The 71,391-nt window shown below is 53.6% G+C and overlaps 1 long non-coding RNA gene across 1 annotated transcript; it reads right to left on the reverse strand.

Annotated features, from left to right (window-relative positions):
* Window positions 1-7,707: 7,707 nt before the first annotated feature.
* LOC131481960 (uncharacterized) lies at window positions 7,708-34,982 on the reverse strand. Its single transcript, XR_009246668.1, has 3 exons — window positions 34,851-34,982; window positions 30,186-30,292; window positions 7,708-8,299 (listed from the first exon to the last, which is right to left on the reverse strand). It is a non-coding gene; the product is annotated as an uncharacterized LOC131481960 (long non-coding RNA).
* Between the last annotated feature and the right edge of the window lie 36,409 nt (window positions 34,983-71,391).

Here is a 71,391-nt window from a genome sequence, read left to right on the forward strand (position 1 = left end):
CACATTTTCATGTTTCCATTTTCCCTTCTGCCCAATTATCGGTGGGATTTCTGTCAGCCCGCAGCGCTCCCGCTGCTGCTGCTGCAGGTGAACGCCACCGCCCAGAGGGGAGGCGCTGCCAGGGTTTCCCAGACCCTGCCAGGCCAGCTGGACACCCTCAGGAAGCTCCCAGGAGGCCTGCCTTCACTGGGATCCAGGAAGGGCGACGGGCAGGTTTGGAGTTCCACCACGGGTGCCCCGTGCTCTTCAGGCCCACCCAGGTGCTCCGAGAAGTCTGGCCCCAGGCAGGACCTGCGTCCTGGGAAAGAAGCCAAGTGAAAGCCTGTGAGAAGCCACAGAGGTGTGGGCACCATCGCAAGGGGGGCCTTCCCCTACAGTCTGCCCCCAGGACCTCAGCCAGGAGCCACACACTCCAACATCACCCTTGGACCACAGGGTTACTCCATGAACAAGAACTGCCAAGAGTTCCAATTTGCTTTTTCTTTTTTTCCACTTTTGTTTTTAGATAAGGATTTTATTTATTTATTTGGAAAGAGTTATAGATGGGGGTGGGAAAGAAATGGAGAGACAGAAACATCTTTCACCCACTTGTTCACACCCTAGATGGTTGCAATGCCCAGTTCTGGGCCAAGCCAAAAGCAGGAGCTTCATCTGGGCCTCCCGCGTGAGTGCAAAGGGCCAAGCACTTGAAACATCTTCCATTGCTTTCCCAGGCACATTAGCAGGAAGCTGGACCTGGAATTGGAACAGCCAGGATTTGAACCAGTTCCCTTACAGGAGGCAGGCATTGGAGGAGACAGCTTTACCTACTACACCACTGCACCAGCCTCCTTTTTCCCTTTGTGCCACATTTCCCATAACCTATTCTGTGATTCCATAGAATTCCAAGGAAGAAAGAAAGGAAGGCAGCAAAGCAAGGAGAGAAGAAGAGAGCAGGAGGCATGAGGGAAGAGAGAAGCAAGTGTGGGAGACCTTAATGACGGGCCTAGCTTGGGTGGGACACAGCCTTTCCTATGGAGGCCTCCTGGAACCCACTGGAACCTGCTGGCGGAGTAGGCTAAGGCCCCAGGGTTGAGCAGGAGGCCTAAGCCCAAAGAACACAGAGGAAAACTCCAAAGGAGAAGAAAGGATTCCGGGGTAGGGCAGGGGGGCCGCCTGCACAGCCACTGCGGGGATGGGGGCAGGAGGGGCGATGTCTTGCTCCTGGTAGGCCTCCAGAGGGGTAACTGGAGAGACTGCTCCCAGCAGGGAACCTTTCCTCCGACCCCCAGAGTCAGCTTTAGGGAGATTAGTCCCTCCCACATCCTGCCACCCTTGTTAACCTCCTCAAGACAGCCTGGGACAGCAAGCGTTCTGGATGGAGGGGTGAAGTTTGGGCCGGCAAGTGGCAGATATGCTTCCGCCAGAGGGGTCAGAGTGATTCAGTCACCACATCTCCCCTGAGGTCTGCTAGGAGCCAGGCAGTGCTGGGCGGCACCTGTGTGTGTGGGTCCGTGTCCATGTATGAGTCTGCTCTGTACACCTGTGTGTACAGGACATGTACCAGGGATGGCGGAGCCCCTGAGGAACACTGAATCCTTTCTTCCCTTCACTCACTCTTTCCCTTCCAGGCACTACAGTAGGAGCCTGGCAGGGAGCTAGACCCCAGTGAAATAGCTGTGGTTTGGGTGGGTAATGACAGCCAGATTTTCTCTGGGCCTCTTCCTGGGGGCCTCTCATCATGCAGGCCAGGACTCCAGGAGCAGGGAGGACTCAGCAAGCCCAACAAGGGGTGGAGGCTGTGGCTGATCCTAAGGGGATTTCCACTGCCTCCCTACCCCCGGGCTGCACCTGCTGTCCTGATGAGCTGTCTATCTAACACAGGGATAATCCCAGGGTCAGAGACAGTGACCACGGGTAACCACCTAGCCAGATGGGCAGTGCCAGTCTCTGCCATGAAGTCCCCTAGGTGGGGTCTTCACTGTCCTCACCTGGGGCATGTTGGGACGTCCATCCTTGAGCAGTTTCAGCTGCCATGTCATGGGCACACCAGGGAAAGGACTAGGTCTAATAACACAAGTGAGCCCCAACACAGTCTCTGTGACCCAAACCAGGAGGAGACCCCGAGCAGCTCTCGGATTCTTGAGCCTCGGATGCTGTGTGAAGTTACTAAGCCTGGGAGCCTCCCCATTGGTCAATGACAAGGAGCGCCCTACCTTGCTTCATTTGCCTGTTTATGCTTCAATAAAATGAGCTCGGAAGAAAACGGCTTCAGGGTGAAAGGACCCAGGCTTCTGACCTGCACTAAACTCTTCTCCTTCTGCCTGATCCTTGTGTTCCTGGGACCAGCTCCACCTGCCGCATCTTGGATCCTCCATGACAAACCCCAGCCACATCGAGGGTCCCAGCTCTCTGACTAAGAGGAATCTTGGTCCTCAGCTCCTGTCGGGGCGTGGGAACAATCGTCAGCCATCAGCCCAGGCAGGTCACCATTCTGCTGAGTGCTGACTGTGAGGTCTTAGTCAAGCAGGTGCCTGCTGCGCTTATGGAAGCTGTGCTGGCTGGGTCCTTTGGATTGGGAGTAACAGAAACACATTCAAAAAGCTTAAGTAGGAGAAGGTTTCAGGCCTATCTCACAGGACTCAATGGATTCCGAAAGGAACGGGGACCGGGGACTAGGCCCACTGCTTCCTTTCTTGGTCCTTCCTGCTCCTCCTCCCTTCCTGCACACTGCCCGCCCACTCCCCGGGGAGCAGACGGCTCTGCTCTGAGAGCCATGTTGCAGATTCAGGTTTCCATCAGCGCTCCCAGACCTTTCCTTGGTGCAATTCCAGGTTCTTCAAGAGAGACTCTGACTTGCTCCGACCAAAAATAGGGCATCGTGGGACTCCGGGAGCAAGTCACAGAGAAGGGTGGCCGCTGTGATGGAGCAAAAGATTCGGCTTCAGAATGCTGTGATGCGGGCCCAGCCGGGACAAAGTCCAGGCCATGGCCACATCTTCAGGGTCAGGAGAGTACTGCTTCTGGAGCAGGAAGGTTGTTCCCCTGTGAGTGCTGATCATGGTGCCACATGGGACTCAAGGCCGCTCCCTCCACCAACCAGTGGTGTTGGGGGAGGGGCTTCAAGGATGGCCGGGAACACCATCACAGAGGTCTCAACTGGAGAGAGCTGGAGAAATCCTAAGTGGGTATCTAGCCCAGCAGTTAAGATTCTGCTTGGAAAGGTTGGCATGATAGCTCAATTGGCTAATCCTCCACCTGCAATGCTGGGGTGCCATATGGGCACTTGTGTCCTGCCTGCTCCACTTCCCATCAAGCTCCCCGCTTGTTGCCTGGGAAACAACAGAGGATGGCCCAAAGCCTTGGAACCCTGCACCTATGTAGGGGACCCAAAAGAAGTTTCTGACTCCTGGCTTCCTATCAGCTCAGCTCCAATTGTTACAGACATTTGGGGAGTGAACCAGTGGATGGAAGATCTTTGACTCTTTTCCTCTCTGTAAATCTGCATTTCCAGTAAAAATAAATAAGTAACAAAATAATCTGTTTGGGATGCTCTCAGTCCAGGACAGAGTGTCTGGGTTCAAGTTCTGGCTGGGCTTCTGATCCTGGGCCCTGTTATGCACGCCAGGGGGCAGCAAGGTGATGGCTTGCTTTGTGTTTCTGCAACCCAAGTGGAGACCAGGACTGAGTTCCTGCTTCCAGGCTTTGGCATGGCCCAGCCCTGGCTGTGTGGGCATCTGGGAAGTGAATTGGCAGACAGGAAATATCTGTCTCTCTGTCTCTTTTCTTCTCTTTCTGCCTTTCAGATAATTTCTTTTTAATAAAGAGAAAAAACTGGGTCTGGCATGGGGGCCTAGTGTCATAAGTCCTCATCTTGCAGTCACCGGGATTCCATATGGATGCCAGTTTGTATTCTGACTGCTCCACTTCCCATCCAGCTCCCTGCTTGTGATCTGGAAAGCAGCTGAGGACCACCCAAAGCATTGGGACCCTGCACCCGTATGGGAGACCTGGAAGAAGCACTAGTCTCCTGGCTTTGGATCAGCTCAACTCCATCTTTTGCAGCCATTTGGAGAGTGAACCAGCAGATGAAGAATCTTCTTCTCTGTTTCTCCTTCTCTCTGGAAATCTGACTTTCCAATAAAGGCAAATAAATCTTTTAAATGAATGAGAAAAGCAATAGCTGTAAGTCTTTTCTTTTAAATTACATTGTGGGCTGGCCCACATGCTGGCATGCCACGTAGGTGCCAGTCTGAATCCTGGTTGCTTCAGTTTTGATCCAGCTCCCTGCTTATGGCCTGGGAAAGTATTAGAGGCTGGCCTAGGCTTTGGCCCCTGAACCCAGGTGGGAGCCCTGGAAGAAGTTCCTGGCTTCCAGCTTCAGACTAGCCCAGCTCCGGCCATCAAGATCATTTGAGGAGTGATCCAGAGAACAGAAAATCCCTTTATCTTCTTCCACAACTCTTTCAAGTAAAATGTATGAACATTTATTTTATTTTTTAAAAAGGATCATGTGGATGATGCCTGAAAAAAGCTGTTCTAGACTTGTTCAGGGTCACAGAATGGTTCCATGACTAAGGTAGGAGTGGGACCGTCTGCCTCTAAGTCTAGCACTGCGTCCTCTAAAGGATGAGCTGCCCCAGCAAGGAGGCACCTCTGTGACCACCGTGAGTTCAGAATGTTCGTCAGAGGGCACCACGGGCCACTGGCTGTAAAGCAGCATTGTGCATCTCTGCTGTGGGAAACACAAGAGGGAGCTGAGCAAGGCAGAGACTCCCTGAGCCTCAGCTGCTGCAAGCAGCACAAGGGAGAGAAGGCGGACATGTGCGCAGGCTGACACACATAGACATACATGTGTGCACACACACACACAGTCACATGTACACAGGCACTTGAGTTCATCAGAGCTAGAAACTCACTAAAGGTTGAAAGCTTCCTAATGACATTTCAGTTACTCCAGTTAAGTCAGATAATTGAGCTAAAAGCCCATGAAAATGTGAAGGTGACTCTCTGGATTCAGAGAAGTCCCTCTGCGCCCCCCAGCTTCAAAGCTTTCCAGAGCAGACATCCACCAACTAAACAGCTCCAGCCCCTCAGGAGGCGCACAGATTCGGTAAAGGCAGATGCCAGGCACTGTCCAGAGTTCTGACCCGCCCGGCCCCGTCTCCAGGGCCAGGGACACAGACCTGCAGAGTGCTGAACGGTGAAGACAATGGGTGCCGACTGCTCCGGGTCACCCCCAGTAGGTCTCTGCCCCAAATCCCTCCAGCCTTCCCCTCAGAACTATGCCCAACCTCACCAGAACAATGTCATGAATTTTTCCTCCTTGATGAACTTCAAAGTCTTTTAATGACTCTTCATAAAGGAACAGTGGGGCCAAAAGTTGAGCAAAGGAGATGATTAAAGTACCTTATTAAAAGCAGCCTTGTAGAATTCTCCACATGAAAGCAAGCACCATTATGAGGGCTTATCCTTATAAATGACGCTTCGCTTTCGCGAACATGCTGAAACCTGATTAGAGTGACAAGCACTGACTGATACTGCAAACCTGTTAATAACATGAAAATTAGAAGAGGCTCATGCAAAGAAGGGAGATTAATTTAGCCAGAGTACATCTCGCGCAAATTGCAAACTTGTGAATATGTCCTCAGATAATGAGCCTTCCCAGTCATCAGCCCACTTGTCATCTTCTGTAATTAATGTTAAGGAAGACGCCTTCCTGATGGTTCGTATTACTCATATACCAAGAAAATTTCTTCAGAGAAATAATTTACATTTATTATCATCGGTCTGTTTGTGTGGTTTATTTCGCGCCGGAGTAATTTATTGCAAGACCGTTTGCCATGCCTTGATTAGTCGCTCGTCAGAACGGGATGTAATTTTTTTTGCTTGATGGCGATGTCTAACACTTGACAGTGGTGTAACACTCATTCTTGTCTCCGGATGGGGTTTTTTTTCACTTAAATAAACTTTGGGACTGAGTGCCCCCTAGGCTGTCTCCCCACCACAATGAGGCTTTGCCACAACCAGCTTGTCTGCCAGGCTCCCAGGGAGTAGCAAGGGGGTCAATGCCAGAGAACCCCGGAAGGTCTTGGGCCACCTGCTTCACCGGCAACTGCGGCTAGAGCTTGAGTACAAGCATTGGTCTCGCCCTGCTCCATTCATCCCACCCATGCAGGAGGAAGCAAAGGGTGCTCTCTGTTCTCACACACACTTGCTCTTACTTCGCTTCTCCCACAGGCCACTGCTCCTGGACGCGTTTCTCCCCACACCTGTCTGTATATTTCTTCCCAACAGCTAAATGGAGAGGAAACACTGCAGACAAGGTTTTGTTTCTGAGGCGTGGTGAATCTTTTATTCCACCTTGAATTTCATGCAGTGCATGTAACGGAGGCATTCACTCACTGCCCCCTCATGTCTTCTGCAAGTCCCATCATGGTCCAAGAATGCACAAGAGAGGGCCCGGCGGCGTGGCCTAGCGGCTAAAGTCCTCGCCTTGAAAGCCCCGGGATCCCATATGGGCGCCGGTTCTAATCCCGGCAGCTCCACTTCCCATCCAGCTCCCTGCTTGTGGCCTGGGAAAGCAGTCGAGGACGGCCCAATGCATTGGGACACTGCACCCGCGTGGGAGACCCGGAAGACGTTCCAGGTTCCCAGCTTCGGATCGGCGCGCATCGGCCCGTTGCGGCTCACTTGGGGAGTGAATCATCGGACGGAAGATCTTCCTCTCTGTCTCTCCTCTGTGTATATCTGGCTGTAATAAAATGAATAAATCTTTAAAAAAAAAAAAAAAGAATGCACAAGAGAGGTGTGGGGACTGCCTGGGCAGAATGAGAGACCCTTCTAGAACAGGGCACTTGGTGCCACCTTCAGCCCCAGGTTCACATCTTGTGCAGGCTGTGTCACCAGGGCAGCAGGGATGCAGGGTCAGGACGGTACCTTCACTGTTTGCACTGCTGGCTCCTACACAAATGGCCGTTTCAGAAGCCTGGAGCATACCATCCAATGTACTGGTCTCCATTGGTGCATTAGCCCCTGGGTCTTTGCAACCCCAGGAAGTAGGTACAAAGATGACTATTCAGCCCATGAACGAGCTGAGGGCAGTGGAGGGATTTGTTGAGTCAAGGTCAGTGTCTTAACCACCCCCATCATGATCCACAAGCCATGCAACTCAAGCTTACGGTGGGCTCGAGCGTCAGGCCCTGAGCCCAATGCTTCATGAGCTCAGCCTCCAAGGAGGGAGTGAGGATCAAAAGTCCCATTTTGTGGATGACAAAACTCCAACCCACAGAGTTCAACTCACTTGCCCAAGGTCTCACCAGCAGGAGGGAGCAGAGGCAGGACTGACGCAATCCAAAACTCATGCTTGTGCCCTCTGCACCATGCAACCTCACTGGAGACGCTATATCCCAGCCCTCTCCACCTGTTCCCATGGGAACTGTCAACCTGCTTCCCTCCATCTCCCCTAGCCACCCCATAGTCTCCCACTGATCTGAACTTGAGAGGCACCCTGTCAATCTCCCCAGCAGGGGAGGCCAGGCCATGAGATGCACAAACTGACACAGTTAGCACGAGCCATTCACCCTTACACTGCAAATGAGGCAAACGCTACACCATCAGAGTTTGCAGGGAGAAATAATGATTTCCTTTATTGGACGTCTTCATCCCAGACCAGTGGCATGGTGCTGGGTCAGCCGGCAGTGCACCACCGGTGTCAGTTAATGATAATCTATATTTATAAAACGATAGTCCATCAAAACGGGATGAATATTTTAGAAGTCGCGGACAAATCAAATTGTCTTTGTCAAATGGGCACGTGCTCTGGTGCTGAGCATGTTTTACGGCTCTTGCCGGGGTGAGAAGCTGGGGGCTCCTCTCACTGGCTACTCGCTGCCTTTCTGCTCAGGCTGGGAGATGAGGGCTGTGTCTCCACTGTTTGAAAAACCCACTGGGCTGTGGAGACTGACATTAGTGCCAGAGAACTGCACTTGGCTTAATGAAGTTAACACGTAATGTCTGCAAGAGCATCTGTGGTGTGTTTGTGGGAGACAGTCCATGGGAGCTGGCGGGGAGTAAATTCACTCCTTGGGAAGCCTGCATGAGAAGGAGGGGAAGCAGGGAGGAGAGGGGCGGGGGCCGGGACTGAGCGCTGGAGTCTGTGTGGGGAGACGAGCAGAAGCAAAATTATGTCCTGAACCTGGACTGGAAGTAACGAAGGCAGAACTCTTGTCCACAGCACCAAGGCCCCTTGCTCTGTCCCCACACCAGCTGGGCAGGTTAATCGGAGCCCATCGCTTCACCTTCTGGAGCCTCGGTCTACCTACATGTGGAGAGAGGAAGACTAAGGTGCTTGCGCAGTTCTACTGCAAGGACTCAGAGGTGCAACCTCAGCCCAGCCCCCCAAAGTCCCCAACACACACACAGAACGTCTGTGTCATTTCCCCGTCTGGCAGGAGCCCAGATGACAGCCTGCTAATGTCTGAGCTCTGGCCTCTGGCCTCTGCATTCTCAAGACAATATTTACCAAAGCAACAGCTACCATTGGCACAGGATTTTCCCATAACAGGTGCCACATTATGCACTTGACACTGACCATTGGATCTACTCGGACTGTACTGCTAGTTCCATAGAAATAAATGGGGGCCACATGCACAATTTCTATAAAGTCAAAGAAGAAGAAACTTCGCAGCAAATAGCTGCCTCTTGGGGGTCCAGGGAGGACCAGTTCCTGGATCCCCCTAAGACAGCAACATCCTTGGGTGCTCAGGTTCCTTCTCTGAACAGTGAAGTTTGCTGTTGCAGACCACTCATGTACATCATCCCGGACAGGTGCGGCCATGTCCAGACTACTGCAATGCCTAACACAATGTCAACGCTGTGTACATAGGGGTTCTGTTGGATTGTCAAGGAAACAATGACAAAAAGTCTTCCATAGTCAGTGCAGATACAACCATTTGAGGCCAAAGACACAGATGCCAACCATGGGCTCCCTTTAATTCAATAATGCAAAAGATTCCATTAGGTATAGAATCAATATTAACTGGTGGTGGAATGGTCAAGGTCCTTTCTTTCCCCGAGCAAATGTGTGCTTTTCTTTTATGCTTACATGGTACCTCTATTTTTTACTGTCCACATCACGAGTACTTGATGGCCTCATGTGGTCAGCAGCCGCTGTATCAGACAAAACACACCTAGAATATGTCTGTCAGCATTGAAAACTCTGTGGGAACAGACCAACATGGTGGGGGAATGTGTTGAGCCTCCTAGCATCCGTTACGCGCACTGGTTCGAGTCACAGCTGCCCCACTTCCAACCAGGAAAGCATTGGAAATGGCTCACGTACTTGGACACCTATACACATATGGGAGACCTAGAAGCTCCTGGCTTCGACCTGGCCCAGTCCCAACTGCAGCAACCATTTGGGACATGAACCAGCATGCGGATAATCTCTATGTGTGTCTCTCCCTCTCTGTGTGTGACTCTACCTTTTATATAAGTAAACAAATTGATTTTTTAAAAAGTAAATTCTGTGGGAGAGTGGAGCTCTTGAAGATGGATGAGTGCTATTGCTATTTTCAAATGTGGAAATCGGCAGCACAAGGCTCCGGGCACACAGCTGAGCGGAACGCTCAGAGCGCCTGGTAGACAGCAAGTACTCAACAAATGATCGCCATGATTGCAGGAACCCCTCACACCCCTGGCTCAGAAAGGATTGCTTGCAGGTCAATCAAGAAGACGATGAATGGATTCGCAGGAATGCTTACAGCCTGTTTCTATAGGCTCAGCATCCCATATGAGTATCTGTTCCAATACTGGCAGTTCCACTTCTGGGCCAGCTCCCTGCTAAAGTGCATGGAAAACGCAGTAGAGGGTGATCCGAGTACTTGGGCCCTGACCACCTACACGGGAGACCCTGACGAAGCTCCTGGGTCTAGCTTTGGCCTGGCCCAGTCCTGGTTGCTGCAGCCATTTTAAGAGTGAACCAGCAAATGGAAGATCTCTCTCTGCCTCTCTCTGTAACTCTGCTTTCCAAATGAATAAATGAATCTTCAAAAAACGAAAGAAAGAAAGAAAGAAAGAAAGAAAGAAAGAAAGAAAGAAAGAAAGAAAGAAAGAAAGAAAGAGAAGGAAGGAAAGAAGAAAGAAAGAAAGAAAGAAAGAAAGAAAGAAAGAAAGAAAGAAAGAAAGAAAGAAAGAAAGAAAGAAAGAAAGAAAGAAAGAGGAAGGAAAGAAGAAAGAAAGAAAGAGAAAGAAAGAAAGAAAGAAAGAAAGAAAGAAAGAAAGAAAGAAAGAAAGAAAGAAAGAAAGAAAGAAAGAAAGAAAAAAGAAGGAAAGGGAAGAAAAGAAAAGAAAAGAGAAGAAAAGAGAAGAGAAGAAAAACGGAGAGAGCCGAGCGGGCTTAGGTGCCTTGCTGGGTGGGATAAGGGCGGGACAGAAGCTACTCGCTTGTTCTGTTTTTTAAATTTCTGCAAGTTCTAACTCAGGTCCATTATATGAAATCTCAAACTTCTATTTTTATCATGGAAAATGTCACTGTACTGTGAAAAATTATATAAAAGTAGAGTAAACTGTATGATCGACCCCATTCTAGCCATCACCCAACTCGACAGTTCTCACCTTGTTTCGTCTGTAACTCCCACTGTGGATGCCTGGAGAATTTTAAATCAGAGACCACCTAGCCTATCGACTCAATTGTCCTTTCTGCTGTATGCCTTCAGTCTTTAAACCATCACAAGACGTCATCATCACACCCTCAGAAATTCACAAAAATTCAACACTAAAATCCAGCTGGCGTGCTTCATTTGTGTGTTTGGTTTTTCTACCATCATTATGAATTCACAGGTTGAAATCTGTTATGATTCAGCTCGTGGCAGATACTGTCTTTATTTGCACACTATCCTGACATTAGCCCATTGACTCTTCGTTATGCTTGCTTCTTGATGCAACATTGGATGATTTCGGTTTGTCTTCGATTTTGAGAAAGCTCTCCCAGGTGTATCTTGTAGATTTCCTACCCTAGACCACCAGTCATTTACTTCTGCACAGAATCCTGGCTTCTAGGGGAAATTACAATGTGCGTGTAGGAGTGCTCATTGCTACCGAGCTGTTCACACTTGTGGGCGGGCACTTTGATAGGCAGAGCTCATGTTCTTTGGCAAATTTTTCACATAAAATATATTGTGAGTTTAGGACAGTCCCAGTTCATATCCAGGGCTGTGGGGGTTTTATTTAACCCCATAGCTCTCGCATCTGCTTCTCCTATTCAAAAAAAAAAAAAATCCCTGTCCTCAGGGACAGAACATCGTATTCTCCATTTGTGTGGCTTCACTTTATAGGCTCAAAAGTCTATAAGGGACAGAGCCAACGACTCACTAACCCTGTGGTGGTTGGAACAAGCACAGACCTCGTTCTCTCTAGCCTGTGACCCACTAGGGAACTGTAGAAGACAATCAATGGATCACTCTAACTTTGGCTTTGAAATAAATTAACAAATCTTTTTAAAAAGAGAGATACTGCTGTTTTATACACATGTAAAGTATTTACGAGCTTCCAAAATAAAATCTACTCAAGAAAGAACACACACAGCAGTTTATCCTCTGTCTCTGGTCCCCTCCTTCCCCTCTAAGGTTAACTCCGTCACATGTCATTTCACAGAGGATAAGTGAGGCTTTGACCTTCCTTACCTGAGGTCCCACAGCTAAAAGGAGAAAGTACCCAGACCAAGACCTGGGTTTCCAGAAGCCTCCAGAGGACAGGATTGTATCTGTCTTGTCCTCTAGTGCATCTTTGGCCACTTTCTGTACGTACGAGCACAAAATGCATCGGTGAATCAACACAAGCTAATTACGCCTCTGCTGGAAATGGTCTCAAAAGTGGCTTGGGGCCAAGGGCAGTGGCTTTCAGGGCATCACCATTCCTGGGAGGCAGCAGAGCCCAACCAGGTCCTGGATGTCTTCAGGTCTCTGCATGTGTGCCTGGGAGTGGATAATTCCCCTCAGGGACACAGAACCCAAGGCCCAATCTGAACCTTTTTGATGGTACGTGCCTTTCAGGTGCAAGAGCTTCGCTGGCTGGACAGGAGGTGAGGCTTACTCAGCAGTGGCCCTTCACACCTGAACAGGTGATTGCAAAGCTGGCTAGCCCAGAAATACCCAAGAAGGTAACGGCTTTCATCTGAGACGCTGTTCTGTGTGCATCTCACCCCCTGAGCTCCAAGCAGCTTCTCTTTCAGGCTCTGTGAACCCATGCATGGGCTTTCAGTGGTGTTCCCTTGGACAAGGGATACCCTGTCACCAAGCAAAATCAAGGTCAAGCTGCTGTTCTTGGACAGGAGCAGGTGGCAAGGAACCCTGTTGGCTTCTGCCTTGGTGGGATTTCAAGCGAGGACCTGGAACTCTGTGAAAGTTCAGCTTTCTGCTGCTGCCTTTGCAGGCCACAAGGGGTCTCAGCCTTGGTGTGAGAGGCTGTGAAAGGCCCACTCAGCCATCTTGGGTGAACTTCCTCTTGGGGGAAGGGGCATGGGTGGTGGGTAGGGACAGCTCTTGTTCTGTTTCTCCTGGTGGTATGGCGGGTCTCAGAGCTCTCTGGTACTGCAGACTCCCTTGAACTCAGGGTAGGTGGAAAAGGCACACAAGCCCCGTCCCCACTGCCCCAAGCCACACCCACTGACTGAGACTTACACAGTGCAGAGCCATGGATGAGACCTGCAAACTGGGGCCCAGCAGCACTGGCCATTCACCATGGAGCCCAGGAAAAGTCATTTCGCCTCACCTTCCTCATCGACACAAGGGGGTAAGAGGAGCTCCATGGCTGGGTTTTTGGAGGGTTTCAGAGAGGCCACAAAGCTAAAGCCAGACCTGGTGCCATTGACTCAGACTCCCAGTTAGAAGGGTGCTGCGGGGTCCCCAGGATCACACCGAGTCCCCACCAAAGTGTGTGGCCATAAACACACTTCCCACATTCTCACCAGCCCAGCCAGTTCTCCCAGCAGCCCCAGGGCGGCAGGTCTCTGACTGCCCCATTCTGTACATGGGAAATTACTCTGTGCGTGTAAGGCCACACAGTTGGGCAGTGGCCAAGCCGGGACCCTGCATCCTGGTGCTGGGTTTGCTCACTTCACCCGTGAACTCCCTGTCCTCCGGGATTCAGCTTCTTCCCCTCCCCTACTGCCCCTCTGCTGGTAGCCTCTGTGTGGGCACCACTGTGGGCATCATATCCTCTGCTATGACAGCTGCCAGGAGGCAACCACTGCTCTGGACTCCACCACGGGGCAATTGCACAGAAGCTGTTCCCTTAGTGGAAGTCGTTTGCTGACTACTGACAATCTCAAGGCGGTACAATGTCTGGGAGCGGAGGGGTATCCAGCACAGCACCCAAGGCCTCGCAAAGTGAGGGGGAGGAGAAGTGTGAGGCAAGGAGGGCCCAGGGAGTTGTCCAAGGACTTGGTTGACTCCTGGAGGAGCATGGGGAAAGAGGGAGAAGAACAGCTGGGAGACAGTGAGTCAGGGGCATCCTGCACACAACCACGCCAGGTGCTACAAGCATCAAGCATCACAGGTATACAGAAGCAGGAACAGAGCGCCGAGTAGCTGAATTCTCACCTCCAGGGCCAAAGCTAGCAGGGGTCCAGTGGAACTTGAACCCTACAGTGGCTGGCCCAGCACTTCTACCACAACACTAAAGCCTGTGGTCCCCTGCCTCCAAAATGACATCCCCAAGTGCTCCCCTCAGGGAGCCCATCTCCCATGGAGGAGTCTGAGCAGTGCTGCATGGCACCCTGGGCCAACAGAACATGGGGGAATGAGACACTTGGCCAGCTGCCACCCCAGGCTTACGAGCAGCAGCTTCCAAAGGCTGACCCAACAGCTCTGGGAAGGCCAGTGCAACGTAGGATGCTCAGCTGTGTCTAACTCAGGGGGCTCCATGCTCGCAGGAAGCCCAGCTGGGCCCCAAGAAAAGTAGGAGAGAGAGAGAGCACAAGGCTGCCCAGCCTTGCCATCCGGCCATCCCAGTGCAGACCCCAGACGAGGGAATAAGGGTGAGCATGCTTTCAGCACTTGTAGGCACCTTAGGGAGCAGCCCTGGGATGTATGGTCCCTATGGGGTCATTTCTACTGCCTCCCCTGCCTGAGCCACAGCTGGGAGAGGGAGGGCTTCAGCCCACCTGCCACTGGGTAGCCCCAGAGGACCTCATCCTACCCGGGAAACTCACTCAAAGCTTTAATGCCCATGTTCAGGTTTTCCCAAGAACCCCATTCCACAGAGGACAGAACTGAGAAGGTCTTGGGTAAAGGGCCCAACAGTACCCAAGAGGGTGGGCATGGGCTGCCTGAAACCCTTCCCCAGGGTCTTGGCAGCCCCCAGTGCTCCTCAAATGCTCAACCCTCTTCCAGGTCCCAAGGAAGCTCCTCCCAGCTTCACAGTCACCCGTCCTAAGAGGCTCAGTGGGGGCCACACACACCTGGATCCTGGAATGGGATGGGGTGACGTGGGGGAGGGATCCCTGCTCCTGCCCTCAGAGAGACAGAGGTAGACAGTGAGCTCAAGAGAAAGAGAAGAGCTTGATTAATAAGGTGTGCAGAGAGATATACAAAACATAAAAAATGGAGAGTGAGCGAGAGAGACAAGAGGCAGAAAGAGACAGTTGGCAGGAACAGAAAAGAGGAGGGAAGGAATGATGAAGAGGATTGATAGAACAAAGTCACCAAGAGATGATGGCTATGAAAGGCGGCAGAGACTGGGTAGGGGGCAGATGCTGCTATGAACACCTGCCACATCCCTGCTGCTGCACCCACCACTAACTCCTCTACTCTTCAGGCCTTGGGTCAGGTCCCCAAACCTCCTCGTGGGCATACCCAAAGGACCTATCCCCCAGCTCCAAGTGCCCCCGCCTCAGAGGAGCAGCTCAATGCCCAAAACTTACCATCCCCTAGGGGACCCCAGCAAACTGCCCCCACCCCCTGGTAATCCCCCCATCCTACTGGGACCATCCTGGGGTAGGGACCAGCCCCTCTTGACACCCAAATCACCCTTCCAGCCACAGGGAAAGGCCCTGGGTATGCAGCATCCTGGGGTGGGGGTAGAGCCCCAGAAGAGGTGGTGGGGCTTTGGGTTGGGAGAGCCGCAGAAGGCCCACTTACCAGGAAGGGTCTCTGCCTCCCCCATCATCCCTGCCTATTCCCCTTGCTCCCTCCCAGCAATGGATGGTGGTGTAAAGCCATGAGGTCCCCCGAGCAGGCTCCATAACTCAGCCAGCCAGCAGAGGAGGCCGATATTTAAATCATAGCTTACTTTGCTTTGTGTGAGGAAATTTATTAGCCTACCACATAAATGTTTTATTCATTAGGCCATGTAAATAATGCATGCCTGTTTCCATGGAGACTTAACCCTTCTGCTCCCAGAGCCCTGGCTTGCCCTGGTCTCTCCACCTTGGTATTGTCTTGCCACACCCCCGCGATAGCAGGTGAGTAACAGCATGAGGACTGATAACTGTGATACTGTGACCATCAGCGGAGCCAGCAGCAGCGACAGCAGCTGCTCCCCACCTCCTCACCTGGCCCTAGAGGGGGCCAGACACCGGGCCCAGCCATTCCCCTGCTGGTGTCGCTGTCACACACACCGTCAGCCCTGCTTCACAGATGACATGGCCCACACTCAGCAGAAGGAGACACACCTGTGCAGGGTCACCTGGCTGCTCAGCCCCTGTCCCCTCTGCCCATCAGGGTCCCCAGAGAGGGGCTGGCAAGCAGCAGTCATCCTTGTGTTCTGTCTTCCTCAGCTGCAGCAACCGGGACCCAGCCCCCCACCCCCTAAGACCAAGATCCTGGAGTTCACCCACACGCCCGGCCCCGGAAACCCACACGTGAGCAGAGGCCTTTGCCCGAGGCCACGTGGCGAGTCTCAGCAAATCAGCCCTCCACACCCAGTTCCCCACTTGAGCCCTGAGCTGCCTCTTCCGGAACCTTCTGAGGCTCAAGGGTGACAGGACTGGTCCACCCCCTCCCACTTTTCAGACTGGAACTCTGAGGCTTTGAGGTGAAGGGCCTGGTGCAGGGGTCACCAGCAAATTGGCAAGGCGGGCGTGCACGGAGCCCCGGGCAGGCCCTCATTTCTCCTGGTCACATCTCACTGCTCTGCTCAGCGACCATGGCCACCAGGCCACCTCCGCCAGCGTGGCAGCTCGTTAGACAGCTTCTGCCGGCGCCCCCCACAGCCCCTCGATGACAGCAGTGCATGAGGCCACCACGGCTCCCTGACCATCTCCAGGCGGACAGCCTAGCCCCTCCAAGTCCCCGCAGCCAACAGCAGCAGCACCAACTGGCAACAGGAGTAAGGCAGCAGTCAGCAAGGCACGCACAGCTCCGTGACCTTGGCCAGGTAACCTCCCAGCTTCTGGCCCCTCAGGCCCTGAGTCACCCATGACCATAGTGCCCTGTTGAATGCCCAGGACTGCCTGAGGTCCCCAGCCATCATCTCATCCATTCCCCAGGCAGCCCGGGGTGCCAGAGGGCACGCAGTTTACCCCACCTGCATGGCAGGAGCTGGCAGAGGCTGCCCCCTCATTGGAGACAGTCCTGCCTGACAGTAACAGAGATGGCCACAGTGTTCATGATGGACCCCACCCTGTTCTGAGTTCTGTGAGTTGCAGCTCATGGAATCTTCAGGAAATCCCAGAAGCTAGTCTTGTTGTCTTTTGTTATTTTTTGAAGACATGTATTTATTAATTTGAAAGGCAGGAACCAGGAGCCAGGAGCTTCTTCCAGGTGTCCCATGTGGAGGCAGGGGCCCAAGGACTTGGGCCATCCTCCACTGCTTTCCCAGACCATAAGCAAGGAGCTGGATGGGAAGTGGAGCAGCTGGACTCTACCTGTTGCTAATATGGGATATTGGCATCACAGACGGCAGATTAACCTGCTGTGTTACAGGGCAATCCTAGGCTGACCCCACTGTTCCTCCTGTTGAAACAACGAGGAGACGCAGACACAAGTGGTAGGTACTGGCTCCAGACCAATGGCAAACAATCGCAAGGGGCCACACTTGAATCCCCTGGAACTAGACTCCCTTCCTCTGGGAGCTCCTGTTTCCTTTTAAAACAAAGCTTTAGGGGCCAGGGTTGTGGCTCAGAGGGTTAAGCCTCTGCCTGTCCTGCTAGCATTGCATACAAGCTCCAGTTTGAGTCCTAACAATTCCACTTCCTGTTCAGCTCTCTCCTAACAGGCCTGGAAAAGCATCAGAGGACAGCATAAGCCCTTGAACCCCTGCACCCATATGGGAGACTGGATGGAGTTCCAGGTTCCTGGTTTGATCTTGGCCCAGTCTCAAAGGTCAGGCCATTTGGGCAGACAGAAAATCTCTGTTTCTGTCTTGCCCTCTCTCTACCTTTCACATTAGTCAACTGGTCTAAAAACCCACAAATTTTTGTGACAAGTTGGTTTGCAATAGGTACTGAGAAGATAACCCTATGGTGAGTACTGGGATCCACGCAGTTCAGGCAGACCACGTGACAGTGCTGACCAGTGGAGAGCTGAGCTGCTGCGGCACCTGTGAAGGCATGACGTCATTGGCTGCAACCCCACCCATTGGCCTTGGGGCCAATGAGAATGAAGGGCTGCTCGTGGTACTGTGTTCCAGCCTGGCAAGGTTTGTACTCCTGCCTCAGGGCTGTCTCCAAAGCTCACAAGGTCGCCAGCCGTCCTGGCACTGCCTGCAGCCTCAGTGGTGCGGAATGGCCACTCGGAGCCCACAGCAGCCCAGCCACTGCCCCGGGACCCTGTATCCCTTGTAAGAATGGCCCTCAGCTGCTACCTGGACTGCATCTTGCCACGGCCACCATGCCCAGAGATGTCAGACGTTTCTTGTCATGCACCTGTGATGACCCCCTCCCTCCCTGCAGGAAGCCCATGAACACAGACCCTGGTACTATGGGAGGCAAGGATTTTACCCATACAGGGCTTGGATTGGAAAGGCGCGGGCATGAATGCGCCCCAAGAGCCACCTTAGCATCAGGGCCTGAGCTAAGGTGGTTCTTAGGGCGCATTCATGCCTCCCACAGTGCCAGCATCACCCTCTTTGAACTTGCCTCCAAGTCCCTCCCTCCTCTACCTCAACCCAGTCCTTGTTAGAAGGTGCTATGTGTTGAGTTGTGTCTTAAAAAAAAAAGAAAAAACGGGGCTGGTGCTGTGTTGTAGTGGCTAAAGCCACCTCTTACACCATTGGCATCATATGTTCAAGTCCTGGCTGCTCCAGCTTCCTGCTAACACAGGAAGGCAGCAGAGGATGGCTCAAGTCCTTGGCCCTCCATCCAAGTGGAAGACCCAGAGGAAGCTCTTGGCTCCTGGCTTCAGTCTGGCCTAGCTCTGGCTGTTGTGGTCATTTGGAGAGTGAACCAGTGGATGGAGCGCTTCTTGCTTCTAACTCTGCCTTCCAAATCAAATCAACCCTCTTTTAAAATGCTGAAGTTAATACTCAGTATTTGTGCCTGCAACCTTATTACCTTATTTGAAGCAGGGTCTTTTTATATAATCCGATTAAGATGAGGTCTCACTGGAGTAAGGTGAGCCCTTTGGCCTGTGCGAGTCACAGCCTCATAAGAAAAGAAAAAGAAAAACAGGTGGAAAGTCAGGTGGCAACAGGCAGAGGGAAGTTGGTAGGATGCAGCCATGAGCCAAGGGCTGCTGGGGACTCCTGGAGTCCCTCAGGGGTCCTTTCCGGTTCATGCAGAACCCTCACAGACATTTTACCTACAGAATGAGGCCCACCTGGCCTCCAGCTCTGTGGGACCACAGATCTCCAGGAGGCCAAGGCTGAGGGCATCCCTGTGGCTCATGGACCAGAAGCCATCATGGTACTGGGTGTGTGTGCTGCTCATCACTAGGAAACAGATGCACTTGGGTCTGAAATGCACACCAGGTGTGGCAGGATAGAGGCCGGGGTCCCCAGAAAGCTGTTCCTGATTGTGCAAGGACTGTCCCAGGGCTGCACCTCAGGGGACCCTCCCCCACCACACACACACACACACAAAGCAAAAACAAAAACAAACAAGCAAAAACAAAACAAAACTCTCCAGAGGCTGCCTAGCCGGAAGAGCTACTGCTGGCTTCTCTCTGCACATTCTCCTCAGAAAAACACATCAGCCCCCTGCTAAGCTGTCAGCCTCCCCAGAGCCAAGCAGTTCCTGGAAAAAATGAGGCTGTGATTTCGGTTTGGGGAAAGGTTGAGGATCCAACCAGCCACACCTGTCATCAGGTGCCTTGAAGCGTTGGCCACGGTGGGGAAGAATCAACGCCCTGCTTTAATGCAAGAGCAAGCAGCCCTCATAGGAAGATGACCTGGCTGATTCTAAGAAAATGACTCTGGGTTCTGCTGACCTCAAAGCCCAAAGCTGTAATGCCTGTGTCACTGGGTGTGTGGGAGGCAAAGGGAGCGCTTACACAAACAGTGTTGGCTGCATTACTATCACCCATTGTGGTCCTCATTACCACATCATCATCACATGGCACATAGAACATTTGGCCCCCACAGCATCCAGAGGTGGTGGGGGAGGCCACAGGGACCTCATGCCTCTGTAGCTCCATCCCAGATTGCAAGCTACATTTCCCACCTTTGGGTTCTGCAAAACATATCAGTCCTAAAGAGAAAGATTCCCTTCTGCGCTCAACCCAGGTGGAGTGGGTGTGGCGGGTCGAGCTGATGAGGCTGGAGGACTTTGAGTCCTGTTGGTGTTGCTGCGTCCACACGTTCATCTGCAGGGAAAGCAAAGTGCTTGCTTGCCTTTCCCAGCACACATGTGACCACGCTGCCCCCAAGGAGGATATAGGAGACATCTCCCTGTGGAGGGGAGGGAGAGGCCAGACCCCAGCAGCCGTGTTGTCTCCCCATGCCACTGGCCCAGTGACCTGCACACATCCCCCCCGTCTTCCTCAAGTCCATATGACTCAGTTCACTGTGGGAGGTCTTGCCCCACCTGCCTGTTTCTGTCACAAGGTGAATGTTCCTAGACAAGGACGGCACCTCTGTCCTCCTAGCCCACAGCAGGGACTATGCCTCATGACTGGGATGGCTCAGCCCAGAGGAGAGCAACCCCCCTCACACCCCATGGCACAACTGTCATACACAGCCAGCTCCCTAGAGGCCCATGCCTCTCCCCATGAAGCACCATGTTCACCCACCCAAGGACCCGACAGAAGCTATGAACACTGGAGCCCCAAGACCTCCAGGGTCAGAGCCCCTCCCCCAGTGCCTTCCCCCCCAAAGGTCACCAGGTAATGTCAGGAAGGCCCCATACCTTGGATCTGTGTGCCCAAGCAGGGCCTGATGGACAGGAGCAAAGTAGCCCGGGGCTGGAATGTGGTGGAGAAGCTCTGGGGCGTCAGGTCCAGCTGACCACATTTGGATAAACTGAGTCACAGCCATCCTACTTAGGGTAGATGCTGGGATATAGCCATTCCCTTTTGGTGGAACCTGCAACTGAGTACACCGCTGCCCCTCTTCCTTAATTCCGAGTTTAAAATTCAGGAGCTAGACACTGGCGCTGACGTAGTGGATTAAGCCACCAGTGTGACACCAGCATCCCACATCAAAGCTCCAGTGCAAGTCCAGCTGCTCCACTTTTTTTTAGATTTATTTATCTTTATCAGGAAGGTAGAGTTACAAAGAGAGGAGAGCCAGAAATCTTCCATCTTCTGGTTCACTCCCCTAAATGGTCACAATGATTGGAGCTGGGCAGGGGCTATGAGCTTTTGCCAAGTCTCCCTTGTGGGTACAGGAGCCCAAGCACTTGCATGCTCCTCCACTGCTTTATCAGGAACTTTAGCAAGGAGATGGATCAGAAGTGGAGCAGCCAGGACTAGAACCAGCACACAGATGTCAGTGCTGCAGGTGGCAGTTTCACCTGCTGTGCCATGGTGCCAGCCCCTACTCCACTTCTGATCCAGCTCTCTTCCAATGTACTTGGGAAGGAAGTAGAGGATGATCCAAGCATTTGGGCTCCTGCCACCATGTGAGAGCTCTGAATGGAATTCCATGCACCCAGCTTCAGCCTGACCCAGCCCTAGGCCATTGTAGTCATTTAGGGGAAGTGAACCAGCAGATGGAAGATCTCTGTCACTCTGCTATTCAAATAAATTAAAATAAATATTGTACAAATAAAATCTAAGAACTAAATCTTAGCTGACTTGACTCGGCTCAGAACCCAGAGTCCCAGATGTCAACCCAGAGCCTGTGTCTGGAGTCAGAAGAGAAAGTCTCCCTGAAGACTCAGAGGAGGGAGCCTGGAGCCCCGTGCCGGGCTCCACCTGCCAGCTGGGGACTCACAGAGGGCTCTCTCCTTCTGCCAGGAGCCTTCCATGTGTTCTTCTCCAAGAAAAACAAGTGTCGATGGGGAGAGGGTTAACAGTGTATTCTGTTTTTTCTGAGTGATTTTATCACTGTCGTTCGAACATTCATTGAAGTAAGTGAGGAATCCATCACGGGCTGACAGCAGCGTGCAGACTAATGGCTGTTAGATGGTAATAATTTTTAATATGATTTTTATTTCACTTAATTTCATATGTGCTTGACAAAAGGTCCCCAGTCACTGGGGAGCAGTGCGGAAGTGGGAGTATGCTCACAGGAAGGTTATTAAGCCAGGTGCGGCAAGCATTGCAGAGACACAACCATGCCGTGCGGGGGACAGGGGAGGGGGTGTCGGGGACCGGATGGTGTCAAGGGAGCTGGTGATGTCAGCACTGCAGCCACAGATGCTGGTACGTGCCTACAGAGATATCCCCAGAGTGGCAAGCACTCACGCATGCCACCCTGCCAGGATGCACCACACACACACACACACACACACACACACACACACACACATAACAGAGAGAGAGAGAGAGAGATGCAGACATACACAGAAGGGTGGGGAGAGAGCAAGACCAAGAGAGAATCACAGAACACACAAAGCCAAACAGGTGTACCTGTCGAGCAACTTGTTATAGGTCATGAGGCCTTTGAGATTTCAGGGGAAGTTGTGAAGGGACAAGCTCTTGGCATGCATAGGCTAGAGGTGGTGGTATGGGATGGCAGAGAGGGGCACATGTTTTGGGTGGCCTCAGCAGCCTAGTGTCCCAAGAAATCCTGAGGAGAAGCAGACAGAACTGGCATCAGAGTGACTAAGGATGAGCCTAGTCTGCCTGGATCCCAGGTCTTTTGGACAACCTCGGGCCATTGCGGATTTGGGGCATCAGATACCTTCCCAGGCATGCATCCAATCAGGGTGTCATAGCCCAGACTCCCAGGTCCTGAGGCAGTTCACAGGAAGCCAGGCTGGTCTTGCGACCTGCTCTTACACCATCAGTGGGGTCCTGTCCAGAACATGGAGTCCCACCCCAGATCCAAGCATCCAGGGAAGGAAAGCTGCCCACCACACCCCAGTCCAGAGGCAACTGATTGGTCACACTTCTTCCAGGCAGGTGGGACAGCTCCTCAACACAGAGGCCCCTTTTCAAAGCAAGACAACAAATCTGAAATGGGTGGATAGAGCCCCAGGCTCCTGGACTCCTTGCCTTGGTTTCCCTCCTGAAGCCAGATGTTGTCTATTTCTTGCCACAAGCCTGTCCAAGGACCACTTGCTGGGGACCCCAGATTCCTGTCCATTCCATCTGACCCTGAGAGGGGCTGTCAATGACTGCTCAGAGAAGACTCCACAGACAGAATATCAGAGCTTAAACCTCAGCTATGCCCACGTACTGGTTTTGTGGACAAACTGGCTCTCTCTGTGCCTGTTTACTCACCCATGGGATTGTGGCAAGTCCCTGCCTCCCAGCTTGCCCATCACAAGGACTCAATGACAGCCTTCCTGGGTCTCAGGAATGCTGTCTACTGTGAGCCCTAATTCCCAACTTCTGGTTCCCTGGTTCACTTAGCATGTGGTGGGAGTGTTGAAGGCTGAGCCAGTTGTTCCACAGCACAACACTTCCTCACGCCACTCTGCTATCCTACCTGGTTTGGAGTCCCTGGTGCCTGCAGGATGGAAGCAAGAGTCAGATTTAACTGCCTTATGGAAATGTCAGTTTGCTCTAAGTAACTTTACCCACACACACACCAGCACACTCTGACACACATGCATACACATGCCTTCACACACACTCATTCACACATACATGCACTCACACAGACATACATACACATGTATCCACAGATTGCACATATTCCTTTTGGCCAATGAGAAGCACATAATCATGTGACTGCCTGTAAGCGGTCAGCACCACGGACAGCATCTGCCTCTGTCCATGGGGCTGCCTGCTTTTCGCCTTTCCTCTGTGGCAGGTATCCACATAGCACACTGGTCCCTCCCACACGCTAATCAGGAAGTCTAGGAGGACACTTACATAGAGTCTGAGACTTCAGGAGACTGATGCTTTCAGAAATTGCTGAGTGATCTAAAAGCAGCCACTTGAGTCCAGTGGCATCTCTAAGGTCCCTTTCCCTGGGCTATCATCCTTTCCAGAATGATATCTACAATGAGCTGAGAAACAGCCCAAAAGGTGATTGACCATGCACTATGGGCCAGGATCTATGCTAATCCTTATCCCTGCTGTATCCCTGCACCCAGGGGGGTGGCACTATCCCCATTCCCTTCCTGCGGATGAAAACCCTGAGGTCGAAGAGGCCACTGCTGGTCCAAGACCACAGAGCTAGACATGGAGGGGTGGAGTTCACATGAAAGGCTAGATAGTAGATCCTCTGATTCTGTCTGTCTTGGTGACTTGCATCCTTGTTGAACAACCATCTGTTGCATGGATGAATGACCCCAAAGCCTGTGTATTAGCCTCTTCATTCCCAACTTGGGAAAAGGTCACCTCCCATGTTCTTTCTTAGGACACTAAGGTTCTCCCACCATCACTATCATCAAGACTCTCCTCCCTGTTTCTCTGTGAGCATGCCTGCAGCCCCCTACTGTCCCCTCAGTACAGCGTAGTCATCTCAAAGCTCTCTGGATCAGAGACTGAAGATCCTGAGATATGAAGCAGGCAGCACTGGTCCGGTTTCCAGCCAGAGCCACAGGAATTCTGTCTCTTCAGCTGGAGATATTGTAGAAAGTGGTAAAGACAGTAACCATGATCATTGCTGTTCTTCAGAAATGGTCCAAAGATGGAGTCTCGGCCTATATTTACTAGGCATGGAGTGTTGGTCATGTTCCCCTTGATTATTGGGGTTATCTCCACCTTGGAATTTGCAGGTAACACCCCAGATAGAGGCAGGTGCAGCAGTGAGAGCAGCCCTGGAGGAGTCCTTCTGGCTCACCGAGTGCAGAAGATCCTGCGGGCACACGACCTTCACAGTGCACAAGTTCACAAGTCATCTCACAGTCTTGGGGCCTGGAAGCTCATGTGGGTTGTGGGGTCATGGCCCATTTAGTGTAGACAGAGCCTTTTCAGAACCATTCATGCAAGCTTCATGCTGACCAGCAATTCAGACTGGTGTCAACAATTACAACAAATTGCTGTGATTTTAGTACTTCCTATGAGTCCAGCACGATGCCAGAAGCAAAGCTAAAATGAAATGCCCAAGATTGACATAAAATAAATGCAAGTTAAGTGGAAAATTCTTACCAGACAATTCTGCACCAAAAGTGACTAGAGAGGAAGAGAATTGGGGGTATTGTTGGATCATGTTAGCTGAGAACCCTCTGTCTCCAGGCCCCAAACAGGATCTGTTCACCAGCTGTCCCAGCCCCCAAACAATACACCCAGGTAGAAGTGGTAACATCTCCTTACAAGGCACAGATTGGGGAGGTGAACTGTTTCTATTCAAATCCCAATTCTTTCACTTCCTAGCTGTGTGCCTTTGTACTAATCTCTCCAGGCCCCAATAGCCTCAGCTGTAAAATGGAATAATAAAATCTAACTTATCTCAAGGGGTGTTGTAAGGATTAAATATGTGATTACGAAAAGCTTAGTACAGGGCCCAACATGCAGCAAAGGCTACGAAAGCACAGAATGGGGGTATGGGTCATGGTGTCACCCCAGAGCACAAAGAGGCAGCAGGCTCTCATGCCATGTCCAGGACAGAGCCCAACGAGAGCCCTGCCTTCATCTCCAGGGGCACAGCCAGGCACCTGTGCCTCCCTCCCTACTTCCCATGCATTGACTATCGTAACCACCTTGATGAGACACTTGCCAAGTCTTTGGCACACACGTACACCATGCCAGGTGCTCAGAACACACCTCCTAGGAGCTCTGCTTTACAGAAGACAACACTGCAGGCCAGCCTGACTTAAAACACAAGCTCCAAACTGCTCTGCTATGTATGAAGGATGTGCAGTTGCCTTTCCCCATTGAGTCTTCCCCATTGAAACCCCTACTGTTTCCCTAAAGGCCTCTGGAACCCTGTCTGGCTGTCAAGTGAGCCACAGTCTCCCCTAATCTCCTTTCCCACCACCCTTGTGGGCCTGTTTATGTTAAGATTTTACTGCTGATTGTTTTAAGTCCCAGTTAAAAAAGAACAGATTAGAGTCTACTGGACCAGGACCTTTGAATTCTTCTCAGAGTAGGCCGAGCTCTCCTGTTCTTGTCTGGAGTCACTGAAGGGACAGCCCCCATTACCCTTAAGGCCCACTCTCCACCAGATTCACTGCTTCCCATGGGACAGCATCACTAGAACATGTCTGCTCCCCCATTTCTGGTGGGTGATTGTCCCCCATCTCCAACAGCGACTGTCCCGAAAAGCCCCACAGAGCCATTCCTCAGAGACACTGCTGCCTACACCTTACAAAGTGGCCATGCCCTGTTTCTGGCCATTCACAGTTTCTCCTCATTGTCAGGGCAGGGAAAATGTTGTCCATGCTGCCCACCCCCCATGTTGGTAGGCCTGGCTTCAACACATTCAGTACTTGGTCACACAGCATGGGCTTTTCTGCTGTGCCATTCATTGCCACCCAACACACACACACACACACACACACACACACATAGACATGTGCACATGGGTCCTTGCCTTACATGCACTGGGATCCCATATGGGTACCGCTTCCCATCCAGCTCCCTGCTTGTGGCCTAGGAAAGCAGCTGAGGACAGCCCAAAGCCTTGGGACCTTGCACCCACATGGGAGACCCGGAAGAGCTCCTGGCTCCTAGCTTTGGAACAGCTCAGCTCTGGCCACTGCAGTCACTTGGGGAGTGAATCAGCAGATGGAAGATCTTCCGCTCTGTCTCCCCTCCTCTGTGTATATCTGACTTTCCATAAAAATAAATAAATAACTATTTTAAAAATAAATAAATAAATATGTGCACATACGTAGACACAGACCCATGGGCATAATTATGCATACATACATCTGCAAACACAAACACCCACAGTCATGTATCTATGTAAACACACATATACATACAATACACATACATTCATATATATATACATGCACAAAGACATACAAGCATACACAACCACACACACATTCATTGATACTTACACAAGCATATATAATATGTAAATACACACGGATACACATATGCAGACACACATAGATACATACAAACACATATGGACACACATGCATGCACACACGCACATTTGGCTTTAATTGACCTGGGCTGAAATCTAGGCTCTCAGGGCTGCAGCACCCACTGGAATGCATGAGAGCTGGAGCTAGGAGTGGGCCTCGTAAGGGAAGTTGGGGAACTCCCTTCTAGGCTGCAAGTCCCTCTGGGGAGCACAATAGCCAGGGTTGGGGGTGGGCCAGGTCAGGCAGGGCTGCAGGACTCATCAGCACTTCTTGTCTGAGTCTGGGGGCAGGCAAGGTAGGAGAAGTTGGGAAACTCCCTTGCTAGGCTAGAGCACCTACTGGTGTGCATAAAGACTGGGCCTGTGGTGGACTGGACTTGGCAATGCCACTGTACTCATCAGCTCACATGAGAGTTGAGGCTGGGGGCAGAACTGACCAGGAAGTTACATTAACTGGTATGCACATTGGCTGGCGCAGGTGATGGCCTAAACCTCAAGTTTGAGGTCAACCCAGGCAAGGCTTCTTGGTGGACTGCCCAACTCGATGGCTGGACTCCAACCCCAGCCACAAGGAAAATCTAAATATATGTGCTCAGTATTGGCCCTCTTCAGTTGCTGATGCCTCTGTAGTGGACAGCATACCCACATGTACACAGAGGATGTGATAGCAAGCTCTTCTAGGTCAGCAGAGGACATCAAATGCCTTGTCAAAGGATGGAAAATGAAACAGCTTAGACCATTCTCCTGGCCAAGCTTTGCAACATGTTTCTGGGCCTATGGATGCACTAAAGTGGACTTGGTCAGCCAATAGACCTTTAAAGATCTTTCTCAATCCTGAGGATCTGCAACGAAGCCTATGACATCTGTCAAAACCACTCAAGTAACACCCTCGGAACACTCTTTCCCACATCAGGGTCTGTGAGGCACCATCAGATGACCATCCACCACTCCAGGATGCTGATATGGTTTGGCAGCAAGAAGCTATTCCCTCCCCATCCCCCATTCCCCATGGATACAGAAAAAGAAAAAAATTGAACATTTGTTCCACTCGCCTTCCTCCATACCTCAACCCTCCCCACCCTAATCAAAGACCAACATGGCATGCATCTCTCACAGCAATGTCAACCATGTCGAAAACAAAACAAAATAAATCCAGCTCCTCCCCCTGGTCTGGCCCTGCCTGGGTCCCCTGCATGGAGGCACAGGCAAATCCCATCCCATGAGTCCTCAGTCTCCCCTCGTCTAGATTGGAGCTCCATCTCCATCTCCAGCATGCCCACAGGGGGACCTGAGCCCAACAACACATGCATTCCCTGCCTCCTAAGGGTAGTCCCAGGATCCTGCGGAATGACAACGCAAGGGGTGGGCAGACCCCACAAGAACCCACAGCTTCTGCCCTCCCTTCCTCTGCTTTCCTCCCACAAGCTTTCCTGGACCACCTCAGATGCCACCTGCTTTGAGGAGGTAAGAATTTAAGAATCAAATTGAGCTGGATTGACAACTCAGTCCCTCACCAGCAGATCACTTCATCTCACATTGTCTCAGTTTTCTCAACCATAACATGGGTGAACAGCACTTTCCATTGAAGACATGTGTGATGAGGGAGGCCCCATAGCCACCGTCCCCATCTGGGAAATGCACGATGAACTGGGCTCAGTGAGCCCTACCCAGGATCCCCCAGCAAGGCTGCTCACAGGGTGACACAACACTGAAGATACCCTGCATGTCCATCCGCTGCTGAGTGGCGGGTCCACACGGTGGCTCATCCACAGCCAACGAGACATGCTGACCACACCGCATGATACCCTGCTCTCAAGGCCAACGTGTGGGAGCCCTGCATACAACAGTCCACAGCATGGGGTTTCATTTCCAGGAAATGCCCAGAGAGAGCACATCCACAGACAGAGGAAGAGGGGGTGAGTAAGGATTCTAGCAGGGCACAGGAAACACCCGGAATTACACAGCTTCACATTGGAAGGCCAAGGGGATGAACTTCCCAGCGTGCGCAGTGCATCTTTAACAAGCAAGACAGATGAAGGGGAGCTGGAGCACACCATGGGGCTTAAAGTCCCTCCCTACAAACCTGGGGGTTCCAGCCACTGAGCCACTATGGCCACAGCAGGTACCATGGCATCCCTGCCAGGGGCTCTGCTGAGGCCACACTGGCAGCACTATGCAGTGTGGGGACCACAGCATCCCAGAGGGTGCTAGAAGAATTCACCCACCACCTGATGGGGGGTTGGCAGTGAGAAAGACAGGGTCCACAGTAGCACTGGGGCCCACCTCAAGAGGGTGACCAGTGAGCACGGGGATGGGATCAGACAGAATGGGGACCTCACAGGGCCCCTCCAGAAAGGCCAAAACAAAGGAGGGAATCAACTGTGGTCATGTCTCTCGGGGCTTCCTTGTCCTTTGGAATGACGTAAGCCCCTCGCCTTCCTCCCTTCTCCGTTGTAGTCACCTGAGACCAGTGTTCTTGGTCACTCCTAGTAGATGTGGGTTTTTTGTGTGCTTTCTGCACCTCCAGGTGCAAGTCACAAGTTAGCAAGGGGTCAGACAGGCAGACAGACCAATACCAGCTGGGGTGGAGGACGCGGCAGGGAAGGGAGCATCAGGCAAGGCCACCAGATATCTGCTCCCCCCACCCTGGGCGGCTCCCACCCCCACCACTGACAGAGCAGCCCCCAGCACAGATTTATCTCCAGTGCTGCCCCAACTTCGCTATTGGATTTGTAATCACAGGCTGAGACGTTCGCGGGATAAATATACTAACAAACTAATTGTTTGTTAGCTCTGGGCTTGGAGCAATCAACATGTCCAGCTTGAGCTATGGGCTCTGAGCCAGCTCCAGGCCAAGCCAATCCAAGACCCCCAGGCCTGGTGCTGTGGGCACCCCTGGAGCCACGGTTCTGCCTAGGGACACACACACACCAGGCCAGCACGGCACAGGCAGGAGGGCATGCAGAAGGCAACGCCGTCATGGCTGCCCCTGCCTGAGCCTCATCAGCCACAGACATAAACTAACTCGGTTCCTGGGGACCCAGAGGAGCAGCAGGCACTGCTTGGTAGAGAATTATAGCTGTGGGTGAAATTAGATGTACTCTGAGCCCCAAGGCTGAGAGAAATAAAAAGCATTTTAAATGGAGTGTAGAATTCATATTCTTCAGTCACCTTCCAATAAATAAATCTTGGGCCTTTTTTCTGTAAACAGTGGTTACACTCAGCTTCCATTGCCTCCACACCCCATGTGCCAATTGGCCCAAATTGGTGGGGCACAGGGAAGGGATCGAGGCATCCTGAGGTCTAGGAGGTGGGGCTAGTCCTCGTAGCTTCCCAGGAGGAGCCCCCCAACTTTTAAAAAGGCAGCAGAAGGACCCTGGAGCCACCAGCCCTGGACATCCCTCAAGGACCTCCAGGGAAACTTGCCTGGTTGGGAACTCATTGCCCCATTCCTGCCCAGGGGGCCACAGCTCCCTTGAAAAGAACCATTCTGCGGGGACCTCAGCTAGCACACAGTAAGACTGCTTCCTCTGGCTTCTTGTAAAATGGCTGTGCCTTCCAATCTCAGCGGTGATGCTGTCTCCCCACCAAAGGCGTGGAAAGCAGAAAAAGTCACAAAGGAAAAAAAAAAAAAACACCACCACCAGCGGTCCAGCCCCCTGCTGATGCTGCAGCTTTCCTGCTTCTAGACGTTCTTCTATAGGATGAACCCATAGGCAAATACTCACCTTACGAAACGGAGGCCATTGCTGCACTTGTTGGCGTGCCCAGCAGGTCCCAGGCCCTGTCCTTTGGTAGCCTGTTGTATATATCACCTCTGAATCTGCCCACAGCCCTGAGGACAAACACACAAGCCCATTCAGAGTGTTTACCAAGGGGTGTTTACCTCGGGGCTGGCACATCCTGCTGAGCACCTGTAGTTTTCCTGTGATTCCAGGCCCCACTGTTATCCTGCAGGCAGGAAGGAACTTGTCCAAGGTGCTGAAAACTGGGAGAGACAGGCAGAGCCGTGGCACAAACCCAGATCTGCTGGATCCAAGTGTGCATTCCTGGCCACCCTACAATGCTGTCAGGCCAGGTCACAGAGGATGGCCCCCGTGGCCTCCACCCTGGCTTCCAACCTGCGCCTCTCGGTTGCATCAGGCTCCCATGCTGGACTTCCAGGAACTGTCCATTTCCTGGCATCTAAGACTAGATTCCCAATGCTGTTAGGACTGTATTGGCGTAAGCCATGGCTTACAATACCAAAATCTCACATTAGAGCACCCATTCAAGCTTCCAGGGCTCCACTTCAGATTCAACAACTTGCTATCACACCTGGGAAGGCAGTAGAAGACCGACAGGATTTGAGGCCCTGTCGCCAAAGTGGGAGACCAGGATGGAGTTGCTGGTCCCTCCCTGGCTTTAGCCTGCCCAGACTTGGGTGTTATGTCCATCTGGGGAGTGAACCAGCAAACATAAAAGTGGACTTTCTCTCTTCTCTGTCACCATGCCTTTCCAAGATACTAAACAAACAAATCTTCAAAAACCAAAGAAGAGCTTGAATGCTGTAGCTGCCCAGGGCAGGAAAACACCAGCAAGAAGTGGCAGAAAGCCTGGGTTTGGGACCAAACAGCCATGGCTTCAATCTCACAGTGGCCTCTCCACTGGCCGGGTGACCTTGGGGAAGTCACTGGCCCACTCCGTGCCTTATTATTCCCAGGAGGAAGGGGGAGATGGAAAGACACCGTGAAAAGCAAACCAGGTCATTGCATGAAGTTGTTAGCACCTGGCACCTGCAAAGGGCTCTACACGGGAGGCCCAGTCTTTCCGTGAGAAATGAGAAGCTACTGGGGGAGGGGAGGAAGCATCAAAAACGAGATACTGCGACACACAGACTGGCTCCCTCCTCCACTCCTGCCTCGTCCTCAAGCACCCATTTGACAGAATGCCAGAAAGCAGTGACCCACAGTCCATAACTGACTCCTGAAAAGCCAGGGGAAGGGGTCACTCTGTGCTGTGGGTCCCTGGGACCAGCTGCCATGCCACCTGGGCATCTAAGGGTCCTGCCACAGCAGGTCACAAGGCAGGCGCAGGACTTCCAACTTCCAGCAGAGGGAGAGGCACGGAGCATGCTTGGGGCTCGTTCCTGCCCCCTACCGCCCGAGGCTAGAGGTCACTCAGAGTGGCTGCTAGGGCTGCAGTAGCCCAAGAGGACTTCTTAGGAAAAGAAGCCACAGTAGGAGCTGGAAGGGCGTGGCCAAGAAGAGGTGAGTCTGGTTGGGAAGAGAGGTGATAGGCTGAGTGCTGCGTGCAGCAGCTGGGTCACAGATGACTCCTGTGGGACTCTGAGCTGATCCCCTTCCCCTTGCTGGGTTCTCAATATGCCCCTCTGTGAAATGGGTGTCACTCTGCACTACCAACACAAAGATCACCAGTGAGCCGTGAGCAAGCCAGCGGGTCCTGCCAGAGCTTGGGGGACAGCCAGGGTTGCCTCCTTCCCTAGGCTCCTGGTCATTTATTTTTGGTTAATTAAACAGTAAGATTTTCGTGTCTGATTATTTACTGTCAGGCAGCTTCATTACCGGCTCCTCCATAAATCACAGGAAGGAAACCTGGCTCCAGGCTCCCCCCACCCCTGCCCCTTACGCCCACGCTCTGTCCCCCGACACAGCACCGCCCCGCCAGTGAAAATGGCTGGCAGTTGTGACATTTCCTTGCCCAGATCACGGCACACAGCCTTCCTCAAACCTCCTCAAACCCTGTGCCTGCTATACCTGCCCGTACATGACTGGACCTTCTCCTCCAGACAAGCCTGCCCAGGGTCCCTCCCTCTGCTGGCCAGCTCTGGGTCTGTGTCCACCTGTTCTGGTGATGAGAGAAGCCCAGGCTTTGGGGTCAGACAGACCTGGTCCTTGCACCTTCAATCCCTGGGGTCTTCATTCAGGAGCACCTGTTTGCTCACCATGGGGCATGGCAGACTGTCTTCCTCCCCAAGCACTGTGAGGGCCCCACCTAGTCCATGACTGGAGTGCGGTGGGGGTGTGACTCCTGCCATCTGGAGCCCAGCAAGGGCAGCAGCAGATACAGGCTGGCAGGAGTCAGGGCAACCCTGCCCCGCGCTGACCTGGAAGGCCAGAACTGGGCAGCACTGACTCCTGCACAGTTGCCTCCCCAATCCCAAGCTGAGGTTTAAACACCTACCCAGGAGAAGGAGGGTGGCTGTAGAAAGTTTAAGGCTAAGACAACCCCTAGAGTTCTGGGCTCCAGCTTCTATGTGAGCAAAGGACCAACTAAGGAAGTCAGGGCATGTAGATTACAGATATCACTCAAGGCTGCCAAGGCAAGGAGTCTTCCTCCACCTGCCTGGGATTCCACAAGGCAGACAGGGAGCCAAAGCCCAGCGGGTCCCTAACTCCAACCCCAGCCCCACCCCAGCTCCTCCCACCACAGCCCCAGGCCCAGCCCTGCCCCAGACCCAGGCCCAGCCCCAGTTCCCACTCCAGGTCCCAGCCCCCAGGCCCAGTACCCACTTCAGGCCCCAGCCCCAGCCCCCAACACCAGTTCCAGCCCCACCCCAGCCCCCAGCCCTGCCCCAGGCCCAGCCCTGCCCCAGTCCCCTGCTTCAGGCCCCAGCCCTAGCCCCTACTCCAGGTCCCAGCCCCCAGGCCCCAGCTCCTGTCCCACTCCAACTCCAGCCCCAGTCCCATCCCAGCCTCCAGCCTCATGTAAGTGCCCAGCTCCAGTCTGAAGGATTGTTGAATGGGTAAGCAAATGATGAGTGAGCAAATCAACATGTAAAAGGCTGCATAGTTGAATGACTGGATAAAGGGGTAACCCAACAAATGCCTAAGTGAGTAAACAAATGACTGATTTGGGGGTAGCATTGTGGCACAGTGAGTTAAGTGGCCAAGCCATATGGGTGCTGGTTGGAGTCTTGGCTATTCCACTTCCAATCCAGCTCCCTGCTGATGCACTTGGGAAATTAGGGGAAGCTGGTCCAAGTGCTTGGAACGCTGCCATCCGTGTGGGATACCCAAATGGAGTTTCAAGCTCCTCACTCCAACCTGGCCCAGTCCCAGCTGTTGAGGCCATTGTGGGCAGTAAAGCAACAATCAGCTGCAAGAGTGTCCTCTCTCTCCTTCTAACTCGGCCTTTCAAATCATAAAATTAATCTTTTTTTTTTTTAGTCGTTGAGTTGAATGGATACACAAAAGACCAGAAAGATTATTGAATGAATGAATCCTTGATAGACAATTGGCAACTAGCAAATAGAAGGCATTATTGGATAAATGAATGAACTGGTGAAAGAGTGAATGAGCACATGAAAAAGCAATGCAGAATGGAAGGGACTGGAGAGGGACAAGAGGAAGAAGGAAAGAAGAGAGACAAGAAGGCCGAGGGGAGCCTGGTGGCCAGAGCAGGCCTGGCACCTGGCAGCTTGCTCCAGGCAGCGCAGCCCCTAGGGCGGGACTGTCCAGAGCCCTCAGCCCCGCCCCTCCTCCAGAGCCAGGCCAGTTCAGGGTACAGCCCCTCCCTGGCAGCCTCAAAGGCAGGCTGGGGGGAGGCAGTGGCTTTGCCAAGCACCCGGCACGTCTTTAACTATTACATTAAGCATCTGCTTTGCCATTCACAGATCGGATAGCATTTTACCCCTGAGATGTCTGATTTTATTACCTTCCAGGGAGAGGGCCAAGCAAGTGTTCTTATTGATTTGCACATTAAATATATTAGTAATAAAACAACATCTCTGTAAACCAATTGTAAAATCAATATTAATTGGTACCAAAATATCACAAGTAGTTGAATTACAATTAGGGGAGGGGTGAGTCCTGCCTCGGAGAGCAGGTGCATCAAAAGGGAGAGGGACTGGGGGACTGGGCTTCAGTGTCAAGCGGACATGAGGTTGCTCTCTCAGGGCCTCAGTTTCTTTGTCTGCCAAATGGGAATGATTCTTTTAACAGCCCTATTTGCTATGGAGGCAGTGCCTGGCAGTAGCCCACCTTTCTCTGTTGGAGTTCCAGCTACAAGCTGAGGGTCAGCCATTCCTACCACAGCAGGGAAGAACCCCATGGTGACTCCATGGTCCCTTCTCAGGCTGTCTGGGACCAGTGGCCACCCAGAGTGTACCCCTGGGCAGCACTGCTGAGCCAAGAGGAAACATCCAGCACACCGAGGACACTGCTCCTGCCTACTCAATGTCAGGGGCCCAGACACACACTCCACCCATGCAAATAGATGTTTACTAAACAGTCACCCAATGACTGCAGTGACCTTGGGGCTCTGTTGGCTCCCCTGTAAAAGTCAGGACCAGGTACTGAGCCAGTAGTGGACAACTCGGTCTGTCATCTGTCCACGCCAGCCTGCCTTCCTGCAGGCTCTGCACGTGACTGCGCCCCCACCAGAGCCCTCACCTGCTCCATGCACCTGACGGACAGCAGGTTCTGTGATGCCCTTGCAGACTCCCAGTGGCTCCAGCTGCCAAGCATCAGGTGAGCACTGGTGGTGAGGCTGCTGGTACCACATCTGGGTTCTAGCTGGCAGAGCTTAAGGAATGGGGAGCCCCATAGCTTCGGGCTCCTCTGTTGTCTCAGGGCAGTAATAGTGCCAGCATGCGCAGGCTTCAGCAGGTAATAATAACCTCTGTTTATGTCGTCCCAGATACCACTGAGTTGCTCCAAGCTGGGCCCCTCCCCTACACGATCTGCTCCATCCCTGGCCGTTGCTTTACCAGGCAGAGAACGTGGACAACAGAGAAGGCAAGTAACTTTCCTAAGGTCACACAGGGCAAGGGATTCCATGGCAGGTCTCTGCTTCCACAGGCCACGTTTTCACACTCTATTCTGTCCCATTTCTTTTTGCCAAGAGCGTCCTTAAGGTTGTAGCTCCCTGTCTGTAGGTTCCTGGAGTGTGGCCTTTATTCTGTCAGAGTATTCAGCCGTGAAGGGCGTAGCTCTGGGAGCTGCCCCTGTCCCCAATGCACCTGTGTCTCACAGCAACACACCCTCTACACCTGCCCCAGAAGCAGTCATACCATCCAAGCGTGCCCCCTGGAGGAGCCACAGCTGATGTGCCAGCCCCAAGATGCCCGGCCATGACAGGAAAGTGGGGAGGACCAGGAGGAGCCACGGCTGATGTGCCAGTCCCGAGATGCCTGGCCACAGGGTGGCAAGGGGAAACCAGAAGGAGATACATCTGATGTGCCAGCCTTGAGATGCCCAGCCACAGGGTGGTGGGGAGAGACCAGGAGGAGCCACGGCTGATGTGCCAGCCCCAAGATGCCTGGCCACAGTGGGGGAGAGTGGAGAACCAGGTATTGGCTGGCACCATCAGCTCCAGCACTCTTAAGGAGCCATGGAAAGAAGCTGGGCCTTATTTTTCAGTTTGCATTTGTCCAAGGATGTCAGATTTATCCACGTGCCAGCCCCCCAGGCAAAGGAATCCCTGATTGAGAACTCAAAGCTTGGCTGAACTCCACCCTCAAGCTCAGGGCCCCTCACCTGTCTCTCGTGGCTAATGTAACCAAGCATCAGGGTCATGCAGCCTCCTGTCAAGACACCTGAGAGACTCAGTCTACCCAAACAGCCAGGATTTTCTGTGAGTAGGAGACCACACACATCCTCAGCCTGTATGACCCACAGTTCCTACCTGTGTGTGCCCACCTGTGCCCCAGATCTGCACACACCTGTGCTTGGTGGTGTGGCATGCATGTCACACAGGGTGGCCTTCACATTGGTCTCACAGCTCGTGCACCTGACCAGGACTTGCTCTGCCCTCTGGGCTTGCACAGATGCACAAACGGAAATGTGCTTGCAGGTAGCGGCCTGGAACCCACCTTTTCTCTCACGACTCCCCCTCCCTTGCATCGAAAACATGTGATGCTGTGACTTTCTGTTAATTATGGGCTGTGTTGTGTTTTATTTGCTTTGAGAACTACTACCACTGCCACCACTGTGGTATGAGCTTGGAGAAATCACTCCAGCCGCTGCGATTCAAATCTCCCCCCCCCCCCAGAAAAAGAAGAACTTAGGGCTCTCCCTCCTCCCTCTCCATCCTCTCCACCTAACCTCAACCTCCTCCCTCTCTCCTCCCAGACTCCCACCAGCCACTTCCCTAGCACATCCCACACGAGCTAAGGAAGGCGGGCATAGGATGGTGGTCTTGTGCTGGTGCCCCCCCAGCCCCATGGCCTTTCCCTGGGCCCTAATGCTCCCCCATCAGAAAGTGGCAAGGGCAAGAAGCCCCAGCTGGGAGTGCAGGCTCCAGGCCTGTCCCCAAGGACAGCAGTGGGGGTGTCAAGCGCCTCCTTCTCACCGGCCCCTCGTTGTAAATAATGCCGAAAATGAGTCGTTTTTAAAGAGTGTCCAGTGGGACTCTAGAGCCTTGTTTTAATTATACAAAAACAGCATGGGTGCCCAGGCAGATGTTGGCGCTAATTGTTTTTGCAAGCCAGCCCTCTGGCTCTGCAGACTCTCTCATCTGGGCACACAGTGAAGCCACACCCTAACCAGGCAGGTGGGGCAGGGGCATTTCAGGGGCTGCCTGCAGGACCGGCTCCTGTCCTGACCTCGCCCTGCCTGCTGCAGGCCCAGTGCAGACACTGGACACCCAGAATAGCCTGGAAGGGGGAACAGCTCCCCCTCAGTATGTTCCTGCAGTCTCAGGGCACCCATCAAGGCAGGTGCAATGCGCAGCTTACCCCAGTGTAGTTGGGGAGGACCAGGGGGCATAACAAAGCAGCCAGCTGGGACCACACAGTCAGGGAGCCACAGACTCCTAGTCCATCCCCCAGCGCCGCATGTGGGTGCTGGAAGGGCAGTGAAGAACAGAGATGGACCAGGGAGTGATGGGAGAGAGGATGAAGAGCTGGGCTCCATGACACGGGCAGACAGTAAATTTCATCTTCAACTCATCAGCAAACTGAGCTCCTGAGCCAGCTGGCCCGGGTGGAAGGAAGAGACAGGAGGGGAGTGGGTGCTGTGGGAAGCAAGAGGTCCTGCCCTCAAAGGAATCAGGCAGGCAGGCACTGAGTGAGCTCAAAAATAAACACAAGAAGAAGGAAAAAATCAGGACAAAAAGAAGAGAGAGAGAGAGAGGAAGTCAGAAGGGGATTCAGAACGTACCCCGGAGCAGGGCGGGGCGCCAGGGCTGGCGGGCCCGCGGAGGGACAGGCCTGGACGGGCGGAGGTGATGGATGGCGTGCCCATCAATTTCTGAAGGCCAAGGCTGGGAGAGCAGCAGAGTCAGTGAAATTTACATTATTAATCTCTTGTAATAATCTATGACTCAAGCAGGCTGAGAAAATAGCAGCGGCTTCCCAGTGACCAGCCTTTATAAATAACGGCTCCGCGCTCGATTTAATTGCAGTCTAGTGAAAGTGCTCCTCTTGTATCTTTCTAATTACTTTAGTTTCATTAGGTCTAGCAGAGGAGAGAGGAGAGAGAGAGAGAGGAGAGAGAGAGAACCAGAGAGAGGGCGGGAGGGAGCGACTCCATTGAGCATCGCAACAATGAAAAATTCATATTCCGATTTTTTTTTTGTTCCGTGAAATATTTAAATGTTAATAGCCATTCAGTCGCTGACAAGCTATCTCACCAGTGTGGAGTTAAACAGAAAATCTATTTAATCTAAGGAATCTCATTAAATGGTCGTGGCAAGGCAGTGGCTCCAAGGTAGTCAATAGGCGGGCAGCGCGAGGGAGAGAAAAGAGCTCGCAAAGATTCTTTAATTTAATTTATTGTCGTGCGCAAGACACCAGGAGAGGCGGGAGATGCTGGCCCGGGCGCCTCCATTTGAGTAGATAATGATTAAATGTTTTCCATTGTGCTACAGCTGGTATGGATTATCACACAGAGAGTGAAAAACACAAACTCTCAGCAATTTTGACTGCTTTCCAAATATTAGCTCCTTTTAAAGCCATTAAAAGATTATCACTGATTTAACCAAATGTCTGTTTGGAGCATTAGCCAGTCTGTTCTCTGAATCCCCGGAATGCCATTCTTCTCTTCTCTCCTCCGATTATCTCATCCACCCAGCAGTATTTAATTTCATTCCCATGAATATGCAATGAATTTAATTTTGAACACTATTTTCATCTGCTCCTGTAATCACAAAAAATGCTGGTGTAATTAGTTTCTAATTACTTGCTTTAATTGTTGTAGTAATCATTTTAATTACCCAAATGCACAGACATCAAATGCTAAAAGGAGAATAATCCTCCCGTACCTCCTACCTTGTCTTTTTACACTTGCTGTTTGATATCTCGATTTTGACACGGACAACCTTCACCGAGCCGGGGCGGTGCTTGGGGAGGTGGGGTGGGGGGAGGAGAGGGCGGTGGGAGAGGCAGCAGGGGTAGGAGGGAGTGGGGTGCTGGGGGGAAGGGGCCCGGCGGGCCCGGGGAGGCTGCTCCAAGCTGGGGCCTCCATGCAATCTGCTCGCTGAAATTTGCATGCCCCCCAAAAAACCATTAAGTTAAAATATACAGTTATTGTACCTTTCTGGGCCGGGCGCCATGTACCAGCTTATTGCTGAAACCCAAACCGGCGCGAGCAGATGGTAAATCATGAAATTTTATGAAATTATTACGCCGGCGAGGTGTTTTGAATAGGAGCAGCTGTGCAGGAGATGGGACGTTATAAACACTCACAGGTGTTAGCATCGCCCCCACTGCCAGCCGCAACATAAAAAAAAAATTAAATTATAAACAAACCGGCAAATGTTGTAATCTCTCTCCTCGACATACTCCTTACAGGGAAATTGCTTAAACTAAGCAAAGAATTCAATTTTAATTTGCATAAAATATTTATCAAGGCTTACGCAGATTTCCGCACAGCTCCTTTCCTGCCAAGTTTAAAATTGCTCCGTGGTACGGAGGTGCATGACCGGCCCGAGAGGAGGCCGTGGGCTGGCCCGCAGCAACCCATGGGGGCGGCTCAGCAGCCGCCCGGCTCCGCCAACCTTTCTCCATTGGCCCGTCTTTTCTTTTCTTTTATTATTTTTTTCTTTGCAAACAGATTGTTTTTCTCATTAGGTTTGGTCTCTACCTAAACTGTTAATTAGGCACTTACAAGATTTTTTTATGGCAGCCTGGGCTGCTTTGTCTGCAGTCGCAGCTTCCCCCGCCTGCCCTGGACACGGGCCTCCCTCTAGCTTCGCTCCTGGAACTGCCATTTCAGTCAGAGGTGTGGGGATTGGGGGGACTCTGGTCCAGGGAAGAGGGGGGCTCTCAGTCCTCCAGGTTGTTTCCAGTGCAGGACCCCAGGGGGAGTAACGGCTGGCCTCAGGGGAGGAGAGCAGGAGGCCGGGGAAGCTTAGGAGAGGACTTGGAGGTGCCAGGGATCCCCAGGGAGGCCACCTGGAACTGCTGGGTGCCAGGCCCCTCTCAGGCACCACCCCCTAGAGGCGTAGCCTCAGGCTGCTGACCCCTGACTGGTCCCCAAAGCCAAGGTCGGCTGCCTCTCAGTTCCTAGCCTTCCTGTTTCTCAGACTCAGCATTGCACACTCCCAACCCAGGGCCTTTGCACTGGCCATTCCCACCTCCGGGAAGGCTTGCCCATAGCTCCTCACTGGACTGACTCCTCAGCCCCTAGGATGCCTCCTCTGAGAAGCCATCCCAACTGGCTCCAGTCACTCGCACACAGAGCTGGCCTGTGTCTGGGTCACCACACTGATCATCCTAGAGTGGTGCTGGGCACACAGAAGGGGCTCCACACTTGTGTGAACGGATGAATAAACAATGAATGAGTCAACAGCAAGTGTGCACATAGATGGAGGCAGACAGCACCTGTCGAGACGCGCCCCAGCTCCCTCCTGCAGGACAGATGACCACTTGGAGGGCACGCCCTTTGACTGGACAGAAGATTGCCTGACCCCATCCTTGCTCCAAGCACTTGTTTCTGGAGGCCCTGGTTGCTACAGCAACCCCTCTGCTGGGCATGCTATCCCACCCCCTTCCTTCAGGTACCATGGGTATGATCCAGTCCTATTCAGCCCACCAGGCAGAGGCGTTGGAATCCAAAGCCATGGAGGGAACAGGGTCAGGGGCCAGGGGACATTCAGCAGAGCCAGCTTCAGACCTGCCAGGGTCCCTGTGGCACTGGGCAGAAGCCAGCCCAAAATGGAAAAGATCCAAATACAAAGCGGAGCAGGGGAGTAAGAGCCGCTGGGATGTCCACCTGTGGCCCAGCTTAGTGGCCACTGGAGCCAGAGGGGACAGGGTGGCACCAGGAGGAATGGGGGAACCACAGTGTTTGGGACCAACACTGAGAAGTGTGCAAGCTTGCCCCAGCCAAGGACACACTGTTGTGGCTGTGCCCACATGTATGGATGAGGCCACAGACACAGTGCCAGCCTGTCACTTACCCTAGTTGGGGCGGGGCAGAGAGCTTGACCATGGATGCCAGAGGCCCCCAAACTTTTGCCTTGAACACAGATACTCCTGATGGGAACCGGTGTTGGACAGGCCTGGCCCAAATGCAGGCAAGGAGGTAGGGTGCCCTCCAACATGACCTTGAATGTGTCAGCTCCCTGGTCTGAAGGCTCAGGTGTCGCCTCATGGTAGAGGGGTTCTGGGACTATTCTCATGCCAAATCCAAAGACCTTTCCTCCTCCCTCACCACTGATGTGAGCTCGGGGCTGCTCCAGGTTCCAGCTGCAGTGGAAAGAGGCCAGGCAGGGAAACTGAGGCTGGTGGTCACTACCTCCGGTGCATTAAGCAGTGGCCTGAGAGTTGGAAGTAGAGCCTCTCTCCTCTCTCCTGCTGACCATGGGTGCTGGCCTCGGTGCCTGTCACTCTGCCTAGCAAAAGTCACTGCCAAGCTCTTTCTCAGGCCACCTCAGTTCCTGTGCCAGCTAGACCCAGGGGCCACAGGAGGTCTGGAGTGAGAGACAGTCAGGGCCCAGACCAGAAAACTGGATAGGATTGATCATGGCCCACAGCCCCAAGGCCAGGTTCAGGCTAGTTCCCCACTTTGCAAGTTACATGACCCTGGGCACATAGCCTGGCCTCGCTGTACTTCATCCCTCAGGAGAAGAGAGGTTTAATTTCATGCATTGCTGATAATTGGGCAACAACTCGCTCTACCAACTGGGCAAGGGAAGGGGAAGGAGGCTCTGATTGGAAGCAGTCCCTTCAGCTGACGGGCTGCCTCCCCTCAGGGTTGATGTCAAGTCATCCATATGACATCACCTGTTCCCCAAATTCCTATAAAGTGAACTCTGAGCCCTTGCAAGCAGGCGTGAACTGCGGGGCCTGTGCCCTTAGCTCTGTTCCATGTGGGACCATTGTCCCCACTGGGAGGCCTCTGTGGGTCCATGCCCTCCTGCGTGACAGAGGGGCTTGGGGCACCCAGGTGGGAATAGGTGGTCGCCTCACCTCCACCTCCCTTCCTGGGACCCAGTGAGGAGTGGGCTATCCAAGGAAAGCCCCTCAGTCCCCCACACCAAGCAGGCGGTGGCAAAGTCACCTTGAGCAGAATTATTGGGGCCTGGGAAGAGTAGGGGAAGCCATCCTACATGGAGGGCCACAGCCAAGGACGCTGATCTGAACAGACAAGTGATCAATTGAAATTTCTATTTAGGGAGGAAATCAATAGGAATTTCAAGGTAGGAAAAAGGGGAATTACCTTTCATCAGAATCCTCCTCCATCCGGGTCTTGGCTGAGACCAGGGCCCACCAGGCCTTTGGCGACAGACACACAGGAACCCCCTCACTGGTCCTGCCCCTGACCCTCCCACCCACCACGTGAGAGGTGGAAGGTGGCAGGACGGTGCAGCAAGGCAAGTGCTTGGGCATGCAGCAAGCTGGGCACTCCCCCGCTGATGGAAACACGTACCCTAGGCGTGGGAGACCAGAAGATGACCTTGGTGCCAGGCATGTCCCAAGGACTTTGCCTGAGTCGGCAGGGTAACCCACAAGCAGGCATCTTGTGATCACCATTCTACAGAAGAGGCCAGCGAGGTATACAGAGGGCTAACAATGTACCCATGGCCCCCAACCCGGCAGACGGAACAGCTAGAATCTGAGCCGAAGTCAGCCTGGCACCAGAAATAGGGCTTGAACCTGGTGCTAGTATACCATCTGGCCAGAGGTGTCTCACCAAAAAGGAAACCCTGCTGTGTGTGGGGTGGAGGGAGCAGAGTGGGGTCAAGCCACCGAGGCAGACCCTGAGCCTGGCTGCTCCCCTCCCCGCCCCCAACACACACATGGGCTCCACCAGAGCCCTAGTACCCCCTCCCCAGACATCCAGAGCCCACAGGGTCAGTTCCCGTTGCTGAACCCACCTAGCTACCAAACTTCAATGTGGGGTCATGGAGAACGCCCCTTCCCAAGGAAGGGCCCCCGCCTCAGGAGCCTGAGTCTGGGCGGGGATTGGGGAATGGACCTCCCCTGCCACGCGCCAGGCCCTGTGGGAGGGGCTTTGCCACGGGTCTGCCTACCTCCTGCCGACCCTGGGGAAGAGAGAGCACATCACTCCAGAAGCACAGCTGGGGGAGCCAAGGGCCAGCCCCCTCCTCAGCGGCTCCCTTCTCGGGGTGAGGCCTCGGCCTGAGGGTGCCCTGAGCATGGTCCTGGGGGAGGGGAGAGCGCGTGAGGGGGAGGGCCCTGCCCCAGACCCCGCCTGCTTCCGCGGAAGACCCTCCCTTATAAGGTTTAGTTGTTTATTCATTTGAAAGGCAAAGGGACAGATTGGCAAGCCAGAGAGAGAGAAAACAAAAACCAGAGAGCTGGGGAAGAGGGTCCCAAGGGCCCAGGGGCCAAGACAGGTAGGTTGCTAGTCGGGCCTCAGGGGACGTTCAGGACTTGGACCTCTGCCCGCCATGACGGCCAGGATGCTGAGCAGGGAAACAGACAAGTTGCGTTTTTAAGAGCAGGTAAGCCAATACCTGAGGCTACAGGGGTCTCAGCCGGCTGGCCTTCCCTGACAGAAGCTAGCCTAGAGCTGCAGGGGATTCCAGGGGTGGAGTGGGAGGGAGGTCACGTGAGGATGGAGGAAAATATGACATGGCAGGAGCCGAGCCTGAACAGGTGCCTAGGGGACATCTCTGGATAGACAGCCAGTTGGGCAGGCAGACTGCCCAGTTTGGCAAACCCAAAGCCCAGAGACACAGTCCCATGAGTATGTACCTAGTCCTGCCCCAGGGGTTGCTGCTACTCAAGCAATTGCACCCAAGGGTCCTGAGAGTGGTCATCTGCACCTTGGCCACTTCACCCGTGGGCAGCTTGCCCCCAATGTCCCTCACATCTGCTGCAAAGCTGCCCACACCCTTCATGAGAACAGAATGAGAGGCATCCAGCAGCAGCGGGCAGGGGCTGCCAACGACAGGGGCGCTGCCCAGGATAAGAGCTCTGGGGACCCAGAGAGAAAGCAGGCCTGGGGACAGAGGTTGCCTCCCACTCACTCGGGCACACTGGTCCCAGGTCCATCTTAGGGAGCAGAGGCTGATGGGCCAGATTGGGGTTCTGGGTTCCACTTAGATTGTGCCAAGCCATCTGCCCTGAGGCAGAGCCCTGACGCTGAGCACTGGGCACATGGGGGACATGCCTCCCCTGGAGCCTCCAGTGTGGACAATCACCCAAATTCTATGAGGGAGGGGACTGAGGCCCAGGACACGAAGTGACCTGTCCAAATCCTTGGGACCCTGCTGAGCCAGACTCCACTATCTACCTGAATAGAGGTAGCTTACAGGGCGGGGGATGGGGTGGGGTCAGGCTCCCTCCTGTTCCCCCTGCCCCCCGGCCTGCCAGGAGCTCAGGCAGATAGGAGGCTATCCCTGGGACCCCCTCAAGGGTCAGCGGGCTCAGCTGGCGCTTAATCATTAGACACAGCCAGGCCCCGCTCAGCTCATTAAGAACAGGGAGCTGGGCAGTAGCTTTTGCAGGCCCCATGGAGCAGCCTCCAGGCGGCGCTCACCGCTGACCCTGCAGCCCGTGGCTCCTCCTCCCTAAGCAAAGGCACAGGATGCCTGCGGGTTCCCAGGCGGCAGAGGGGTCCCTGTGGCTTAGGGGGCCTGTCTACCTGCTTTCGGCCCGGCCCAGCATGGGCCGTTACCACCATCTGTGGAGCAAACCAGGAGATGGAAGCTCTCTTTCTAGCTCTGCCTTTCAAATAAATGCATCTTTAAAAAAGAAAAGCAGGGCAGAGGAATTGTGGTGTTTGGCATATCACATCCAGTCCTGGCTAGTGGGCTTCCAGTGCAGCTTCCTGCTGATGCTCCTGGGAAGGTAGTCAGCCACGGCCCACGAGCTCAGGGCCCTGCCACTCGTCCGCTTATGAGCAAGACCAGATTGAAGTTCGTGGCTTTTGGTTTCAGCCTACAGACCTTGTGGTCATTTGGAGACCTTGTGGTCATTTGGAGAGTGAACCAACAAATACAAGCTCACGCGTTCTCTCTCTTGTCCTGCCTTTCAAATAAATAGTTTTTTAAACATACCACACACTAGGAATGGGAGTTTGGCCTAGCAAATAAGATGCCGCTTGAAATGTCCACATGAAAGTGCCTGGGTTTGAGTTCTGACTCCAAATTCCGACTCCCCATACATGTGCACCCTGGAAGGCAGCGGGCCATGGCTCAAGTACCTGTGTCCCTTCCACCCACATGGGAAAACTGGACTGAGTTCCCAACTTACCTCTCTCTCTCTCTCTGTCTTTGCGTGTTTGTGTGTCTGCCTATCAAATAAAGACAAGTTCCTGCTTTTTAAAAAATGCTAAACAAACCAGGACTGAAAGACCATCTGTGAAGACCGCAGCTAACTTCCCAAGGCACTTAGCAGTGAAGGGTTGACCACTTCCCCTCCAACATCAAAACCAACACAAGGGTGCCCTCCTCATACCTCTACCCGGATGGGAGATCCTACCAGTGCTCTTGCACAAAATAAAGAAAAATCCGTACTAGAAAGGAAGGGAACTTGTAGTTACTTATAGATAAGCTGAGATTACATAAAGTCTCAAGGAATCCATCAATAACAAAACTATTGGTGCTAATAAATTTGTTCAGCACAATTACTGGATACAAAAACCAATAGACAAAAATCAGCAGTATTTCCATATAGTTGCAATGAACAAGCCAAAAATAAAATTAAGAAAACAACTCCATTGAGAATAGCATCAGAAAGAATAAAATACTTATGATACATTTAACAAAAGAAATTCAAAATTTACATTCTGAAAGGTATCAAATGTTGTTGGAAGAAACTGAAGAATACCTAAATCAAAACACATCTCGTATTTGTGAATTGTAAGATTTAATATTATGAAGTTGGCAATAATCCCCACATTGACCTACAAATTTAAAACAATTCTCATCAAAATCCAGCCAAGCCATCTTGGAAGCAATAACAAGATTGGAAGATTTGCACATTCTGATTTCAAAACTAATTACAAAGCTACAATAATCAGCCCAGTGTGGCACTGGCATAGAGATAGGCATGCAGATCAGGCAAATAGAATTTAAATTCTAGAAACAAATTCACATGTTTCTAATCAGTCAATACTTAACAACGGTGCCAGAACATTTTAAATTGAGGGAACCCCAAGTTTGATGCCTATCTCACAGCATTTGCAAAATGGACTCAAAACGGACCAAACTTCTAGAGGTAAGAGCTCAGACAATAAAACTATTAGAAGAAAAATTCCAGGACCTGCACTGTGGGTGAAAACAAAACTCTCATCTACAGCAGCATCCTCCCATATGGGCATAGGTTCAAGTCCCAGCTGCTCCACTTCTAGTTCAGCTCACTGCTAACACAGATGAGAAAGCAATAGAAGATGGCCCAAATCCTTCGCTGATGGGCCACTGCTCCTGCTCGTGAGTGTGAGAGCTGGGACTGGGGGCAGACCGATCTGGCAGGACTACGACATCCATCAGCCTGCATGTGAGCTGGATCTAGGGGAGAGCCAGGCTGGTCTAGGCCACAGCATCTGCTGGTACATACATGAGCTAGAATAAGTGTAGGCTGGTAAAGCTTTGCCACAGCACCCACTGACAAGTGCCAGGACTGGGGACAGCTCATGTCAGACTGGACCACAGTACCACATGGAAAATGCAAGATCTGGGGCTGGGAGTGGACCTAGTAGGGGAACTGTGGGCACTCTTCTGATGGGCTGCAGCTCCCACCAGTGAACATGAGAACCAGGGCTGGGGATGGGCCTGTCTGGACAAGGTAACAGCACCCACAGCCTAAGTATGGGCTGGATAGTGGGGTCAGTGGAGGTTGAGCTGGGGTGCAGCATCAGTGAGTGTGTACAAGAGCTAGATGAGGAGCATGATGAATCAGACCAGTCTGCTGCACATACCAACATGTACAAGAACCAGGGCTGGGGGCAGGCATGTTGGAAGTTATCAAGGGTCGCTCTGACTTGGCTGTAGTTCCCACTGGTTTGCAAGAGGGCTGAGTGTGTGGTGGGAAGGGCTAGGCTGGGCCACAGCATCGTTGATTTGTATATGAGATGAGGCTGGGGATAGAATTGACTGGGTGGCTTCAACCACCAGGGTGTGTGTAGATTGATGCGGTTGGCAGGTTGAGCTGGACCCCACACTGGCTGGCACACACAGGAATCAGGTCTTGGGTCACCTTTGAAGGGGGTCTCTTGGGAAACATCCCCAACTGGACTGCTGGACTCAAAAATTCCACCACAGGGAAAATCACAGGATTTGTAGTCTGACCTTGGAATGTATGTGTAAGTACTGGGTGTTCTCAGCTGCTGATGCCTGCGCAGTGGACAGCATGTGCAGATGAACATGGGGGGCATGACAGTAAAACTCACTGAGGCTTGCAGAGGACGTCTAGCACCATGTCAGAAGATAGAGGGCAGAACAGATTGGACAACTCTCCCGGCCAAACTTTGACAGCTAGTATCTGGGTGAGTGGAGACCCTGAGGTGGACTATGCCTTTCAATGGACCTTGGAAGGATTCCTCAACCTTGGAGCAATGAAACCAACAGCATCTCAGAACTATCAAAACCACTTAACCCTTGGAACATGCTCCATATTGGGGACTCTGGGATGGTATTGGGTGACCGTCCCCCATACCCAGATACTGATATGGTTGGGCTGCTGAGAGCAGCCCCTCTCCTTTCCTCTCTGCTGCAGATGCAAGAGGAAAAAAAAGATTGGAAGCATTTGTCTTGTCCGCTTTCCCCTATACCTCAACCCTCCCCACCTAATCAGTGATCCACATGGCGTCCATCCTTCTCAACTCTGTAACCTCTCTAGAGACTGTGATACCAGCACTGGACCTGGCTGAAGCCAGGAGTCAGGAGCTTCTCCCAGATCTTCCATACCGAGGGCAAGTCTTTGAGCCCTCTTCTGATGCTCTCCCCAAGTCATTATCAGGGAGCTGGATCAGAAACAGAGCAGCGCCCCCTGTGGGCACTGGCATCATAAGCAACAATCTTCCTGCTACACCATAGCATCAGCCACGCACACACACATAAAACTTGAAATCCACTCATGTGTAAGAGATTCACAGAAAATACATTGCATGAAAAAAAAAAAGAACTATGTATGAATTTCAAAAATTTGGCAGGTTTTTTTCATTCCATTTTCCATGACCTTTTGGAAGTACTCTTGCATTCTATCTTCATGTTTACATGAAACGGTCCCAGCAGGCCATTCATACAGAGCAAAGTGTCTCAGTGTTGCCAGGGACTATGACGGTTAGAGCGAAATTAGCAATGACTTCCCTCCAGTAGAGTCTGATTTGGGGGGTTAAAAATTGTTGTAAAGTTAATGGTGGTGAGGGGGTTCCCAGTCCCTGGAATACATTCAAGTGCAGCGTACGTTGCATAGAAGAACTTCATGTCATGTGACTGCTACACAATAGAACTTTTGTCAACTGAAAAACAGCCCCACCACCCCAGGTGGGTGCAGGCTGACAGAGGTTCCCTCCAAACCACTCGCAGACCCTGCTGCTACTGACAGCACCATGTTCCCCCAGTCTGTACTCCAGTCAACAGCTCCTACACCACAAGTCACCAGGGGGAGACAGCAAGCCTAGGCATGCACAAACAATCTAACCCCGGGGGAGATCAGTCACACCAAAGGCACCACCCAATGCTTTCACAGTGATCCAAAGACTCAAGCAAGCCCAGAATCCGCTGTACCAGAATGGCTTATTCCAGTATAACCGGAAGGTGGCCAGGGCTCACCGTGCTAGTGGGCAACTCTGGGCCCAGGGTGCACCTGTTCTCTGAGACACCACCATCCTACTGCATGAGGACAGGGCTGTGAGGACGTAGCCGGCGGCCACATGAACTTCCCAGTCTCCCTCTCCCCCTCCCAAGGGCAATAACCCCATTCATGAGGCCAGGTCAGTACACTGGGGCATAGCAAGTGGAGGAAGACAACACTGAGACAGCAGCAGGTTGGCAGAGGGCCAAGTTTAGAGCCCAGGAAGTCCTGGGTGGCAGTCAGAATGACTGTTATATTAGAAGTCAGCAGAACCGCCGACGTCAAAGAGACAGGAACGTGTTGGGAGTCAGTGCAGCCTGGGACACCGGTGCTCCCAGACTCGGGTCCACGTCCCAGCTCTGCTTCCGGTTCCAGATTCCTGCTAATGCCTCCAGGACCTTGAGTCCCTTCCTCCAACGCACACTGAGCTCCAGGTTTTAAGCTTCTGTCCGGCCCAGCCCCAGCAAGCAGAAGATCTCTCAGTCTCTCTCGCTCTTTGCATTTCAAATAAATGAATGATTTTTTAAAGCATCTGTTATTTGGGAGGTACTGAGCTGAGAAAGGGAGGAAAAAGTGTGCTGGGTGCTTACTCTGGGTGACTTGAGTTTGAACACACAAAGGGACAAGCATGGGAAACGCGTGTTACTTTTTAATGCCACCTATATAAGTCTGGTGAGTAACTGCCATCCACCATGCACCCTGCTGTGCCCTGGCTGAGTGCCCAGTGAATCAGAAATGGTAAGAGAGTGGATCCAACCGCCAGGACCCGGGGTCAATGCCTGCCCCGTTCCCACGTTCCAGATTCCCAGACAGGAGAGACCCCAACCCCACCCAGTGGTGCCGCGGGTGAGGCAGGGCCCTGGCACCACATGGCAGCTTCCAAGGGCAGGGAGCAGAGTGGCAAAGGGATGGGAGAGAGTCTAGGGCTGCTTGGGGGCCTGTGCCTCCTGCCTGGTGCAGTGGAAGCTGCTGGAGCTCAGGGCCCTGGAGCACCCACTGGGGCAGTCCAGGGTCCCTTCTCTCCAGCCCCCAGTCCCTGTGTTCATCTGCCCTCCATGACCCCTAAAGTGTGGCCCCATCAGCATGTAATTTCAAATGACTTGTAGCTTTAGTTAATTAAATGTAAAATCACTGGAATAAAATTATGCCTTCATTAGAAATTAGCTCCCATTCCAGGCGTGTGATAATGACCCAGCTCTCTTCTCCCCACTTCTGTCCAACCACACACAAAATGGTCAGTTAAACCGAACGGGAGAAAATGTAAGGACCGCACGGCAATCAAGCTGATTATGCCTGAAGCACAAGCTATTACCGTGGGCAATGAGCTGTCCGCCAATCCGTTATCTTTGAAGAGCCCAGCCCCATCTCATCACAGACGGCTATGGCAGGGGACACTGCCCGCACCTGGGACGGATGGGGGACTGCCGGACAGGACTAGGAGGCCATCATGAAGGGCTCCGCCCCTCCGCCCCATCCCACAGCTCAGCCTATGCCAGGGGATCAGAGACCAGGGACAACACAGGGTCCCTGAAAAATCAGGAAGGGGACAGAGGAAGCGAAATCTGGGCATTCAGAAGAGGGGCAGAGACGGGGCCAAGAGAGGAGGAGAGGGGCTTTGTGACACGTGGAGACCAGGGGACAGTTAGAGGGCACTGCGCTGGGACCTGGAACAACGAGGCAGGATCAGAGGTCAAGAAGAACCAAGAAAGCCACAGAAAAACACAGACACGGGCCTCACATGGCCACCTTCCCTGGCCTTGCTGCGGAAGCCCCGACCACCCCACATTGTCAGGCAGAGAGATGCTGGGGCTGAAGTCAGGAAATCCCCGGGGGTCACCCTCCCATGACTTCCTGCAGCAGCCCGAGCTGCCGTTACTCCCACTGTACAGGCAGGGAGACTGAGGGTTCAGAAGGACATCGTCTGTGAAATCCCGAGCCCCAGAAGGTTGGAAGCAAAAGGACTCCCCCCCCCAAAGGTGGAGGGGGTGGGGGTGGGGACAGCTAAGGGAGGAGACACATGAGTCACTGGGACAGGACACCAGCAGGTGTCTCCTACGTCTCCAAAAGATTCTCTCTCTTTCTCTCTCCATCTATTCTATCTTAATTTCTGCCCCTTCCTGCCCTCCACCCTCTATCTCATTTTCTCTGCTCCCCTCCTAACCCTCCGGGCTTCCTCCGGGTCCTCGGCCTCTGTCAGGAGCCAGCACTGTCTGCTCTCACCCTGAGCTATCTGGCAGGAGGGACACAGGTTCCCACGGCCCAGGGGAGGGACGCTCATGGGCAGGAAGCGCTCATACACCTTGGACACCTTGGACACCACACCCCAGCCCCCACAGGGCAGACAGATCTGATCCAAGTCCCAGGTCCAGCATCCACTCCCTGACTGACCTCTGGAACATTGCTCCACCTCATTCTACTCCTCTCCCCATCCGGCAAATGGGCGATCGTGGCAGCAACCTCATGGCACGAGTGGGAAGACGGATGAGACTGGGCGGATGGTGCCCAGTGTGGGGGCTGGCACACAGCGGGTATCCTGGGGGAGAGAGAACCTCTCCTGCCCCACCCCTGGCCAGGACTGCTGCCCCTGGCCAGGAATCTCCTCTCCTGGAACCTCCACTGCCTTCCAGCTGGAGCAAGAGGGTAGGACGGCAGGGGTGTGGAGCTGGGGCCAGCAGCCAAGCAGCCACAGCCAAGGCACAGAGCAGCCTGACTTGGGGTCCCTTGGCCCTTCCTGGAAACAAAGAGCCTCATTCTGCATCATTCAAGAAAATCCAGATAAACTGAACTTGAACTGTGGTTATGCAACAAGGTGGAGGAATCCACCATGGTGGGAGGGTTTGGGGAGGGGTGGGGAGAATCCCAGTACCTATGAAACTGTGTCACATACTACAATGTAATTAATGAATTTAAAATAAAATTTAAAAAAAAAAAAAAAAAGAAAATCCAGATGGATGTAGCCCCCCAAAAACACACACACCTGACCCTCCCCAGCCCCCACCCATGCATGCTGGTAGAGGGGAGGCCCAGACAGACACACAGGTTCCTTAGCAGGGAGGCCAGGTTCTGCCAGCAGCCGGATCACAACCTTGCGTCCTCGTCCCCCTGCACACGGATGTCCTGGAAAGTCACCTCGGCTTCTCTCTCACAGGTCAGGCTGCGATTTAGCGCCCAGGCCGCGTGTGCACCTACGTCTGCGGTGAATGATGGGGACACATGGCGGGGACATGTTTACTGTCACCCGGCGCCCCCGGCCCGCGCGCCCCGCCGCGCCTTCCCCTGGTAATTCACTGCCGGGCTCCTTGGTGAATGACGGATGCGGCCTTCGCGGCGGGGCCCGCTGGTCACTCGGCTCAAGGAGACTGGGAAGGAAACTCAGGCGCAATATAAATGGGGCCCGTGGCGGCCGCCGCCACCTGCGCAACTCCCGGCCCGCCGTGTGGAAGCCATAAAACCGCCGAGAGATTACAGGGCCGCCTGACAGGCCCGACGGATGGCCAGCCGCGTGAACTTTTTACCTTCCGGACGGACAGCTAGGAGGACGGCGGGGAGAGCCCAGTCCCTCCTCCCTTGGCTCAGACAGCTGAGGGACGGCAGGGCAAGGGGCCGTGCTGACAATGTGGAACCCTCGGGTTGGGGCTCCCGCTCCAGGCCAGAGAACACTTAGGGCTACCTGGTGAGCTTTCCAGATCCTAAAAGAAAGCCTGGCTCTGGAATGGCCAACCTTGCTTTCATTCAATCATTGACTCCTGGTTCAGCAACAACGTATCCACCTGCCGTGGGCGGTGGGGATAGCAAGGCGGGAGCGAGGCTCGGCACAACCCTGAAGTCATACCGAATGACCCTGAAGCCACTACTCAGGGCGTTCAGAGCTCAGCCCTAGGAGCCTCAGTTTATCTGTAAAATGGGGTGATGGTGTTGTCCCCCGTCCCTCCTCTGTGTGCCAACCCTTGCCTCTCAGCCTAGAGGTGAAATCCTCTCCAAGGTGTGACTGGCACCTGCCTAAAGGAATTACAGGCAGTGTGTGGACCAGCGTAGCTGTAAGGCTGGGCAAACAGGCACAGGAGGACTGACTGCAGGTGTCACTGGCTCTCAGCCCCACCCGCTCACTGCCCCCTTAGGTGGACGGTGTCACCATGGCCTCTGCCTCCAGCTGGCTGGTGGGAGGACTGGCCGAAGAGCAAGGGCAGACAGCTGGGATAGGCCCTAGCTGCCCCCTGAGCAGAGGGTCCACCTGCTGGCACAGGCTTGGTGAAGCCCTGACCCACAGCTCCTGTTGCCTTCCCCAGCTAGGGAACTCACCATACCCACAGCTCTCCATCCCCTGCCAGGCCTTTCAGAGGAACAGCCCAGGCACCAGCCCCTCACCTGCCCCTGTGCATGGGGACATAACATCTGCTGCCAGGGCATCAGTGGGTACCCCCAGGGTGCAGAAACCAGAACAAAACCCACTAGCAGCTGTGGGCTGTGAAATGAGACCCCATGGACCCAGACAGTGATCAGCTGGGAGTGCCCTCTCCTCACCTGTGGGTACAGGGTCCAGCAAGTCCTGCACAGCTGCCACCCTGTGACTCCAAGCTCTAGAAAGCCCCAAGGCTCCTCTTTCTGCTCTCGCTGTTTATCCCCAACAACCCCCCTCACCTGGTGCACCTGCGCCAAGCCCAACCTCCACTCAGACATCACATCCCAGGAAGACAGACACTGTGTGGCTGGTGGCGTCACCTGCCATGGCCAGCGGTGAGCTCAGGCAGGTCAGAGAAGCCTTCTGCTTCCTCACTGAGGCCCAGGCATGCCACCTGCCACCTGTGCCTGCCCCCACGGCTCCTGAGGGAACAAGAGGAGCCCCTGACGAACAGGCGTAACCTGTGTGTCCTGGGAGACTCCAACCCAGACAGGCTGGGACCACGCCCTCAAGGCAGAGGCAGGAAGGCAGGGTGTTCCCAAGGACACAGCAGTCACTCTGCAGGCAGCTCCAACCCCTGTGGTCAACTCCCCAAAACCTCAGGCCAATCATCCAGCCACTCCCTGTGCTTATAGGCTGTGGCACAGGGGCAAGCAGAGAAGCCGGAAACCACGTGGCAACTGAGAGAGCGCCTGGGTATGTCTGCCCTAGCTCTCTGCATAGCACCAGACCATGGTCTGGGCCTCGGTTTATTCATCCGAATAAATGGGTATGATAGAATGGGCTAGTCACATGGAACCCCTGGTCAAGTTCTCTGCTGTTCTCAGTAGGGACAAGGAGGGGGAAGAAGATATAGGTGCAGAACAAGGCACTCAGCCAGGCTCCTCCACAGGACCTCGCTCCGAGGTCCTTCACTGAGGAAGTGTGGGACACCATGTCAACCTGCTAAAAGCTCTAAGAAGTCCTGCCACAAAGAATCCTGACTACTCAACCCATTTTCCAAACTCCACGGTGATCAGAACCACTTTGCTGTGCTTTTTTGTCCTCAGCACACAGCCAAGAAAAGCACAGGATTTTTAGTTATAGTCCTACAGAGGCAGATGCTCTGAATCGGCCTCTGCTTGCTTCCAGGCACTGGTTAGGACCCTGGTTTCCGGTCCTAGCCCTCTTCAGTTGACCTGGCACCAGGGCACAGGAACACCAGGGAGGGGGGCAGGGTAGAACCGAGGATGCCACTGCCCTCAGAACAGCCACAGCTGCCCCTGCACCTGCCCGCCCACCCCAGTCCTGAAGTCCAACAAAACCCCTACCTCTTGCTCCCCGGGTCTTGGAGAGAAGGTGCTGTGCCCTGCCCCTGCACTCACAACTGGAAACTTTGGCTTTGCTCTCCCAGGTCCAAGGGCGTCTCAGCCCCAGCCCAGGCTCCTGTGCGGAGCAGAGGTGATGTTCCCAGCCCCACACTTGGCTGTAGCCCTTCCTGGCTCTCTACCCACACAGGGAGAAGGACTCATATGGTGAGAGTGTGTCGCTGTCCCGCAGCGATGGACTTGGTGCACGGAGCCGATAATAACACACGTGGACCCTGACTGATGGTCAAAAGCCGTAGTTTATTAGTAGCATCAGACTTTATACTCTGAGGGTTATATATGATAAGGGAGGAAGTGCTGAGCTTATCAACAAAACCATTAATGCTTGTTTGGAACTCCTTTTGTCTTGTATATTCCACCAGGTGTTGTCATATACATATGCAGATGATATCCAATAAGGTATACAAAAGGTAGCCATTTGGTTATTCTCCTCCAAATATTATCCAACCAACTGTAATCCTGTGCTCACTGACCTTTTAGGGTCACAATGTCCTCCTACAAGAGTGTGGGCTCCTTCTGAACCCAAGCTCCCAGGTCCCACCCCCAATCCTGCAGGTGCCCTCAGGCCTGGCCGCTGAAGGGAACCAAGGAAGGCTGACTCCCAGGGGCCACAGTGGACAGAGTGGGAGTGGGGGGGCTAAGTCCAGGAACGCTGGCAAAGGAAGGAGAGAGAGCAGGGATGCTGGGGCACGGCATCCAGGATGGACAAGTTTCATCAGTAGCCAGAACCCCCACAGGCCTGGAGCCCAGCACCCCCAGGAGGGTGGGGGATGGGAGCTCCCCTGGAGCAGTACAGGGAGGGCTGAGGGGGCAGGACAAGCTTGGAACCCAATGTGGGTTGGGGTCACACAGGGAAACAGACTGAGTCCTGTGTACTGGGCTGAGCCTGGAAGGAGAGGCTGGCCCTGGGCCGAGAGAGAGCGAGGGTGGCCTGGAGATGGTCAGCCAGGGCTGCCCTTGGAGAAAGAAGCCGGTTCCCCCAGCACATGGAGATGCCTCTCTGGGTTTTTTTTTCCCCCATCTTTATGCTTTCCTGTATATTCTCATTTTCCTGCCATGAACACGATTACTTGGGTAATGGAAAAATAATAAAAGCTTTGCTGAAAGTCAGGGGTGAGTGCCTGTGGGACAGCCGACCTAGTGGGAAGACACCAAGCAATGGGGGAGTCGGGACCATTCAGGCTCCAGGTTCTCGGGGGTGGGCAAGGGTGGCGGGTGAGGCTCCAGAGTGCTGCCCCCGCCCCGCTCTTAACCTGCGTTAAGAGCAAGCTCCTTGCCGTGTGTGGGATCGCAGGACTGGACAAACCCCAGGGGGCAAGGATGCTGGATTTGTTTTCAGACCCCACAGATGGTGCAACATGAAGACTTGACAAGCTGGGGTTCAACCTCCCCTCCCAGAGCCCACTTCTGGTGAGAACTGGGGGTGGGGGGGTTCTGAGGATTCCTGGGGCACCTGAAGCCTTGGCTGGCAGAACCCAGCCACACATCTCCGGTCAAGACAGGTCGGTGCCCGGCACACTGCCCGAGGGTTCAGGCTCCGGATCCTGAGTACACTGTGGCCCAGGGGCCCTGGTGGCACCGCAATCCCACTGGTTCGCTCATCTTTACAATGGGATGAGAAGAGCCATCTGCTGTGGCAGATGTCCAGGTGCCCCAAGAGCTGTGGCCACACTGTGTGCCATTGTCACACCTCCCCACACCCTGGCAGGGACCTGCTCTCCACCTCCACTTGGAGCCAGGCCATCTTGTTCCTCAGGCAACAGTGAGGAAGAAGGAAGGACTGGGAGGCCTCGCTGTCCCACGTCTGTGCCCTCGGCCTGAGCCAAGCAGGCCAGAGGCCAGGGCAGTTCCCAGGAGGAGTGTCGGGAACAGGCAGCAGAGCCAGTCTGCTCCGGCCAAGCCTGGACAGGATTAGCTTGGTCCCAGGCCCATCTTGGAGGCTGAATGAGGTGTCCCTTTGCATGAGTCTGGGACATGGCTGGCAGACCTCGTGGAGGACTCCGGGAAGTCTTCTCCTGCAGACCCTCAGGACCATGCATGGACTTACAGCGAGGCCCGCTGGTTGTCGAGGAAGATCGGATGCCACAGGGAGGGCACTCTGCCCCACAGCCCTGCTGTCCTGCCGGCTGTCCCCACTGGCCACAATTCCAGGCAGACATTCATCAAGCAAGAGCAGGGAAAGCACCCCGGCCGGCCATTTCCGTTCCAGACAGGAAGCTCCTGGAGGTGGATATAAGACAGGCCAGTGCCCAGGTCCCAGTTTCCCAAACAAGATCCCCAGGAACTGGGTGCAGACATGGCCAGAGATCCCCCCAAGACAGGCAGGGTCCCGCAGCAGACATGTGACCCCTCTAGGTCCTTCAGGGATGTCCACTGCCTTTGGCCACTGTGAGGGCAGGGCCCAAAGCAGGGCACCCGGGCACGGGGAGGAGAAGGCAGGGAGAAGCCCAGGAAAGCGCCTCACATCCAGGTGAGGTGAGCAGTCGGAGACCGGTGCTATCACGGCAGGTTAAGCTGTGGATTAAGTATCCCATGCGAGCACCAGATTTGAGTCCCGGCTGCTCCACTTCCAATCCAGCTCCCTGCTAATACACCCGGGGGAAGAACAGAGGATGGCCTAGATTCTGAGGCCCCTGCAGCACGTGGGAGACCTGGAAGGAGCTCCTGGCTTCCGGCCAGTCCAGCTCTGGCTGTTGCAGCCATTTGGGGAATGAACCAGTGGGTGGAAGAGTTTTCTTTCCACCTCTGCCTCTCCCTCTCTGTAACTCTGTCTTTCAAATAAATAATCTCATAAAAATTAGTGACTGACATAAACCCTAGCTGATGCAATATTTTTTTTAAAAAAATCAAAATAAACCTAGAAACGCATGACGTACGTTTTCAAACAATGAAGAAAGGGCGGACCATGGGGCAGCCGATGCTGGATGGCCGCCTCACACGTCAGAGCCTGCTTCCGGCCACTGCTGCTCTGAGCCCTGCACGTGCGCCTGGAATGCAACAGGTGCTGCCCAAGTGCTTGAGTCCCTATCATGTAGGAGATGGCAGTGGGGCACCTGGCTCCTCCTGGCTTCAGCGTGCCACATCTAGGCAGTGAGCCAGCAGGTTCACGACCTTTCTCTCTCGATCCCTTTTTCCTGCCCTCCCAACTTTGCCTTTCAAATACATCAATCAATCTTGTTTCTTTCTCGGGTGAGCATGGCTAGGCTGTGCTTTCTGAGCTGAGGCCTGCAGTGTTGGGCCCCGAAAGCTGCAGGAGCACGCTGCGCCATGGCTCCAGGCTAGCCCCCCGGGGCACACTGCATGCAGACCGGACAGGGAGGTTTGAGCCACAGCCATGCTCTGTGGGTGCAGAGCTCATGTCAACTTCATCTCCACGGTTCAAAATGTGGAAGGGTATTTTTTAAAAACACATATTTATTGGGCCCCGCGTGGTGGCCTAGTGGCTGAAGTTTTCTCCTTGAATGTACCAGGATCCCATATGGGCGCCAGTTCTAATGCTGGCAGCCCTGCTTCCCATCCAGCTCCCTGCTTGTGGCCTGGGAAAGCAGTCGAGGATAGCCCAATACTTTGGGACTCGGCACCTGCGTGGGAGACTCAGAAGAAACTCCTGGCTCCTGGCTTTGGATTGAAGCAGCTCCAGCCATTGCTGTCATTTAGGGAGTGAATCAACAGATAGAAGATCATCCTCTCTGTCTCTCCTCCTCTCTGTATATCTGACTTTGCAATAAAATCATTTTTTAAAAAATACATATTTATGTATTTGAAAGGTGGAGTAGCAGAGAGAGAGAGAGAGAGAGAGATCTTTTATCTGCTGCTTTAGTCCCCAAATGGCCACAGTAGCAGGGCTGGGCCAGGAGCCAGGAGCCTCATCTGGGTCTCTCACGTGGGTGCCAGTACCCCAGCACTTGATCCATCCTCCATTGCTTTCCCAGGCACACTGTCAGGGAGCCGGACGGGAAGTAAAGCAACTAGGACTCCTCAAAGCAAAGTTTGATAAGGGGTGCTGGTCCTGCCTCTGTGGCAGGCAGTGTCTTAACTAGCTATACCACGGTGCTGATCCCTGGGAGGCATTCTGACAAGTATATATGGGGTGTTTCCTTTTGCTGCAGCTCCTCCTCCTGACCCATAGCCTACTGAGTCACTTCTCCGGCATCCCAGCCACCCGACAAGTCACCAGGAAGCTCCAGGGGGGCAAGACCCAGGTGGTCTGGATGTTCCTGGCTCCCAGAGCCCAGTAAGCTGCAGCCAGGAGGGAAGGTGGGGGTCGGACACCGAGATGTCGGGGGACTCAGTGCACCCCAGTCCTGCAGCTCCCACGCAGACACAGGGGACACCAGAAAGAGCCCCTCTCCAGTCTGGAAGGAAACCAAGCCACCGGCTCCGGCATAGGGGCTCTCCAAACCCAGGATGTGTGTTAATTAATGAACTAGCCGTTTAATTAACATAATTAGGCTTCATTATTTTCCTTGAATCAATCGTTAATTTTCGGGCAATTAAAGTGGAAGCTGGAGAAAGCTGGTGGACCCAGGTCAGCTCCGTGGGTGCTGGAGGGCACCTCCAGGCGTGACCTGACCCTGGGATCAGCCTGTAGTGCAGGGGGCAGGTTTTAAGGGAAGCCCTGCGCAAGCGCGCACTCGTATAGGCACATCCACACGCACGCCCTTGGTCACATCACAATCCCACTCTGCCTGAGTCTGCATTTGCTGGTTGAGTTTCTGCTGCGTGCTAGGTGCCGGCAGTTGTAGCCAGGACTGCCCCGCTTGGGTTTCTCTGTCTTCATCCTCGTCGTCCCCCACCGCCCTCACCCATGCCCCTGGAAGAAGCTGGCCGAGACCCTAGTCCCCGGGCACCCGGAGAGCTGCGCACCTGGCTCTCGACATGCCTGCTCAGGTTCTGGGTTTGTTTCTGTTCAGTTTTCTGCGCTCAGCCCACTATGCCTGTATTTCACTTTAGAATTGATTTTGTTCCAACAAATCTACTTTGTTCTAATGAGTTCCTGAAACTCAGTTTCTCTCCCCACCCCTTCTCTCACTTTCTAAATTCTAGACCGGAGTAGCTTTTTAAAAAACCTCTTATTTAAAAAAAATTTTTTTTTGAAAGACAAAGTTACAGACAGAAGGAAAGACAGACTTTTCTACCTCTGGTTCACTCCCCGAGTGGCCAGAGCTGAGCCGATCCAAAGCTGGGAGCCAGGCGCTTCCTCCAGGTCTCCCACATGGGTGCAGCAGCCTGATGACCCGAACCATTCTCCACTGCTTGCCCAGGACATGAATTGGCGCCCACATGGGATGCCGGCACCACAGGTAGAGGATCAGCCTCCTGCACCACGGTGCAGCACCCCCAGAACCACTGTTATACCCTCATTCATACCCCAGACGAAAAGGGCTGAAGGAGGCAGAGCCCTGTGGTCACGCTGCACCCAGTACTGTGGGTTCCCTCTCCCAGCCCCACCGGGGCCCCAGGCCAGGGCTTCCTCTCTGGCCCTCCCTTGCTGTGGGACATAAGGCCAGTTCCTCCACCTCTTTGAGCTGCTTCCCTGGCTGGATGATGACGTCAACTGCCCAGCGTCAGGTGAGGGCCCAAAGAGATGCGACACACACAGGAGGTGCTAGGGGCATATGGTCAGCACTCGGGCCTTCCTCCTCTCTGGTCGGCTTCCATCCCACCATAACCGCTGTTGAGTGTCATTATTAAATCTGTTTTTGTCTGGGAGAAGGAGGGTGGTGGTGGGAGGAATTCTTGGGAAGTCTCTGGGGAGATGAAGATGGAGGCGGCGCCCGGTCCCCCAAGCTGGAGCGCTGTCCAGCTGAGCAGAGCCAGGGGCAGCTGGCCCAGGAAGCCCCAGGGGGACTTGTGGACAGGTGCAGGGCCCAGGGCTGGGACAAGCCATGAAAAGGATGGGAGGTGGCCACTCGGACAGTCCCGGAGCCACAGGCATGGAGAGAGGCACTCCCCAGAGCTTTACACCTGAGCCCCGGCCCCAAGGCAAGCAGACAGGCAAGGGCTCCTCACCCTTGACTCTGGGCTTCTCCGCACCCTAGCCGGAGCCAGCAAGGAGGAGAAAGAGCATCCTGGACACCTACAAGGGAGCCAGAAAGATGGTGGGGGTGGGGACGGCAGGAGGGGATTAGTGGTGGTCCACTGGGTTGCCTGAGAGCACACACACACACACACACACACACACACAACCCAAACCTCTGCAAGCTCACACCCTCTTTCATTTTTGTACTCGGCCCACATCCCCTGTTTCCGTGCAAGAGCTCACTCTTGTGATAAATGTGGGAGACACGGAGCAGGGTCTCAGGCCCCAGCACAGCCCCTCTTCCCTCCCCCAGCCTGGAGTCGGCATCATCAATCCTGATGACAGACACCGGACTGGAGGGTAAGAATGAGACACGGGGACAGCCAGCCGGAAGGGCGTATCACGGTGACTCGCTGCTCAGGAGCATCTTCAAAACAGGCATGGGCCTCCATGGTACCTCAGGCCCCCGTTATTTCTTAAGCAGACGTTTTCTTGGAACAGAACAAGTATACAGAAAAAGGTCCGAACCGGAAGTACAGGACCCTGAATGTCCACAGAGGACGTAGTCATGAAGCTAGTTAGCATCCAGGGCAAGTTCATGTCCAGTCTCAGGGCAGCCCAGCCAGGCTCTTAGCACCAGAAATGAAGTCCCCAGGCAGCACCGGCTGAGGCATAGCACTGTTCCTAGAGTCCCTTAGCTCTTACAGGTGCCGTGGACTACCCACGGCCACGGCTGCATGGAGCTTGGCTGGGACAGCCACACTGGGCTTTGAAAGTGTTCACTTGAGAGGCAGAGAAATACTGAGAGCTTCTGCCTGCTGGTTCACACCCTGCCCCAAACGCACTCGGAGCGTTGGTCTGAGGCAGCAGCTGGGAGCCCAGGACTCCAGCCACATCTCCCCTGTGGGCGGCAGCGAGTTCAGGCGCCCTGTTACGGGATGCGGGGGGCATCACCACCAGGTCCAGAGGTGGTCCTGGCTCTCACCCATGCCCCTTCGGGTAGACGTTCAGTCCAGTACGGGCCTGACTCACACAGTGTTGGTACTGCCAGGCCTGTTCACACGCATGTCTCCTCTGACATGTGGGTGTGCCTGTGTACACACTTCAAGGAACATCCTTCTTCAAGATTTACTGATTTATTTGAAAGGCAGAGTTACGGATCAAGAGAGGGAAAGACACAGAGAGAGAGGGCTTCCTTCCTCTGCTTTATTCCCCACAAATGATTAAAACAGCCAGGAACTTGGAACTCCATCCAAGTTTCGCGCGTGTGTGGCTGGGGCCCTGAAGCCATCATTGGCTGTCAGCCCAGGACATACCAGCCAGGAGCTGGACCCAAGGCAGAACCCAGAGCTCTCAGTGATGCTGACAGAAAAGCAGCTGTTTAATCCGCTGCACCCAAACATGGGCCCGTGAATAACTTTTCTTGTTTCTCCCTATTTGGCTTTAGAGCAAGTTCCCCACCAGGGCCGACTTTGCCAACAGAGGACAACAGCAAATGTCTGGAGACAGTCTGCTTGCCGTAACTGGGGGTGCAGCAGCATCTGGGGCGCAGAGCCTGGGGTGTGTGGCTCAGCATTTTCCCACAGACACAGGTCCTCCAGAGAAGCTAGTTCTAGCATTGGAGGTACCTAGCCCAAGACAAGAACAAGTGGTTCCCAATGCTGGAATAAGACTCCAGCACCCGGAGTGAGGGTGGGGGTGACCATCTCAGCTCTCAAACTCTGTAGGAGTCACCTGAAGGAGACGGAGTCAAGTGTTGGTAAGGACAAAGCTACCGGTACCTACCTTGGACCCTCTGGGAGAAAAAGTATGGGAGATCACCCCTAGATCTCTGCCTGCTTGGCCTGTGTGGGAGGTCACAGGCACACGGCACACCAAGTCCTCAGGGAAACCCCCTGACAATGGCCTTGGCTCACCGAGACCCCCAGCCTGGCCTGATCACTGACCATGTAGGCGAGAGCAGTGGGCTGCACCCCAGTCTCTCTTCTCTGTCCTCGGAAGCTCTGCTGGGACTTCCTTGATTAGCAACTCTGAGAAGTCAGGTGTGGCCCACGTTATCTGCCAGCCTCCCTGGTATCCATGACCCACAGCCTACCTGCCAGCCGGGAGTGGTGTACGTGACCTGTGACAAGATTGGAGGGTCTCAGGAGATAGACGTGCCTTCTAGCCAATGACAGTGCCATTGTTGGGTGGGGGGACTGTCAGGAGATGCCCTTCTGTCTTTCCCCCCTCTTTAAGTCTATATAAGCTTGTGCATACCTTAACAATAAACGAATATGTTTGATCCAACTATTTCTCTTGGTTCTCGTTGCTGAGGAACATCACCGCCTCACCCTCTCAGTGGTCACGGGGACCTGCTGGTCAGGAAACCCCCGAGGAGAAGGGAACAGTTCAAGGAAAGAAAGACACCCCAAACACCTCCCCAGCTCAGCTTCCCACCCTCCAGCCTGCTCCACGCTGCCCATCCAGCAGTGGAACCTTCTAGAAACAAAGTCATCACCCTCAACCTCAGGCCTAATTCACTTGATGCTCTGTGGCTACCAATCCCAGAGCCCTCCCCCACCCCTATGCACCTCCACTGCCCCCACTCCATCCCTGCCCTCGTTGGGGCGGCTGTCTTCATTTAGACCCTTCCCAAGAGAAGCTACTAGCAAGACAGAGTTCACCCCTGGGGACACCCCTCCGGGATTCTGCAGATACAGGCCCCTTCTTCCTGGAGGTCTCTGGAGTAGCAGGAGAGCTGGCCCAGTCCAGCGGGAAAGGGCTGCTTGCAGCCTGGCCCTGCACACAGCCCTGGACCAGCTGCACCTGCCATCTGGGGCCATGCCTTGTCCAGTGAGGACAATGGGGCCTTTCTGGGTGGATCCAGGACACCAAGTAGGACAAGGTCCCCGAGGCCTGTGCCCAGCACCGTTCCCAGCTGAGTGAATGCAGACTCCGCCCCCACCTTGCCTGGGTGGGGTTAGGCCCCCTGGGTGTCCAGGGAGCTCGTTATCCTGTCAGCCCCAGAGCCGCACCTGCTCTTGTGGTCTCCTGTGATCTCAATTAATCCGTCCTGCCCTGATTAATTAGCAGGGTTAATTATGACGGCTGCTGTTGCTGAAGCTTGGCGAGGAAAACCCAGCCAAGCGGGGGAGAGAAAACGAAGTCCAGGGCGGGGCAGGGTGCCTCTTCTGCCTGCTCCCTGTGGCTGCCCTGCCCTGCACGGCCCTGCACTGCCCCGGACTAAGGTCAGGGACACCGGGGAGGCCATTGGGGTTGTGACTTCTGGGGACTGGGCTGAGCGAGGCCAGGCTGACACTTCAGGCATCGTCTGGTTTTGGATTGAGTCCTAAGCTCCTCCACTCTTCATGACCGCCCAGGATTTCACCCCAACAGAAGCCCTTGGTCCACCCTTCCCCAGCTGGCCGTGTCTTAGTGTGGGCACCTCCTTATCTGCCTTTCCCTGGAGGCACCAAGACCCCCGTGCCAGAGAGGCATCTGAGTGTCAGGGCCTTGCTGTGACCAGGCTCCAGTCTGCCACCTGCCAATCTGTTGCTTCAAGGGTTCAGCAAGCAACCACCCACCGGTCCTGCGACCTCGCACCAAACCCACCAAATGCTGGCTCAGGGCAAGCCCAGCTCCAGCCTCTCCCCACAGCTGAACCTGTAGACCCTGCCCAGTCTGCTGAAGACCCCTCACCTCCACCCCACCCAGGGACTTTCCTGGGGTTCGATTGTGGTTCAAGCAGCTCCCTGACCCACACATACAAAGTTCATCAGCTGGAAGGCTGGTCTCCAGGGCAACAGAATGGGGGAGATTAATGTAACTCTCTCAGGACCAGGTGAGTTCCTGCAAGGATACTGTCACACAGGAGCCAGCTCCGCCCCTCCCAGGCCCTCAGGTCCTCACTTGTACACAGCCAGCTCCCTTCTGCTTCTCTGCAGCTGTGACCCAACCAGGGGCCCTTGTTCAGAGCTGCGGTGTCTGAGTCCTGAACCAAGTAAAATCTGTGTTTGGCATCGGGTTGTAGCAAGGCGCAGCCAATCCAGGCACTGTCTTGTACCTACAGCTTGTAGCAAGGCGCAGCCAATCCAGGCACTTCCTTGTACGTACAGCTTGTAGCAAGGCGCAGCCAATCCAGGCACTGCCTTGTACCTACAGCTTGTAGCAAGGCGCAGCCAATCCAGGCACTGTCTTGTACCTACAGCTTGTAGCAAGGCGCAGCCAATCCAGGCACTGTCTTGTACCTACAGCTTGTAGCAAGGCGCAGCCAATCCAGGCACTGCCTTGCCTCCCTCGGTTTCTACACCGGCCTTCCTCGGCAGGCCGGAAGTCTGGAGGCAGGAGACGCGGGAGTCATCAGGCAAGCATGGGTGCCCTAGCCAGCACAGCCCCCATCATGGCGGGACCCACCCCACCCACTCCACCAGCGCACCTCCTCCGGGCACCCATCCATTATCCTCCTCGCCAAAACGTGATCCATTATCGCCGCCTGCGCCTGGCAAAATGTATCATTACCTGCACTCGGCACTTCCCAGATCAATCCACTTCTTAAATGTAGTAATAGAGGAGAGGATTAGGTACTAGAAAACTCATTATGAAAATGGCGCACTCAAATTCTTTAAAGGTGATATTTCATAAAACACACCCGGCCTGCCGCGCGCCTCAATCATTCTTTTTAATAGCTCCGTAGCAGCCAGAAAATAAAGTATTCATGAAGCTTGAAGAAGATGATCCCATGAACTTCAATTTAATTGGTGCAAATTAAAACGATCCATCTTTCTGTGCTGTCCGTCTATCTCCGATCAGCCCCACGCTGCACGTCCGGCACCCTGATTACAATTATCTTTTAATAGGAAAACTTGTCAGTTTTTGTGTGATTTACATAAGCTTGAGCAAACTTATGGGTATCAGCTAGGGCCTTAGTGTGTGATTTTTCTCTCCCAGCTTCGTAGCTCTAGGGAAGGCTTCTGGGCTGGGATGGTAGGCCAGGTGGGGGAGGGGCTGGAGGTAGACTTGAACTTGGTGGCATCCCTGAGTGAGGATTCGGGGATGGCACGAGACATCAGGGTGTACCCCGTCGGGTGCAGCTTCCGGCCATGAGCTGCCTCCAGAACCGAAGCAACCGGGGTAAAACCAGATGCAACCATTTTGTGGTCATAGCCACTTGCGTGGCTGCCCCTCCCACACAGGAAGCCATTACCACCCACCCCAGGAACTCCGTGTACCCTGGAAGAGCCTGTGGGGACAGACCGGATGAAACTGTGGCGTGTGGGAGGGTGGGAAAGCACTGAGAAGCCAGAGGGAAAGGCAGCAATGATCTTAGGGGGGGCAGGGGATGAGGACTCCGTGAGTGGTAAAGGAACAGGAAGCAGATCTGAGCAAGGAGCCTAGACTGTCCCAGCACAGATACAACACATACTCCAGCTGGGAAGGGGCAGGCCAGCTCCTCCTCCTCCCGATCCCACCTGCCTGTGCCCTTGGGAACATCTCTGATGGGGACCCGCCAGCTACCGGTGCCATTCACACAGAAGGCACCCTGGCAGCGGGACCCCAACAACAAGGTGGACCTGCCTGCTGGTGATCGGCCCTTTCAGACTCGGTCATGGACTTCTCAATCACACAGGTAATCCCAAACATGTCAGAGGGGTAACAGGCATCACAGACGCAGGGCCGTAGGGCACCCCTCCCCCTGCCTTGTTTCTCCAGCCGGTGCCAGCCCAGCATGTGTCCTTCCAGATTCCTCTCTATGCCTGCAGAAATACCTGACTAGGGCCTGGCACAATAGCCTGGTGACTAAAATCCTAATCTAGCAACCACCAAGATCCCATATGGGTACCGGTTCATGTCCCGGCTGCTCTGCTTCCCATCCAGCTCCCTGCTTGTGGCCTGGGAGAGCAATAGAGGATGGTCCAAAGCCTTGGGACCCTGCACCCGGTGGGAGACTCAGAAGAGCTCCTGGCCCCTGGCTTCAGATCAGCTCAGCTCTGGCTGTTACAGCCGCTTGGGGAGTGAACCAGTGGATGGAAGATCTTTCTCTCTCCTTCTGTCTATATATCTAACTTTCCAATAAAAATAAATAGATCTCTTTTAAAAAAGAAGGAAAATGAAAGGAAGGAAGGAAGGAAGGAAGGAAGGAAGGAAGGAAGGAAGGAAGGAAGAAAGAAAGAAAGAAAGAAAGAAAGAAAGAAAGAAAGAAAGAAAGAAAGAAAGAAAGAAAGAAAGAAAGAAAGACTGGATGTACTTCTCGAGTCTCGATTGTCATGGCAGAAGTGGCCTTGCCCGCCCGTGTTTCTCTGCAATTTGTGTCTTCAGCTCAGCCCAGGCCACAGTGTTGACCCCAGCACCCAGGGGACCTGGCCAGCAGCCTTGATGGTAGCTTTAACAGGGTGCGTGGGCCACACCCTGAGCTCAGTGCCCTGAAACAGGGTGGTGGTGGAGCAGCACAGGGTGACAGAAGTGGTAGCATCCCAGCCCAGGCCTGGCCAACTGTCCCCTTCTGGTGGCTCTCCAGGCCCCTGAATTCCAGGCACAGGCCCTACTGCCCCTGTGGCTTATGGTCAGGAGGGGATGGGGGTGGCTGTGGTCAGCCTAGGCCCTGCCCTCCCACTCCGCTCCCCTTTGTCCCCAGCAGGGAGTACAGTGACCCCTCTGCTTGCTCCCGTAGCAAGATCTTCCCCAGTGGAGCTCCCAAAAAATCTCACCTCACCCAACAAGCATGGGGACAGCCGTCACCTCTTAGGCATTTGCATGGGAGCACACATACATGGGAACCCTCTGCACAGGCTCAGAGCTGAGCAGCTGCTGGTAGGACCAGAGATGCATGGCAGGAGACACCAACCCCCCACACACACTCGGAGGACATGGACGTGTGGGTCCTGTTGGATGTGGGAGCAGAACATGCTGGCTTCCATAAGACCCAGAAGGACCTAGGAACAAATGGCGAGCTCTTGCCCAAAGGTGTCAATATTGTGAAGGAATATTGTACACTAGGGGCGAGTAACAAGACATGGTAGTTTAACACCCCACACTGTCCTGGACTGCCCCAGCTGGATGGAAAGTAATAATAATAATAATAAAACACATTCACAGAAAGACTGGGAATACCTAAATAAATTGTGGCCTAGCCAGCAGTGTGGTACCAGCACACCACAGCTGTGTCAGGAAGCTGGCTGGGGGCCAGGAGGGTGGTGGGAGGGAGACCTAGTCACATGACCTTGGATAAGTTGGTCTTTTTTTCTGAAACCCACTCCAAAATTAACATGAAAATTCAAGGACATAACCCTCAGAGCCCCATTCAGCTCCCTTATCCTATAACTCTGGCTTTCAAAACCCCTTAAAGTATTCAAACCTCATACAACACACACACACACACACAAACACTACATCTTGGGTAGCTCAGTATAACTGATGGCCAAGTCTCCTTCATCCTCCCCATTGGTGACTTGGGTTTGCACGTGACCTGCAGGTCAAGCATGCAGCCTCTTCCTCATGGAAGGTTTTCTCCTCTTACCCCACCTCCCTGGAGTAGGGCAACCTCCCAAAAGCATCAGCTGCCAGACAACCCCAGCTGCGATTGCTTCTTGCAGCCACACGGTGGTGCTGTTGGAGACTGGACTGGTGCAGCTTGGCACCCTCGCCAAAACCCAGAAGGCATTGTTAGGGGTGAGAGCAAGATCATACCAGACATGTCTAAGGTTTTATTAAAGAGTCTTTATTAACCAAGCTTGGTGGTAATAAAGCATACTAGAAATAGCAAATCACAAGTCCATATGGCAATCCAACCAATCATAATCCAACCAACCAAACATAATCCAAAGGGGAACAAATGGTCATTACCCTAAGTCCATCCGATAAGCTAAAGACCTATGTCCCAGCTTCCCCAACAATATAAGTTATCCCAAGAGACATGCAACGAATAACCTGGACACACTTCAAAGCTGCAGACATTGACCTTTCCCTGGCTTCTCTGCCCACATTCCACTACTGCTAGGCCTCACCTCTCCTGGAAGTCCTGATAGTAGTACACAAACCAGAAACAACATTAATACATCCATTGTCCCATCTCAGCAGTACACAGGGACCATGCTCAGGGGATTACCTGTCCTGGATCATCCAAGAGTTGTCGAGGTGCCAGAGTAACAGAAACACCTGACCAGAAAGAGAGAGCCCCTCCCCCCCGCTCTGCTTCATGGGCCTTTTAAAGGGGCTTGTGAGGGGCGTGGTTACACAACAATGCAATACCGTCCCCTCTCAGTTGATGAGTCACAGGTGGGCAGGAGCGAATACTGAAGTGTTGTGAGTTAAGGAGTTAATTGGCACTCATTGGGATGGGCAGGGACAGGAACTGGGCTTATAGCTAAAAAGACTAATTGGACTCATCTACATCCAATCCGAATCAGGACGTGGGGGAAAGAGTATACAAGGAGAGGTGAAGGAGCAATCACGGCTGCACTCCATCACAGCATCCTAAAGCTTTGCCCTTCCCCCTCCCAGGCTCCCCTGCTCTCCTTCTGTGTCCAACACCTGGGACCAGCATGAATGCAGGGTCACAGCTGAGCTATGGCCACCTGCCTCAGGTTCTGGGCTATTTTGCATGGGGCTCTGCGGCTTCAGTGGTCGGCACCTGCCCCTGACTCAACCTGCGCATAAAGAAGACCCCCAGGGAGCCACTCCAGGGCAGCCCTTTGCTCAGGTGAAGCAGGGATGGGTAGCTGCTACTTCTAACCCAGGCACCTCTTCATGATGCCTCCCATGGCCTGCTGTCCTACACATGCCCCTTATGCCTCCAGAGCCTGCCCATCAAGGTTCACCCAGACAGGGTTTCAGGGTCAAGACCAACTCTTTCTCGGAGAAAGAGAGAGAACAGGCCTGGTTCTGGGCTCCCAGGAGGGGCGGGGGCATGGAGTGGCTGGAGGTACTAGGGGCCCCACTCAGTTCCCCTTCCACTGGCTGGGAAGGACCCAGTGGTTGCCAGCAGCTGGCTGCTGCCCCTCCTCCTTGGTGGTGGTGGTGGTGCTCTCAGCCATGCTGCCCACACCCCTAGGAGCTCCATGGCCAGGGCCCTGGCCTGGCAAGTGGGGGCAGGCAACTCCGGGTGCACCTGCTGAGCCGGGATCTGCCTCAGGCCTTGCTGGTCTGGGCAACTGAAACGGGGACCACCTTTCTTCCCAGCCTCTGCTGTCCCCACTTGCTCCCTCCCACTCCTCTACTCCTGAGCTAAGTGGGTGTTACCAAAGTGTCTTGCTGTGAGGAAGGATGTGCCAGGAAGCCGCGTGGCAGGCAGCCTGGAAACAGCCCCTGTCACCATCACTAGCATTGGTGTCATTCTTTGAAGGGGGTTAGGATCAAGCCAGACTGGGGTCAGGAAGATGGTCTGAGCCGCAGCCTGCCTCTGGTCTCTCCCACACAGGACCAGCAGGAAGCCTTCCCATGCATGCACCTTGACTTGCCAGCACTGCCAAGGGAGCGAGGGTGGGTGGTTTGCTCAAACACACACACACACACACACACACACACACACACACACACACACAAAACCATTCATTTATTTGAAAGGCAGAGGGAAGGATATGCGGAGGAGAGATTTTCCATTCACTGATTCACTCACCAAATAGCCACAGTGGCCAGGACTGAGCTGATCCAAAGCCAGGAGCCAGGAGCCAGGAGCTTCTTCCAGGTCTCCCACAGGGGTGCAGGGGCCCAAACACTTGGACAATCTTCTGTTGCTTCCCCAGGCACATTAGTGGAGCAGCTAGGACTCCAGCCGGTACCCACATAGAATGCCGGCACCACAGCGGACCCCTGAAGCTTGGTCTATTCCTTCTTCAAAGAGGATCTGATTCTGCTCTCAGAAAGCACCCCACCCCCCACCTGCCGACCCAGACCCCAACCAGGTTTTTTGTTTTTAGTCCCTGGGAACACTATGTCACAGCCCAACTCCCCAAAGCCAGGTGACCCCACCCCACACCCCCTTCTCCAGCCCCTGGAAGCCTCTCCCTTACCCCTCCTCCCCCCCAATTCCATTTTATTATCAGCCAAAGATTTCCTGAGCACTGCCAAGAGCTGATATTCAGAAATAAGTATGTAAATCCTTTGTAAATGTATGCTAATTACTTATTTTTAATTATAATGTAAATAAGTAATTACTGAATAATTTTAAAGTATTTACACGGGGGTGTGTGATTTAGACACTAACTTGTTATAAGATATAAAAACTATAAATTATACAGTAATTACAGCCCAATTTACATGCTAAGGCCAAACACAATTACGTAGCAAGAAAAATATAAACAGTCAGGTAATTCCGCGGTTGTTACAGCGCTGTACTCCAGCAGTTTTCCTCCCCAGCTGACAAAGGGGCTGTGTGCACCCCTCACCTGGGGTTCAGGCAGGCAGAGGGCCTAGGGGGACTGATGGGGAGTCAAGGGGAGAAAACTTGACCCCAAATAAGAAACAAAGGTGCCACCACAGTCGGCTGGAGGTGGCTCTGTGGCACTTCAGGAAGTGGTGCCTCCGTCCTCTCCCGCCTCCCCACACACCCCTCCTCAGCCCCAACTCCAGTTCTTCACCTTAATCTTCCTCCTGCCTGACTGGTGCCCCTCAATGCCTCCTTCACCAGGAAGCCCTCCCGGAACACTCCCTTGCCCTGCCAAGTGGTGGAGATGTGTGTTCCCGCTCTCTCACAACCCTCGCATCACCGCTGACCAGCAGGGTGTGCCCCAGACTGGGAGCCCAGGCCTGTTTACCCATTGTGGAGTCCCAAGTTGGAAGCTCTTGGACTGGTGAAGCTGGGCTCGGAGCCAGTGGCATCTGGGGTCCAGCTGGGTCCACCCCCTTCCCACCCAGCGTTACCAGAAGGAGTGGGAAGCTGCGACCTCCACGTGGGCCTGAGTGTTCCATAAAGCTCCCCGGAGCTGCTGACCCACTCTGCAAGGGAACTGCTTGTGGGACAGAGGCCCTGGGCAAGAACCCCCTTCCCAACCCTTGGGCCTTGCCCCTTGCTCAGAAA

Source organism: Ochotona princeps, chromosome 14 (genome assembly GCF_030435755.1).
Source record: "Ochotona princeps isolate mOchPri1 chromosome 14, mOchPri1.hap1, whole genome shotgun sequence".
NCBI classification, from domain to species: Eukaryota; Metazoa; Chordata; class Mammalia; order Lagomorpha; family Ochotonidae; genus Ochotona; species Ochotona princeps.